The following is a 72,089-nucleotide window of genomic DNA, read 5'->3' as shown; positions in this document are numbered from 1 at the left end:
GGCCCAAAGGTGCACTACTTTTCTTGTGATTAATATACTGAGGTAAAATAATTAATGTGTACCCTTAATTGAGAGTTGGAATCGGATACCCAAAGGTAACGGACCTATCGGATTATGGATACATTATTAATTATTTTTGATAGGTGAAAGGGAATCACCATAATAGTCAAAAGTTTAATTTTGTATGTTGTAATTTTCATCCAAAGATGTGTTACAGTAGTACTATTTATTATTTATTATTTAACGCAAAGCATTAATGTGTGAGCATATATTTAATTGCAGTTTCAGTTCCTGTTTCGCTTCATTCGCACGCTTCATCTGTTCCGATCCTTAATGGAACAAATTTCTCAGACTAGTCTGAGCAAGTCCAGTTTTACTTAGGTGTATTGGATCTTGATTTGGCACTTCGGACTGAGAAACCGCTTGCTATTACTGAGGAAAGTAACACGGAAGAAAAAACTTTAAGTCATTCTTGGGAAAGATCGAACAGATTGAGCATTATGTTTATGCAAATGAGTATAGCAAACAACATTAAGTCAACACTTCCTGAATGTGACACTGCTAAGGAATTTTTAAGACCGTGGAAGAACGTTTTCGTTCAGCTGACAAGTCTCTTGCTGGGACATTAATGGCTGAACTTACCACCATGAAGTTTGATGGTACTCGTGGGATGCATGAGCACATCCTTGAGATGTCAAATCTAGCTGCTAAACTGAAGGCTCTTGGGATGAATGTGGATGAGTATTTTCTTGTTCAATTTATTTTGAACTCCTTGCCTCTTCGGTATGGGCCATTTCAAATTCATTACAACACTATTAAGGACAAGTGGAATGTAAATGAATTGGCCAGTATGCTTGTTCAAGAAGAGACAAGACTTAAGCAACAAGGACATCATTCAATTCACCTTATAAGTAAAGGAGCTAGTAAGAAGTGGAAGAAACCTAAGAAGGGCGAAAGGGCAGAACCACCTAAGATCAATGGGCCAACTCAAAGAATAGAGGTTCATGAAAGGGGACAAAACAATATCAAGTGCCGTTTTTGTAAGAAGTTTGGGCATGTTCAGAGAGATTGCCACAAACATAAGGCATGGTTTGAGAAGAAAAGTAAGCCTTTAGCTTATGTATGTTTCGAATCAAATCTTACTGAAGTTCCTTCTAATACTTGGTGGATTGACTCAGGTTCCACTGCTCATGTTTCTAATTCGATGCAGCTTCCTTACAATCTAGACTTTAAACCAAAATGAAAGTTCCATAGTTGTGGGAAATGGAGTCAAAGTTCCAGTGGTTGCTACCGGGACATTTCGTTTATTTCTAGACACTGATTGTTATCTAGATTTGTTTCAGACTCTTTATGTTCCTTCTATTTCTCGTAATTTGGTTTCTATGTCTAAAACTTGACCTTGAAGGTTATTCATTTTCATTTCGTAATAAAATATTCAGTTTGTTTAAAAATTCTTCTTTTGTTGGTTCTGGAAGTTTATGTGATGGTTTGTATAAACTGAATCTTAATAATCGTTTTGCTGAAAGCCTTCTAATCCTGCATCATAATGTTGGAATTAAATGTAACTTGATCAATGAAAGTTCTTCTTACTTGTGGCACAAACGTTTGGGTCATATATCCAAAGAAAGAATGAAGAGATTAGTGAAAGATGGGATTTTGCATAACCTAGATTTTACTGATCTCAATGTGTGTGTGGATTGTATTAAGGGAAAACAAACCAAACATACAAAGAAGGGTGCTACAAGAAGTGGAGAACTTCTTGAAATCATCCATACGGACATTTGTGGGCCGTTTGACTTGCCATCTTTTGGTAAAGAAAAATATTTTATCACTTTCATTGATGATTTTTCACGTTATTGTTATATCTATTTATTGCATGAAAAATCTCAAGCAGTGGATGCCCTAGAGGTGTACATTGTTGAGGTTGAAAGGCAATTAGATAAAAAGGTGAAAATTATCAGATTAGATAGAGGTGGTGAATATTATGGTAGAAATGATGGATTGGGTCAATGCCCTGGCCGCCCATTTGCTAAACTCCTAGAAAAGCATGGTATATATGCACAATACACTATGCCAGGTACGCTTTAGCAGAATGGAGTGGCTGAAAGGCATAATCGTACATTGATGGATATGGTTAGGAGTATGTTAAGTAATTCCTCTTTACCCATTTCATTATGGATGGAAGCCTTTAAGACCGTTGTTGATTTATTGAATAGGGTTCCTACTAAAATAGTTCCAAAGACTCCTTTTGAACTGTAGACAGGAAGGAAACCAAGTTTAAGGCACTTGCACGTTTGGGGTTGCCCAGTGGAGGCTAGGATTTATAATCCACATGAAAAGAAATTGGATTTCAAAACCATTAGTGGTTACTTTATTGGCTATCCAATGAAATCCAAAGGGTATATGTTTTATTGTCCTAATCATAGTACGAAAATTGTTGAAATGGGTAATGCCAGATTCATTGAGAATGGTGAAATCCATGGGAGTGATCAATTACAAAAAACAAATATTCAAGAAGTTAGGGTGCAAGTCCCACTACCCATAACTTCTAAATAAATTGTTGTTCCTACAATTGTAGAATCATTTGGCAATGTTGAACAACAAATTAATGATTAGTCACTCTCCAATGAGATTATCACTAATGAACCAATTATGGAAAGACCACAACAATCAACATTAAGAAGGTCTCAAAGAGAACGTAGACCTGTTATTTCTGATGATTATGTGGTTTATTTACAAGAATCTAATTATGATATTGGGACAAGTAAAGACCCGGTTTCATTTTCACAAGCCATTAGCTGTAGTGATTCTGATAAATGGATTGATGCCATGAATGATGAGTTGAAATCAATGGATCAAAACAAAGTCTGGAAACTTGTCGAATTGCCTGAAGGATATAAAGCAGTTGGTTGTAAATGGGTCTTTAAGACTAAACGCAACTCAAAAGGCAATATCGAACGACATAAAGCCAGACTTGTGGCCAAAGGTTTCACTCAGAAAGAGGGTATTGATTATAAGGAGACCTTTTCTCCTGTATCCAAGAAAGACTCACTTAGAATCATTATGGCTTTAGTTGCTCATTTTGATTTAGAGCTACACCAAATGGATGTGAAAACTGCTTTTCTTAATGGGAGTTTAGAAGAAAAGGTTTATATGGATCAACCTGAAGGTTTCTCCATAAAGGGAAAAGAACAGATGGTTTGTAAATTAAATAAGTCAATATATGAACTTAAACAAGCTTCTAGACAATGGTATCTTAAATTCAATGATACTATTACTTCCTTCGGATTTAAGGAAAACACCGTTGATCGGTTTATATACCTGAAGATTAGTGGGAGCAAGTTTATATTTCTGATTTTATATGTTGATGATATTTTGCTTGCCAGTAGTGATCTTGGTTTATTGCACACAACCAAGAAATTCCTCTCTGAGAATTTTGAAATGAAAGATATAGGTGAGGCAACTTATGTGATTGGAATAGAAATATTCCATGATCGCTCATGTGGTTTGTTGGGGTTATCTCAAAACCAATATATTGAAACAAACTTAGAGAGATTTGGTTTGGAGAATTGCTCAGCTAGTATAGCCTCAATTCAGAAAGGGGATAAATTTAGTCTCATGCAATGTCCAAAAAATGAATGGGAACATAAACAGATGGAAAGAGTTCCTTATGCTTCTGCTGTAGGAAGTTTGATGTATGCACAAACTTGCACCAGGTTAGACATCATTTTTGCAGTTGGTATGTTGGGCAGATACCAAAGTAATCCTAGAATGGATCATTGGAAAGCTGCGAAGAAAGTGATGAGGTACTTGAGGGGAACAAAAGATTATATGCTTACTTTTAAGAGGTTTGATAATTTGGAGGTGATTGGCTACACAGATTCAGACTTTGCTGGATGTGTTGATAGTAGAAAATCAACTTTTGGTTATGTATATCTATTGGCTGGGGCAGCAATTTCATGGAAAAGTGCTAAACAAACTATTTTTGCTGCATCCACAATGGAAGCTGAATTTGTGGCATGCTTTGAGGCCACGGTTCATGGTTTATGGCTGCGAAATTTTATCTTAGGGCTTGCTATTGTCGACACTATTGAGAAGTCGTTGAAGATTTATTGTGATAATTTTGTAGTTGTATTTTTCTCCAAGAACGACAAATACTCTAATGGTGCTAAACACTTGGAGTTAAAGTATTTTGCCGTTAAGGAGGAAGTTCATAAATAACGGGTGTCTATTGAACATATTAATACTGAGCTCATGGTTGCAGATCCACTAACTAAAGGGTTACCACCGAAGACATTTAAAGAACATGTTAAAAGAATGGGTCTTGATTGTAACCTTTGATGCCTATTATGTTTGGATTGCAAATGTTTGTTTATGTTATTAGACATTTTGAGATCTCATTAATCATGTTTCTAATTTTTCCTGTTTTCCATTTTGTACGTACATCTATGAGATTGGATAAATGATAACAGGAAGTCTTTTACAAAGACATTTTTTGTTGGACCAATTTTGGATACTTCTCATTTATGAGCCATGGTTGATTGGATTGCTAGTGTTGTAGTACATGGAAGGGACTATGTCGCCTCATTGATGTACAACTGCCATGACTCATACTAGTGATTCATTTGACCATAGTATTTATGATGACCAATTTGAGTTAGAAATGGATTAGTTTTTTATGCGCATAATGTTGACTTCATTGGGGCTAAAATAAAGTTAGTCATATGGGACAAGTGGGAGAATGTTAGATATTTTTCTTTTAAATGTCCCACATGACACGTGTATGGCTTTAGTCTTTTATTTAAATGGAGTTATCTAATCTAATCTCTAAAATTTTGGTTATACAATTAGAGAAGTAGTTTCCAATTTTTTTTACTCCTGACTTTGATGGGAAGTGGAGTAGCGGTTACTAAATTGTCGGCAGTTATAAAAAAGGAAATGGGTCCTCTCTCTACCCATTTAAGTAACATTACACGGTTTCCATCTTTCATGTGTGGTATGTAATTTTCATTTTTAAGAAAAAGGGCTAAGAGAGAGAAACCTATATCCTGGAGAATTCACATTTTTTTCAGATCAAGAATTAATTGAAAGAGATTGCTATGGATTCAGGTATGTTATTTATGTTTGTGAAAATCATGATAGTTAAGATCTTGGAATTTATAAAGCATTAAGTTTAAAGTTTCATTTTATTTATTACAGAAAAAGATCCAACCAGATAAAGGCTAAACCCCTTAGCATATGTAATTTATATACTAAGAGCAATACCCAAAAAATGTATTGAAAGGGACCTCAAAATTGTATTTTATTCATAATTTGCAAGAGTCAATAAATAATAAAAGTAATGAAAAACATTTAAGTACAATTGCAACAAATTTATTGACCTCAAGAAAATTATAAATTACCAATTTAAGGTATAGATTAAGAGTATCATGTTAAATTTAACTTTCAAAACATTATACATGTAATTAGTCTATCAACCATGATTAGTTCCACTATCTTCAAACTTATATTTTATAGTTTACATACAAACAAACAAACAATAATAGCTTAGGGAATGAAAATGAATAAAAAAAAATTCCAAAATTGTAAAACTCAAAATTTCAAATTTTAAAAGGAAAAAAAAAAGGACATAGAGTTGTAACTCATGATTGGAAAATTAATTCTCAACCAAGAATTGAGTTCTAATTATAAATTGAATTATTATTTTTATAGATATTATAAATTGAATGATAGGTAAATTAATTTTTTTTGTTTATATTCCTTTATCAATTATCTATTTGGAATAAGAAAAATATAAACTGATTAGAACATCTTATGGAGCAAAACATAGCTATTGAGAGAGAAAGTAACCATGCTCCAATTGCAAGGATCTATCAAATTGAGTTCTTAATCCTCCAAAACACAATTGTGATAAAGTGGTTTTTCATTTGAAAATAATGAAAATATAGAGAAGAATAATCTATATATAGACAGATAAATTAAATTTTAAAAATAAAAATTATAAATTACAGTTGAAAAATACAAATAGAGAAAGGAAGAAAATATGTAGTGACAATATTTGACATTGTTTTTAACATTAAACTAAAATTAAAATTCTACATAATTAAGAAAATAATGAAAAAACAATAAAAAGGTGGAAATCAATCACCGACTATGTCTCCTCATCACTCAAGTCTTTTCTGATTTTTAGAACTCTTGTAAAGAATGACAAATATGGTTAGTGGCCTCACAATCTACACACCAAGATATAGTAGAATCCACTAATAAATATGATTTAATGACAAGTGGCTAATAGTTTATACTTCAAATACTCTTGACATTCATTTTTCTAGTGACCCTTCTTACCACAGAGGAAACATCTACCCTTGATCCCTTGTCTCTTCCTTTCCTTGCTCTTGATATTTGGTAGACTTTACCTTATTCTTCCTTGAGAATCCTCTTAGTCACCTAGAGTGTTGGTTTTGAAACCAGATAAATAAAAGAAAAACGGAAGCCAGAAAAATTTTCTCAAAATTTTTTCTCAATGATCAATACTTGTATTAATTTAATGAAATAACAAATATAGGTAATTTAGAATTGTACCTTGTGATTAGGCTGATAAATTTGAACTCCACCAAAAGGATCTTAGAATTCCAAATCCTCTAAAGCACCATGGATCTTTCTCTAACGTTTCTCCAAATAATGATGAACTCAAAACGAGTGGGCGTCTTCCTTTTTTTTTTTTTTTTTATATCACTTGGGTTTTTTATATCACACAACTTAATATCTAGAAAACTTGTATTCTCATCCCATCATCCGAAAAACATTGAGAAAAAAAAACTTTTTAATACCACAAAGAAAAAAATTAACTGACATATTTTGAATTTTGAAAAACATGGGAGAGAATATCTCTCCCCATGATCCCCACTTAAAAAGTGTTTCTTTGAATTTTGAAAAACATGGGAGAGAATATCTCTCCCCATGATCCCCACTTAAAAAGTGTTTCTTAGGGAATACAAGTAAGTGTGGTCTTCACCACATTGTATCAAAAAATATTTTAAATAATCAAATTATAAAATAAATAAATCAAATCAAGATTGTGTGAAATTAATTTAGAATTCAAAATTCCAAACTAATAAAATCAACCCAACATAAAAAAAAAATGTTCATATAATTTTAATGGAGCTGTTGAGAGGAACTATGGACATTATAATTTTAAGCTCCAATAATTTTGACAATTAATTAACAACTTAATTAAAAAATCAAAATTATTAATTCCAAAATTACTCCACTAAAAATTTGGAATTGCACTCTTAAAATTATAAAATTAAATATATTCAAAGGATTTGAATTGCCCATTGATATAGTCACTACATATGAGTCAATTCTCCATAAACGGTTCATAATTAAAGCTAGGTTTTTCCATTAACCTCTTTAATTATATCTTTCTCCTTAAGTGTCATTGGTTCTCTAATGAATAATATATTTATGGTCTAATCATAAATTGAGCGCTCTTATCATTCAAGGCCCAAACCAATACTTATGGGAACCGTCCATCTAACTTCTTAACGAAGGAATGGATTTCATCTTGTATATTAATATTCCCGGCTATTTATTTTATTATACTTCCAATACACCAAGAATTTGACACTATGTATTTGTGTCATTACCCGGTATGTCAAAAAATACAATACAATAAATAGGAGTCTATTAATCACTCAGAATTAAGATCAATGCATATATGACCATCATTGATTAATATTGAATGCTCTATATTATAACGGAATTTATCAGAGATTCATAATTAATCGTGTTCCAGTTCTATATAATCAAATTATATAAAGCGCTTTCATTCCAATAATCTCATTATTAACAATCCGGATAAGATCATTTCATTCAGAATGTAATGAACCGCGCTAGTAATTTTAAATTAAAGATCCCAACTTTAATTTTTAATTATGAACATATTAGATTATTTTACTTTAAATATTATCCTCCTGTATATAACACTTATATACAATATTTAAAGTTACAATTAAATAATCTAGGGTTTTCGATATTTATAAAGCATCTATAACATGCATGCAACAATAATATTGAAATAATTCCTTAAAAAAAAAATATTAATAATCAGCAAAATAAATAAATAAATAAATCTCATTTGTTTATGGGCACATATTCTAACATAGAGTACTTCCTTCATTAGTTTAAGCAAGGTCAAAATCATTTTGTTTATGGTATAGTTCAACTTAAACTACCTAAAGGAGTTCACTATAGTCTAAGAATCATATCTACCTTTATTTCACCATCAATCTCAACTTCAAGGATCTCCATCTTGTTGAAGGGCTTGATCATCTAAATTATGTGCTCTGTTATAGGAGTTTTCTCAACCATGTTAGTATTCATGATAGTCTCAAAAGGTTGTTTGTCTAGTAGATCATTGATTACTTTTCTCCAAATATCTCTTACAAATTGTACAATATGTGATATGAAGTAGCACAAGATAAGTATTGTTTTTATGACATGTTGTTGAGTGACCCCATGATATGGTACTTAGTCATGTCATCATCTTTATTATACTTCTAATATAGATCCTTCTTTTCTTATGAGAAGTCATTAGTAGGAGCCTTAGGAGCAAGTTCAAGTGTAATCCAATATAAATTGCTTAATAGTTAAGACAATGTCTAGATTTTGTTTCCAATCCATACAATTTGTTCCAATTAACTTATTTTTGAGTGAAATAACATCCGATGGACTATAAGAAGACATTTTCCTTGAAACAAAATAAATAATATACACATTATTATAAACATTAGTAATAGCACAATTTAACATAATTATTAAAACATATTGCTTTCAAAACTATATCAAAATATGTATCAATATCCTATTATCATAAAAATGCTAGTGTAGTTTAGTCAAGTATAGATTTTATTACTAGGAAAGGAACTTGCTTAATCAATCTTCTATCCTTGTTCAACCACAAAATATTATTGAAGTATATATCATTTCTTTGGTTACTTAAATCATAATAAAAGAAATTACTTTAGATAGTTATTATATCATCTTTAAGTCAAGTATAGAACCATTATCATCAACATCAATGTCACTAAGTGGAGTATTCCATCTTTAAGATATTGACCATTCTTACTAAAACCATATTTAATCTATCATGGTAAACCTTGAGTTTTATGATTCCATGCTTTGCTCATCTTTAGGATAGTGTGAAGCTATCATCAAAATGAACTTGGTAATGGAGACCATGAGTTTGCAAAATCCTCTTCCTTTGATTTTTACAAAATTGAAAGCTTCTTTGATTTTATTCCATAGAACTTCTAGTTATGGAAACCTTCTTTATATTGTCTTGGATTGGTCAACTTGAGAAAATATTACTCCCACTTGCCTTTTTAAGAACCCTATATTCTTAGGAAAGTCAAACTTTGGATAGAATCCACATCCCATGCTTACATGTAAAGTGCATTAATTTAGCAACCTTAGTTCCATGAAGAACGAATTGCATAATTTCCTTCCATAGAAATTTGAAAATATTTTAACATTTTAATATTAAGTTGAAATTGGAAACTAATTAATCCTTCAATACTAGTTTCACATGGAAATGGATTACATAATTATTTCCAAAAAAAATTAAAATTAAAATTTTAAGAAATCCTTGTTAAAAAAGAAGCTTATCTGAAATTTAAAATTTTAAATCTCAACTATTTATGGAAAGGATATAATCAAATATTCCTAATTCTTCACCAAATCTCAAAAACCATATTGAGATTATTCAACTTTGATTAAGCTACCATATACGTATTTTATTCTATAATCAAGTCAAAATAAAATAAAATCTTTCCCTTGATGTTTTAAAACTTTTCATCGAAGCATAAATTCAAATTCAAAATTTAGATAACAATGCTAACAAATAAGGAAAGCAAGGATGCTGCCCTATTTTTGATAATTAAAGTAGTTGATATCAAGCTTTTGCAATAGCTCCAAAACAAATGGTGAAGAGTAGTCTCATGTGACAAGAATGAGAACAAAGAATGGTGTTGCTAGAAAGAAGAGCAACAGTGGGCTTCACTGTTGTAGAAGATTAAGGCATTAGTGTTGGAAAGGGTCTATTTATTGACATTTGAAATTAGTTTAGAACATAGTTGGAAATACATGGGTTTGAAGCAACTACTTAGGGCATATATATGGTACCTATAGTAGCAACAAAGCCTACTATACTTTAATAGGTCTTCGCTTTTCATTACCTCAAAAATTATTTATTTTTTAAATTATTATTGTTTCTATAAATTCTTAAATATCTTAATGCAACTTACTTAAAATTTTAAATTTAAAATAAATAAAAAATTCCCTATTGTTGACTTTAAGAGTTAAGAGCAATGCGTGATTCAACTTAGCATTGAAGCTTCATACGCAATATATCCATTGTCATCATTTCTACAACATTTATTATGATATATTTATAATATTCAAAAGTGATAATAATAATATTCAATATTAAAAATATGGTACACAAATGGTTTATTTAAAATATTTAATATATAAAAGTGATAATAATTAATTATTGTATAACATATTATATTTATATTTAATGATTTTGTAGATTTAAGTGCAAGCTAATGAAGAGAGTACTCGCTTCTATACTTTTTTAGCAATTTGAATTGAAAATAGTTTGACTCATTTCATCACAAATAATTTGAACATAAAAATTAATTTTACTACCCAATAAAATCTTAATTATTTTACTAGTTAAATAAAACTTTATTCATATTATTGCCAGTTACATATGTAGTGAAACATTGTCGTCATAAAGTGTTATTAGTAAGAATTTATTCATATAATTAATATCATAATTAAATCTTGGAGTTACTATGCTATATATCACTAACAAACAACTAAAAATATTTAAAAAAAAAATTAAAGTATAAATGTTAAAACTAATCTCTTTTACGTATCCTTTATCGAATAACCATATATGCATGTCATTAATGGTATAAGTGTTATCCCTATCTTTCAAATCCTTTTTAATTAAATATAGTATTTTGATGTACTAAAAGAATTTTAGTCTCCTTTAAAATGACCAAATGATTTTTTAACATTTTAATCCATTCAACTTTAATCATGTTTACTAAATTTATATGGTTGTCTTTCTCTACTTTCTCTTATTTATATAGAGTTAGATGTGCTAATAAAGATAACTAGATTCATTTCTATGCTTATTGTTTTCTTTCTTTTTTGACTAGTACTCTTGTTTTACATAAAAAATTTCAATACCTCTTTCTCTAAATTTTTTATCTTTAGTCTTTCATTGGCTAAGAACTTTTCTTTTTGATTTTCTTAATGATGATTCATGAGTTTTTATATGATATGGATGAAGATGTTCCTACTGTGGAACAACTTCTAGAGAAGTGTATGCCATCGCAAATTATGACCGAAGAAGGAACTCCAACTAACACAAAAATTCATGCAATTGAAGAGCTTCCAGCAGCACCATTAGGAGCAAAACAAGAATCAAAGGTCTTGAGAAAGGCGACAAAACTAAAACCTAGGGTTTCAACCACAAAAAAACCAACAGATCGACATGTGAAGGTGGAAGGACGTGGGCGAAGCATTCGACTACCAAATGCATGTGCAAATGAACTCTTTGAGCTCACACGACGACTCAACTACAAGTGGGCTGGCCAAACCATCTGTTGGCTTTTGGAGAATGTCGAACCAGCAATCATCAAAGCCACCAGTACAAGGGAGAAGAAGAACTAGGTGAGAATACAAAAGATAATAACTACTTTTGGTGTTAGTTTTGTGTTCTTGGTGGGTGATATTTGTTTTAAAGGAAACTGTTGTCCCACAAAAAGGCTTAGTAGAAGCGTCTACTCAAAGAAAATGATTTAGATTAATTAGTTTCAATTGAATGATTTTTCATGAATCTTATTATGCCTTGATGCCCTTTTGTTCTTTTATACTATTGGATTGTATTAATGTTCGCTTTTTAATTAGCATAGTTCTATATATTTCCACTATTAATTTTCTTTTGCATTCAAATTTATCTAAATTATTAGATGAACATTGTTGGAAATTGATTTATGCTTATTGTGCAATTTGCCACAATTTTTTTTTTTTTAATAAATCGGCATTAAAAGTCGCATATTATTAATGCGGCTTCAATTGAAACCATAATTATATTTGTGTAATGCAATTTTTCTTAAAATGCAAATAATCCATTTGATGTAGTGAATATTTCATTAGACAAATTTATTTATTTTGTTCAATAAATCAGTATTATAATTCACATATTCTGAATGTGGCTTGGATTTGAAAGCACTATTTTGTTTATATAATGAAAATTTTCTTAAAATGCAAATGATCTATTTGGTGCAATGAATAAGCCATTAGTTTTTATTTTGTTTTTTTGTTACTTTAAATCATATTTAACAGTTTGAGTTTGTTTGAAAACATGATCTAACTTTTAGTTCAAATGTGAAAACATGTTTGATGCAATGAGTATAAACCACTTTTTTTTTTCATCTGAAATAGCTTTCCTTCATTTTTTTTAATATAAAAAAAACTTTTATTTAATTGTTTTGCAAAGAAAATTGTTAAAAAAAAAAATGAATATCAAATAGGAAATTAGGAAATAAAAAAATTTGAGAAACTTGATTTAGATTTACCAAAAATCATATGCAACAAATATGACATTGTATAATATATAGAGACCCAAATTGATATTTTTGACACATTGTAAAACAAGCAAATATCTAATAAAAATCTTACATTAATTCTAACATTAGAAAAAGTAATGGCCTCCTAGAAATAGTGAATAGAAAATGTTTTGGTATTAAAAAATCACTCCAAGAATTAAACGAAAAAAAAAAAAACAATTTAGCTGGTATAAGAAAAATGTTATCAGCTTTATTATCAATTAATAATGGAAACCAAAATGGTAAACAAGAAAGGAAGAAAAAGGAAACCTTAAAAAGATCTTAAAAATTATAAAACTTCAATGATTAAAAGAATTAAAATTTCCAACAATGCATAAAAAACAACTTTCAAATAAACTTTATTGTTTTAATTTTTTTTTAATAACATATAAAAATAGTAGAAAATAAGAAAAAATGAAATAAGAAAAATATTTCAAAAAAAACAAATAATTTGTGTTCTGATGTTGCAAGTGTGTGGTTGTAACTTTTATTGAATTCAAGCCAGGAGATATAGATTATCATTAAAAATTATTAAGGCATTAATTAAAATGAAGGAACCTTTGGTGGATTGAATATTTATAAAGAAGGAATAGTAATGGGTTTGGAAACCGGTCCTCAATAGAGGATATTTCCAGGTTCAAATTCCAAATAATATAATATTAGAATAGACAAACACCACCCATCTTGAAGCCTTTATTCCATGAACCAAGTATTGTTATTTGAAGACTTTAGAAATGGGAACATGATCTTTGGTGATTGAGTGTAACTAGTGTGTTGGAATGTTGTTTGATTAGTACTTTCTTGGCAAGATAGTGTCCTCCAAGAACAAATTTTTAGAAACACAAAAACATAAATGAAAGCCATAAATCATACATCCAATTATATCAATCAAATTTGACAAAGAACTTTTGTTATAAAATAATCTACCATCTCTAATATATATATATATATATATATATATATATATATATATATATATATATTATCTAGAACAATTTTAACTAGTTTTTCCAGGACCTTGTATCCATATAAAGATGGATAAAACCACATACTTTCTTGTAAACTAGAGACCCTTTATCCTTTTGATTTTCTATTGGGATATTCTTTCTATCAAAGAAGACAAAAAGAAGTTGAATCTACTCCATATAACCATAATATCAAGAAAAATAATAGGTAGTAGGAAGTTATTTAAAATTTAATTTTTTTGATAATTGGTCATAAGGATATACACATGACTATCCACTTGGTTCATATATCTTAATATGTATTAATATAAGGTTAATATATAACCAATTTTTTTTTCTCTTTAAATATTATATCCTTATATGTACCCAAGTAAAAGAGTTTGAATCACATGAATCATGGTGCTAAATCCTCTAAAAGCAAGTATTACCTTACATGTATTACAATGCAATTTTTTTCTCTTTTAAATGAGAACCTTATGTGGTACATATATCTTCATGAATGAGCTTCAACCAAATTCTCATTCAAGGTCTAGTTAATATTCAAACTTCTATTAGTACAAGAAAAATTGGAAAGATGACTCCTTTCAAGCATCAAGAAAGGTATAAGATGATGCTTCTTTAAAGCATTGTCTTCTAGATTATCATAGTATATTTCTTCTTTTGTTAACACTTCTAGGAAGCATCATCTTTTTTTACTATCAACCTTGATGCTCAAAAGCATCATCATTTAAATGCCTTGGTGCCTTTTTGAGTGTCATTAGATGCTTGAAAATCTTTCAAATCAATCTTGACACTCAACAAAGTGTCATTATATAAATAGTAATAAACTTAACACTCAAAAGAAGGGTCATTATCCACCAACCTAAACCTTGACACTCAAAATAAGTGTCATCTTTTATTTCTCAACATTTAAATAATGACACTTTTAAAAGCTCCTACTCTACCTTGATGCTTTAAAGAAGCATCATCATATGTAATGCAATCATTTTAATATTTGAAAAATATTTGATGCTATTATAATTTCTCATGTAATTTTCATACAAAATAAAGAAAGAATTAAGTCATTAGTAAAAACTTAATTAAATCATTACAAAAAATATACCAATTATGGTATTTTGCTTTTAGTATCCCATAATTATACACTAAATATGATTACATAGCTCAATAGGAATTTTCTTAAATAAGTCGACATACTTTTACAAAATCTTCTTAAGCTTTGAGTTGTTCATAGTGCTTTACCATATTTAATTTTACATCATTTTGGTGAAAAGTGCATGATGAAGAACCATATAAAACCGCAACTGACTTTTGGATGTTGAATCTACAAAATATAAATTGAAAAAAAATAACATAGTAGGATAAACAATAATTTAGAAAACAACTCCACAAATGAAAGTAAATGCAAATTTAATATTTTAAAAGCATAACGAACTCAATTAAAGATATATCCACATGATATACAAATTTGGGAAATTTATGACTACCACCAATTTCAAACATCCTAAATTTATACATATATCCTAGACAACATTTTGATAGGTAAACTAATACATAAATTTTTTAATTTAAAAAAAAAAATTGGCGGCCAAGCTAGAAATTTAGCATATTCCTATAATCTAAAGAAAAATAAATTAACTTGATGCCTTAATGCATTACTCTATCACACTATTTAATAGGATTTAGATACTACATATTCAATGTTGTCTAAAAAGTCAACATGAATAAAATAAGAAGGAAATAACATTTTGCCTTACACAATCCCACTAGAAGTTTGTTTTGCTAACTCGTTCATCTAATACCATATTTCAAGATGAATTATTTGTGCTAACTCTCTTAAGGAAATAATTAATTACGTTGGTGATAGCTACATGTTAACTTATTTTTATGATATGATGTATCAATTAATAATTGTCTTCATTCACCAAGATATTGACAACTGTTCCAATATATAGGACAATATTATCCATGTTTATTTCATTGAATGCCAATTCAATACCTTATAAACTAAACAACCAAACAATTAAAAAGTGTAAAAAGAATTAATATTGGGAAATCCAAGCCTTGGAAGTTTAAGGGGAAGTGAAGTAAAATAGCCTTGACAAAGAAAAAAATTCAAAGTATCTGGTATAATATAGCCATGTCCCTCTACTTGATTTTCAAGACCTTGAAACATGGTTAATTAGCTTCTGCAAAAATTTTCATTCCCATGCTCTTTTATAACACTTTCCCTTCAATGTAACTATTTCAATATCCTTTATTTTTTAAAAATATTTTTTCTCAACAAGTGAAAAGAATGGGATATTGTCTGTTTTACCCTAGTTCAATGTTCATTCCGAAGAAGTGCTTATTCTTTATACTCGATACCCTCACTATGAATTAGTTCTACTCCATAAATTACTTAATGGTTGTAATATTTCAGGTGCACTTCTACCTGTTACTTTCAGCAAATGTGATTTGCTAGAGTAAGGTACTTAAAAGCCTCCTACATCACTCAGGAAGAACACCCAAACCAACCAACATAGTCCTAAGGCACTATAACATGACATACAGTAATTGGTAATTCTGATGAAAGAGAGGTTTTATTTTTATATTAGTAACTTTGGCATAGGTAACCTAAAATATATTGTTTAGGGCATGCTTGATATAAGAAGAGCAATTGGACTTTATGAATTAGCCATCAATTCCTTTCAATAGTAACTTGGGGAACATGAGAAATCTTTGGTCAATCTTCACCTATTTTCTTTTGGCACTTTTTTGAAAAGTATGGGCAATTATGGATTTCAAGTTGTTGTTGAATGTTGAGGGAATGCATCCCTTCTGGCAGTGATTTCAATTGGGGGCATTCAGAAATCTAGCCTCCCTAATATCTTTCATTCCATGAGTCATCCAGACCTAAAAAGCATCCCCAGCATGTCTTTCTTTCTCCACAAGTTCTCCATTGCTAAGTCATCAACATGCCATAAAACATCTTTAAGCTTCTGTACCCAAGTTGTTACTGTTGCTCCTCTTCAGTATCAACGAGTACAAGTTTGATGGAGGATAGTGTGTCCTTAAGCTTTATAAACTCCTCTTGAACCACACATCTCTGCAAAAACAAATACCCTAACTTCATCAAAAGATTGTCAACAATATTACTGAATGAAATTTGTTCAGCCATCTTTTAAAGGTCCAAGGGAAGATGAAAGGAGTTTTAGCAACAGAAAAAATGAGAAAAGCCAGGTGAGGACTGAAGGGTCTGAATAAACTTGGTGTGTTTGCTCTATTCAATTCAAGTGAGGTTAATTACTTGACCCACATGCAGCCCATCTATTCCACGTGATTGACCTACCCACCATAATTTTCAATTTTTTTTCTTATTAAAATTTTCAGGCAAATAAAATTACTTGAAAATGATTGGATATTACTTATTATTTAAAAATAAAAATAAAATTGCTAACCTTCTTGTAATATAATTAGTAAACATGTTTTCGTTTTATAAGTTATAATTAAACCGGTTTATATATATCCAATTTTTAAAAATAACAAAGATAGAAAATTGTCCATTGAGCACCTAAATATCTTTTAACTCATTATAATAAAAAAAATGTCCAAAGCATTTATTAAAAAAACTTATTTAATTTATAATCATTTTTCAACCCAAAAATATCCAAAATAACTAAAATCATTCTCAAGGTTTTTCTAAATAGAATTTAAAAATGAGAAATTAATATTTAGAACTCTTGAAAATCATTACAAATTTTGAAAAAAAAAAAATTAAAAATCCTTCTGATTCTATTAGAAGAAAGCATGAGGTATCCAAGATGTCAAATAAGGTGGGGGTTGAAGGAAGTGAAGGGAAATTACCATAAGTGTGAAATCAGAAAGGTTGTGACCCCATAAAACATCACTTGACAATATCCAAGAAATGAATGACAAAACATCAGAATATCAACAAGTCGATTGCATACTTCATATCAAGCTACTGAATTGTTCTGATACAAACATTTGAAATATTTGAAATTTGTTTGTTGTAGGAACTCAAACATTTCCCAATAGATCATTCTGGTGGGTTGATGCTAGAGATGTTGTCAATGCACACATTCAAGCATATGAGATCCGAGAAGCCAGTGGAAAATACTGCTCAGTACTCGTTTGTGCCATCATTACAAGCAAGTGAGATCAATTCAAATCCATTGGATTCATTGAAGAGTACTTGCCATTTTGTTTCCCCTTAAATAATTATGTCTTTGTTAATCTTCATGCAACAATTCCTGGTGAAGAAATTAGAAAAAAACAAAAAACACATAGATTAACGTGGTTCGACGGATTGCCTACGCTCACGGGAACAGGGAAGAAGACTTTTACTATATCTCAATTAGGGTTACATAAAAGAGTATTTATATTAACTCTCAGATATTGAAAATCCAAAAGTACCCTTAAACCAAACCGCAAGGGGCGTTGCCCCTTGCACCCCCCAACCTATCGTTCGCCCTTAACAATAAAAATACAAGCTTGAATGACAAATGTCATTGCTCTACTTCGGCATTTGCCCCTTTTACTCCATATGTCTTTTACTCAATATGAGTCACATACTACAACAGTCTTGGTATCTTGTATAAATTAAGATCTAAAACCCAAGTTGACTTGTTTGAGATAATCTCCTTCAAATCTATTTCCTTTGCTTTACTGGAAAGGATTCATGTAGTTGACTGAAACTGTTGAGATACCAACGCTAGCTCAGTTGATTTTTTTAAATGTTTACTTCGTATATCAAAATGCAGCAGTTATTTTATGTCACTGTTAATTAGTTGTCTCTAATTGAGAAATTTTTTTGAGATGGATCCACATGTGTTTCCTCGGTGGCAGATGCACAAATGACAAACCTTATGCAACATTCTTCCGGGTGTCCCAAGAGAAAGAAAAGATTTACGCATTCCACTTCACTCCTCTAGAAGTATGCTAGTCAGTAAGCCATATTGGAAAACTTTCTAGAAATCAAACATAACTTTAAGGTTACGCTTGATTCTTAGAAAATTTGAGAGAAAATACAAGGGAAAGAAAACAAAGAGAAAAGTAGCAAGAAAGAAAAAACAAAAATAAAAAATAGATTTAAAGTTAATAAATTATTTTATATACTACTTACAACTTTTTTTAATTATTTTAATATAGAAATGAAATAATTCTAAAATATATAAGTTTTTAACTAATTTTTATTATATTTAATTGTTTTTATATTTTCATATATAACCAAACATTAGAAAAATCATTTCCTTTGTATTTTTTTCTTATTTTAGTACTCTTGAGAACTAAATATAGCCTAATATGCAGAACAAAGGAAATGAAGTCATGTTGTGATCAAGTCTCTAATCTCCTTGACATAGATAGATGATTCCCTGCCGATCTCAATGTCTATTGTTTCTAGCAAGTGATTTCGAAAGAGAATTTAAGCTTTTGAATATTGCTAATATGCAAGGATTGATCACAATTAACCTAATTATAACTTTAACATATTTAACTAATATTTGACTCATTTAAAATTTGATTTTTAATAATGACATCCTAATTGAGTCATCACATATCAGTTAGGATGTAACCATATAACATCATACAACATTAAATTCGATTCGATTATTAAATAGTATCCAATTATGACAAGGGCTAAATGAGTTATAATATTATCTAGTTAATAATTAAATGTGTTTGACTTTATGTGTTAATTATAATTTAGTTAAGTGTTTGACCTTTGACATGAACACAAACATGACTAGCCAATATGAGTTGTCATCTACATCTCTACTAATATGCTATTTGTTTATTACAATTAAGAAACTGGAGAAAAACTTGAGTGATAAAAATTTCTATGATAAATAGTAAATGTCACTTTAATTCCAATAATCTTTTCTCCCAATGCAATGTCTCAATGATTTGGAGGATAAAAAAGAATTTGTCTTGTCAATATGACTTTGGATTCCAAATTTTGAGCCAATTCAATGCCTAGTCATGGGTTTAAAAGAAAATAAAAAATATGGAAATTAAAAGTGGAATATAGACATGGTTTTTACTTGTGAGGTGATGTTATAATAACTTATAATTACTTTGAAAGTAGATGTCATTGCATTGAAAATTGAAATTAAATTTGACCAACTATCCATATGAATTGTTTTCAAAAGAGAGAGAAGTTATAAATATTTTGAATAAAAAAAAAAACTATGATCATACTGTTAATGTGTCTAATTTTTTTTTAATAGAGATTATTATCTCGTTTGTAAAATAAAGTTCTTTATTTGTATAAATATTTAGATCATTAAAAGAAAAAAGTTGTAACTTGAAGATAAATATGTAAAGTTTATAAAAGATAGTGATATGGGAAAGAGTAGAAAACATCCATAGGAATGAAGACATGTGATTCAAAGTATAGATACAAATTAAGAATAAGGAAATATAAGATATTTTAAATTAAATAGTTGTACCTTCTTTTTTTAATCTTTTGTAATATTGTTTGTTGTAATAGTAGAATGATTGTTTCTATCCATTAGATGTAAATATGGTGAGACAAACCGTATTTAAAACCCTACATGCCTCATATTAATAATTTATTTTTTATCTTTGTATTAATGCATCAATAAATGGTATTGAAGAAATTACTAGTACAACAAAGGTTACAAGATTATAAGTGGGATCACTTTGATACAATGATGAGATAAAATAAATAGATGGGGTTATTGAATGCAACCTCCATACATTAAACGATATAATTAACTTGTTCAATATAAGTTCCTTGATGTAAAATATCAATTTTGTTTTCCAAAGTCTTTATGACTATTGGCCTTTCCATGGAATACCAAAGAAAAAAAAAAAAAAACCCTCCTTACTTGAGAGTTCATTTGAACCTTGTTCGAAGAAAAAAGTTTTATTAATCCAAACCCTATTGATTTATATATGGCCTATCATGGGACTATGAAGAGTTTTAAAACAACTCAAAGATAACAAAAAAATTGAGGTTAAATAGTGAAAACTACATTAGATTCCAATAATAGTTTTTATAATATAATGTTTCATTGGCAGGTTTCATAAGAAAATGAATTATTCTATGAATACGACTTTTGATTCCAAATTTTGAATTTTCTAATTCCTTAGTTTAGTGGTGGGTCTCGTAGAAATTGAAAGTTGTGGAAAAGTAGAATATGGACACAATTTTTTACTTAATGAGTAGATGTTATAACACCTTCAAGTAATTACCTTGAAAATAATAGGTCATTGCATTGAAAATGATATTAAATTTAATGAAGATATTATTTATAAAAATATCATCATTTTTTAAAAGAATAATATGATCTTCCCATCGTCTCAGTTTGGAAAGCAATTTATGGTGGTGTTAGATTTTTCTTAATATTCTTGTGTGTGTGTGTGTGTATGTGTGTGTGTGTGTGTGTGTGTGGCGCATATTGTAAGGTTTTAAGTTCCTTTAGAAATATGAACAACACTGAAGAGTTAGAAATTTTGAAACATTAAATACATAGTTAAAACCATGTTTAGATAGTTGAAATTCCTATAAAAAAAATAAAAAAATGAAAGAAGTTCAAATTTTATTTGATTATCTTAAAAAATAAAAGAAATTACAAATAATGAAAATTGTTTAGATTTTATATACTTTATAATGTTTACTCTTTATAGACAAAAAAACAAATACATTTTTTTAAGGTTCTGAAAATAATTAAACTTAAGCTTAATTTTTGTTTTTCTTGATTTTTAATGCCTTTCATAATTTTCCTTTATAATATTTCCCACTTAATCCAAAACTTTCCAAGGTCTAAATTTCATAGGTGTTTCATCTTCTTTTTAATTAAGAAGTTTTGAATGTTTCAATTCAAATTCCACAATAAGGTAATAAAACCTTAAAATTAATATTACATCTTAGACGAATTAGGTTGACTTGGTAATCAACTTGAACCAAACCTGAAAAAAGCATTCAGCCCTAACCTAACCAAATATAGCCTCAAATATGAGGTGCTTAGTTCAAACTCAACTTATTTCTATATATTAAAGTTAGACTTAAATTGACTCGGATATACTTGTAGTTGAGTTGAGTTGTTTAAGTTGTATGATCAGAGCTAAGTTTTGTAAGATTGAATTGGGGTGAACTCGTTCATAATGTTTATTTTTTTAAACTTCTTTTATATCATAATTTAAATAGCAAATAGGACAACATTTAAACATAATTAAAAAAAATGAGAATGAATTTATGTATCTTTCTAATAAAAATGAAGTAATATAATTAAAATTTAATATTTTTAAATACTAAAAAAACATAAAATAGATATTATTATATAAAATAAAATAAATTACAAATATTATAAAAATATAAAATTAGTTTATATATGTATGTAAGTATGAATGTATGTATAAAATAGTAGTGTGACGGGTGTTTGCTACTTGTTAAAAGTATTTTTGCTCATTTTTTAATTGAAATTAAAAAAGAAAAAGAAATAAAATGTTTTCAAAAATATTAAATGCATAACTAATATTATGCTAATGAAGTTTTTTGTTCTTTGTAATTTAGAGTTGTCTCATTCATATTTAAAGGTAAACTAATAGAACATTTAACTCCCTGATATTGTATCCATCTAGAATTATCACCATTTTATTTTATATCATATCATAATTATATTAATTAGTGGCTTTAAGAAAAAAAATATTTATATGTTAGACAACATGGAAAAGATATATTTTTTAATGCTTATTAATAATTTTTCTTTCAAATTTTAAAACATGAAATATAAATTTTAACAATTATGAAAAACAATTTTTGAGAGTAATTTACGAAAATATTTTTTTTTTGTTTTTAAATCTGTTTTAAAAATAACTTTATCTCATATATAGTACTTTATTTTAATCGTTCTCTATTTAAAATAACTCTATGAAAAGAAACGAAAATAATTAAAATATTTATCTTAAAACATTTTATTTTTTTATTTTTATGAATAGAAAACTATTTTTTTTTTTTTTGTCAAATTGTGTCTTCTTGTTTTTGTTTTTTTTTTAAAACAAAAAACTGTTTTAAAAAATAATTACCAACCATGATTGAACCCAAAGCCCAAAGCTCTCGTGGGGCTGGTTTTGGGCCTTTTAGGTTTGGGAAAAACAGTCGGGCCTGGTTGAGCACAAATTCTTCTCTTTTAAGTCCAAAAAGCCCGTCTGAAGCCCAAACTTTCGGGTTGGGCCAGGAAGCTCCTGGCTTAACACAAATTCTTCTCTTTTAAGTCCAAAAATCTAGTCTGAAGCCCAAAATTTCAAGTTGGTCCAGGCGGGCGGGCGGATATAAAATATAAGAAAATATATGATATTCAAACCCCAAGCTTACGAAATATGGAAAGCAATCATTAATGGGCAAAATAATATGAGAATTGTGCACTCTGTACTAAGTCAATTTTATCTGCCCAAATTGCCCCTAATGTCAGCTGTATTAGCATCCAAATAGCATCCACGTCCGTCTTAAATAAAAATAAATAAAAAATTGTGAAACTTGTCAATTTCATAAAAAAACCACTCGACCCGACAAAGAAATGGAAAAAAAAAACAAATTCTTTGTTTGAATTGGAAAAAATTCCCAAATCTAATAATTCTCCATCCCTAATTTGTCTTTCCCAAATCTGAACATTTGGTTGTTCCTTTCTCTCTCTCTCATTTTAGCAAAAAAAAAACCTTAAGACGAAATTGGAATAGACATATAACTTTCTTCTCAGAAACTCCCGTAGCCCTAAATCTACATTTTAGTTTGTTAGCAACCAAATATGAGATTTTCCCTAAGCGGAATCTAAAAAACTTGTCATTTAAGAAGGTCATTTGAAATCTGAATCAGCCAAAACCTTCACATCCAACAAACCGAACTGACATTTTCTCGGATTTCCCTTTACTTCGTCCTTTCAAAGTTTGGGAACATTTCTCTCCTTCATCTTCATGTCTGCAATCACCTGGAGCAAAGAATGTGTTTAAAATTGCAAAATTTCACACATTTCAAAGAGAAAACCATGAATCAAAAACCTCAATCTACATTTTTCTTTATTGTGCACTTTCTGAAGAAGCAAATGGAGCACTTCATGGTAACAACATCCAGTTAAAAAAAAAAAACAAAAGGCTTGAGGAGGCAACATTGTGATTCAAATTCTGGTTAAAAAGAGTGAACCCGAACGAAACACCAAATGTGAAATATTGGCTTCGTGAAGAAGAAATCTCTTTTTCGTCCAATTAGGTTGCATTTTGGCCTAACCCCTACCGGAAATCTTAAGGTAATTAATTTTTATTTAGTGTTGTTTTGTTTGTTTTGTTTTTTTTTTTAATTTTAAATAGAGCACATCAACGATTGTGGAGTGGTTGTTAGACTCCGAAATTTGTGTGCATAGCTTCACACGCAGGTGGATTTTGGACCGCATGATTGTAGGCTCAATCCTTGTTTTTTTTACTATTTGGACATTGGGGTATTTGGAAATGTGAATGTTGCACCAAGGGTAACTTCCTTGATGTGTTACAATGGTTATTGTTAGATAGAATGAAGAAAATATGATACTCTTTTGTTTTTGATTTGATAATGTTTGAGTAACACTATAAGGTAATGTTTGTAAAGGTAGAATAAAGAATGATAAATGGGAAGTAATGGCATTTTCCATTCATTAATTTGTTTAGATTTTTTTAATATGAGAATATGAATGATGTATTCATTTTGATGGGAAACTACTCTCACTCCTACTAGAATTTTGATTCATCTCTTCTATATAATATTATGATTCAGTTCCATTGGCATTCCAATTCCCGTATGTCAAACACATCCTACATGCTCTACGTCAAGTCATAAGGCTATTTATGGTCTTATACCTTAGCACACCTTGGCTTGTAACCTTTGTGAACCTTTGCAATGTGCTTGGGCATCATGTTTTTCAATTTTAGTGAGTTTGTTCACCTTAGGTGTAAGCACTGCCTGACTGAACCTTAGGTACTACCTTAGTAACCCTTAGGTACTATCGTAATGAACCTTAGGTACTACCTTAATGTACCTTAGGTATTACCTTAATGTCCTATACATATTACCATTGTGAAACCTATAGCCCTACCCTAGCACACCTTAGGTACTACATTTGTGAACCAACTGTAGTTACTTTGTCAATACTACGTACTACTTGTTTTCAATCATAGGATGTATCTTTTGCATTCAATTACATCCTAGTTTTAAGATGAATCAAGAAATAAGTAGATAATACACAATTTCCTTAATTGAGCATGACATTGTTATGTTGTAATGGCATAGGTGAACATATGACCTTAGGCAAATGGCAGATTGGCCATGTGGGTAAATGTACCTAAGATAGTACATAAATGTTCCTACGGTACTACCCTACTGCAGCTTGGGGACTACCTATGTGAACCTTAGGTATTACCTTAATGGAGCTTGGGTAGTTGGTTTGTGAACCTTAGGTACTTACTTTATCAATCCTCCGTAGGAGCTTTCTTGAGCATAAACGTATTTTTGGCATTGAATTCCATTGTAATTTGATAATTATTTGCTATATGTCGAACTTTTGAACTCAGTACACAATTTTATGAATTGTAGATGGGATTAATATGTCTAAAATGATTTCTAGCATGTTCTCCTTAGGTATTACCCTAATGCACTTTAGGTACTATCATCATGTACTTTACCTATGGAACTTAATGCATCGTAGTTACTATCTTACTACTCCTTAGGTAGTAAGGTCTATTTGGTTGCTCTTCTTAATGCACATTGGATAAATGTTCCACTTTTGTACTAAGACACATTTCATAAAAACTGCATGCTAGATTGGAGCATGGCCTTATTATGTTATAATTGGTTAGTCAATTGGTAACTTATGTAATCATAATAGTGTGAAGGTACTACCTGAATGTACATTAAGTACTACCTTAACGTACCCTAGGTATAACTTTAATGTCCTTTAGGTACTACCTTAACGTACCTATAGTACTACATTAACGTACCTACGGTACTACCTTAATGTGCTTTAGATACTACCTTAATGTCTCTTAAGTACTACTTAAATGTACCACATTATCTCCACATTTGGGAACCTTAACGATGCAACTGAGCACAACTTGGATACTAGTTTCGTAAATGCTCCATGGTTACTTTGTGAATCCTAGGTACTACCATGGTCAATCAAATGATGTATCTTTGTCATTCAATTTCATCCTAGTTTGATATAGAACCAAGCCATTTGGCTGAAAATGTTAGTTTCTTTAATTGAACATGACATTGTTATGTTGTAATAGATTAGGCATCATAGGTTCTATCTCACTACTCTTAGGTAGTAAGTCCATTTGGTTATTGTCCTTAATGCACGTTGGAGAAATGTTGCAATTTTGTACTGAAGACACATTTCTTTCATTCCATTACAGATTGGATCATAGCATTACTCTATCTTAATTGGTTAGTCACTTCGTATCTAATCTAATCATAATAGTGTGAAGGTACTACCTGAACGTACCGTAGGTACTACCTGAACGTACCGTAGGTACTACCTTAACGTACCGTAGGTACTACCTTAACGTACCGTAGGTACTACCTTAACGTACCGTAGGTACTACCTTAATACCTTAGGTACTACCTTAATGCACCCTATGTACTATGCCATTTCATTGTGATTTTGGTAATTTTTGGTATTCAATTGTTGTCATACATGTGTCAATGATAAGGATTTCAATGATTGTGCACATTACTTTTTGTTTTCCATGTTATGGGAAATTAAGGCAACAATTTTTTTTCTTAGCCCACCAAACATGAGAACAAAAAAATGAACTCTTGATCTATGTCACATGTCAAAACTCATTTCACATTTTTCTTTCATCATGTACTTGCCTTCAATGCACTGTATATGGCCAAGCATTGTGGACTAGCCAATGTTGATGCCATGTAGTCCCTGTACATAGATTTTCATCCACATCTCTCTATTACTATATAGATATGTATACAATTATTTGGTACTATAATGATGGCATAATTTTATATGATAACAAATATCTGTGGTATACAACACTTTGAACCTTTTTCCAAATATGCAAATTTTGTTTGAACTCCACATTTGTTGGGTTTCCTTTCTTCATTTTTGTACCCTTGTTGTATTTGCAACTTTGCTAAACCAATGTTAATTGCTTTTTTAATAGGTATACACCATCCAAGTCATCTCCAGATTGTCATTACAGATTGAATGTAAAGACATCTTCTCCATGAACCATTATAGTAGCTTCCAATTCTTGTTGCCACTCTATCATCGTCTGCTCCTAATATGCTTGCATTTCTGCCTCATTGGACCAATGAATGCAGTGACAATGAGAATACTAAGTTAACCTACCTAGATGATGCTAGTGGTTTTCATTCCCAAATGACATTCTACAGTTTCCTATAATTGGAAGACATAACAAAATCAGCCACAAAGCAAACTGGTTGTTCTATGCCTTTCTATCAACATCGTCCATCCTCAAGAACCTGTTTGGGCTTTATGTATAACTTGCATAAACCTATATATATGCATATGAATATTTCTACTGCACCAATTGAACTACTATATAAAATATCCAGAAGCACATTCAACTGCTACCATGGCCAGACCCAATTATCAATGTTGTTCTTGTAAGAGTTGCCTGTAATTCTGTTAGGTTGAACACAAGCAAAAAAAATTGTCATCCTTCCAATTTATCTATGTTATGCATATGTGCCTGTAATTCTGTTAGGCTGAACTCTAGTGAGCATAACTTACTTTCAAATAGAATGAAAAAATTTACTACTTGACTGCTTGTTTGCATATGTGGACAGTAATTCATCAAACATGTCCTACTATCTTCAAACAAATGGCATAGGCAAAGCCTTCCATACCATTCATCAAACACAGGGGAAATGAAGATGAAACATACTCCTTCACTACATATGGCATATAAATGCTTACATGGCAAAATTATTACTTTCTAATTCTATATTAACTGAATTTGTTCTAATTTTTTGTCATCATCATTTAAGTCTAATTTATTTTCATATGTGCTCTCCTCAGGTCTTGCCTGCTCTACTCATTTGTTTCAGCACTTTCAGATTGTATTTCTCCAGTTTCTGAATTCAATTCTCCATCTCTAGCATTTTGTTCCCCATCTCCGGAATTTTCTTCGTTGTGTACCTGAAAAAGGAAACCGAAACCAGTCCAAAATCAAATAACCTAAAGTGGAATCTCCTATGATTAGTTTCACTTAAGCTATCAAAAAGTGTAATAGGGCCATCGAGTAAAAACTCAAATAAATTTGAAGTGGAAACCAAGTAAAGGCAGACTGAACTACAGGCCACTAAGCAAGAGCAATTAGGAGCATGATCTTTAAATCCACAACTCTCATATCAAACCAAAGTACAATTTCATGTGAAATTCAGTTAATTTTTATAAAATTTTAGGCATTTCAAACTTTTATTTTTCAATCAAACACAAAATTGGCAACTTTATAAATTCATGCTTTATACTTAGTAAATTTTTAAGATAAACCTGACATTAATAATTAAATAAAATTATAAATAAGTCAATTCATTTTCATATTATATGGAAGAACGTTGAAAGATATTTAAAATTTTTTCCCCGATGTGGAATACAAATTTGTTTGTCTTTTAAAGTGGAATCCTTTCTAGCCAAACCTTTTTCAATTCATTTTTCAATTCAATTCATAATAAAAGAAAATATAAGTTCTATGAAATACCACAACTTACTTGACTACTTTCAAACGAAAAACTACACGTCATTCAATGAATACCCAAATTTTACATTTTGAGGTCTGTTAAGTAATCACAATCCACACACCTGCACTAAGGTAGTACCTACGGTTCACTATGGTAGTACCTAAGCTTGATTAAGGTAGTACCTAAGCATGGTTAAGGTACTACTTAAAGTCCAGTAACAACAATAGCAAAGGTCAACATACTGACCATACAGTCCCTAACAAACCTTCAGTGGTTTAGTAATGGACTAATAATATAGATTTAAATTTCAGGTATAACCTTTGACCAGGTAACCTCTGTTGAACAAAAAGAAGTTTGCCATTAATTGATACTCCAAACTTCCAAAATTCTTAAAATATGAGGAAATTATAGAATGAACACTTTTCCGTGCATGTCTCAGTTGAGCATAAATAACTAAAGGGAAGTTATTTCAAACATGACGTAGTCTAGAGTGCCAAAATTCTCTACACCACAATAAAGTTGCATAATTTGCAAGAATTTCAACTTATTTTTCCCAAATCCAGTGCCACTAAGGAAAAGGCAACCAACGTATAGAATGAACAACTTGTTAATTATCATGTTATTATGAAAGTAAACAGTCAGCATTCTAGCTGTCAACAACAGGATTTGTATGGTCAATCACTCTCACATTCCAAATCAAATTTACGATAGGAACGAACCTATTATACATTTAATGGTCCTTCAAATAATTGATTGGAAAAGTTAGAAAAACAATTCAAAGTAAAGATTCAAATTGTTTGTTCAAAAGTTAGGTTATATACATTCGATAAGCGTTACTTCAAACAAAGTTACGTTGATGAAAAGAATAGAAACATTAAAATTAGAAGATTACTTTTGGGACCCATTTCAATATTTACCATTCCTTATTGCCATAATGAATAAGCTAGTTCTCATAAACATCTATAAACCTCAACGATTGAAAAAAGTAACAACAAGATATAACAAACCATTAAGCACAAAGCTGAACTTAAAATTCCAGTAAAACAACATGCATAAAAACAAGCTCATATGGATATGAGCAAATAAACCAAGCTTAAATGATTCTCAACAAAACTGTTCAACTTCTAGTTCACAATAACTATTAATTAAGGCAACTCCTCACAATACTAACAACTGTAAGAAAAACCAATTTTATATCATCTAACTACATGCTTAACCCTTCCTCTATACCCAAGATGTGCAACCTTATTCAAAGTTATGTTTGTTTTATGAGAAAAGATAAAGGACCTCATAAAACTATTTTAATTTAAAAATTTTGTTCACCTCAAAACATTTATAAAGCTACCATTACATAAACCTAAAAACACAAATCCAAAAAGTAGTTAAACAACATTTATTCAGAAAGTAGTTATAAACCTACCATTACATAAACCTAAAAAGGTAAATCTACTCAAACTACCTTTTCATTTCTACTCAAATCTACTCTCATATATACCATTAAAATTGAAAGAAAATTTCCATCAACTAGTAGTAATACAGCTGAACCAATTTCCCAAAAAATATCATGACAACACAATTCTTGGAAAGCCAAAAAATAAAAAATAAATAATACTTTTTTCTCTAAATACAAACATATCTTTAACTGAAACAAATTTATCCTATATTTCATTTTACTGAAAATGAAGCAAAATACAAGAAACGCCAAAATAAAACACTTGAAACCCTAAGATGTTCTTACCATCCAAACAAACCCATAAATGAAAACTCACCTGTGATTGATTAATCGAAAAACACGCACAAAAGGGAAAACTTTTGTTCCATTTCGAGAAACCTTAACAAAATTCCAACTTTGATGATGCAATAAGAATATATGCCTCCCGCTCACTTCCAGGTATTGGGAATATGGGCATCAGCTTCGGCTACTCAGGACGTTAAGAGACAAACATGTTCAACTAATCAAGATGTTAAGAGACAAACAAAGAAGTTTGAGAATCCGGGAAGATGGGTATCAGTTCGGTTTGTTGGACGTAAAGGTTTTGGCCGATTCAGATTTCAAATGACCTTTTGAAATGGCAAGTTTTTGTGATTTCGGCTTAGGGAAAATCTCAGATTGGTTGCTGAAAAACTAAAATGCAGATTTAGGGCTACAGGAGTTTTTGAGAAGAAAGTTAGATGCTGATTCCAATTTTGGCTCAAGGTTTTTTTTTTTTTTTTTTGCTAAAATGAGAGAGAGAGAAATGAACAACCAAATGTTCAGATTTGGGAGAGGCAAATTAGGGATGGAGAACTATCAGATTTGAGAATTTTTTCCAATTCAAACAAAGAATTGGTTTTCTTTTTTTCCATTTCTTTGTCGGGTTGGGTGGTTTTTTATGCAATTGACAAGTTTCACAATTTTTTTTTAATTTTTATTGAAGTTTGACGTGGAGGCTATTTGGCTACTGATGCAGCATACATCGGGGGCAATTTGGGTAGATAAAATTGACTTAGCACAGAGTGCATAATTCTCATATTATTTTGCCCATTAATGATTGCTTTCCATAGTTCATAAACTTGGGGTTTCAATATCATATATTTTAAGTTTCCAAATAAATATCTCCATAATATAATTATTGTTACGACAGTGGAATCTGAGAAAAGGCAGTTAGTGTACTACAATTTTGGTCTTTTGCAGCAGACTGAAAGTAGACTACAAGGAGAGTGAGAAATGGACGGGCAAGGCAAGGTGGTGTGCGTGACCGGAGCTTCTGGGTACATAGCCTCATGGCTTGTGAAGCTCCTTCTCCAACGCGGCTACACCGTCAAAGCCACAGTTCGAGACCCAAGTCAGATCTCTTCCCAATTACAAAACTTCTCATTCCCGAATCCCACTTGCTATTATCCCCAATTTTCTTCTTTCTTTATTGTTTCAGTACTTTTCAAGCATAATGTTAGTTTTATGCATGTGGGTGGGCCGTTATTTAGCAGTGTGAAGCTTCGATTGAGTGGTATTTTGATGGGTCTTTATCCTTTTTCCTTTTCCAGAAGTTTAATCTATGATTGAAAGTCAATATTCAGTACTCGGGTCTTTGTGTTGTCCTAATTTTCTTGGAATTATACTCTCTACATGGTTCTACAGGGCAAATTGATCGAGTTTATGCTATTAAAAAATGATTTCAGATACTTTCAGAATCAATCCATCTCAGATTCTGCATGTGTTCCTTCTTAATTACTACTATTCTTGTAAAAAAATTTGCATTTAATTTACAAGACACTGGGGAGTCTAAAAAAGAAAGCAAAGGGAAAGAAAGATTTTCCTTCAGCCATACCAAATTGTTTTGGAACCAAAAACTCTAAATATGGGCCTGTGTTCTTTTTGGAAACTTATTCTTGAAAATAATTTCAGAGAAACGAAGAAAATCAACAAATTTTTGTACAATTATTTGGCTTTATTGCAAGCTTTTGTTGTTATACAAACAAGACAAGAGGACAGTTTAGGTCTTCATTTTGTTTCTTTGCTGTTCTTCGGTTTCCTCTTGAATGCCTTTAGCTCTATTCTATTGTTAGTATTTCATCAAATTGTACATCACAACTGAAGTTTCTTGCACTTTGAAAATCCAATCATCTTGCATAAATGATCCAAAAGCTTGCAATTGCAGTTGAGAAAATGACTACTCTACACGCCCCATCCATTTTACTTCAATCCCCATTCTTTTAAGAAGAGCATAGTTGAACTTCTTAATATTCTAGTCATGCTTCCACTGTATACTCCTTCTGTACTAGGGTTTCCCCATTTGGGGTTGTTTTTTTCTATCACATAATATATGTTCTTACCAAAATAAAGTTTTTGTAAGCTTTCATTCTTCTTATTTCCATTTAACATGCAAGTTGTGCTTATATATGCCACAGATGATCCAAAGAAGACAGAACACTTGCTTGCACTTGAAGGTGCTAAAGAAAGGCTTCATTTGTTTAAAGCAAACTTACTTGAAGAAGGATCCTTTGATTCTGTGGTTGATGGATGTGATGGAGTATTTCATACAGCATCCCCAGTTGTGCTGATAGTTGACGATCCCCAGGTTTATCCTATATTGGTTCCATTCGCATACTGTAAAATTTAGCATTGTCTATATTCTTTTCCAATCAGTTACTGATCTTGAAATTACTAACTAATCATGAATTGTTAATTTGTATGATTCTTCTTTCTGTATGTGGTTTCTTCAACTGATCCAATGGTAGTGAATGCTGATTTCACTAAACCAATACAATGGTGGAAAAGAGAGAAACTGATATTGGATTTTTTATATTCTGCTTATGTGCAAAAATATTGAATAGCTTTTTTTTTTTTTTTTTTTCTTTCTTTCTTTCATTCTCCCCCTAATCCTTCTTTTCTCCACTTGTTATGCTTGTTCAAAAGAAGATAAAGGCCCTTTGTCTTGCATCAATAAGAACCAAAAACCCTGTGAATATTTATTTAGGAATGTATAACTTCCTTGACAGCAGCATGGGAATGCTCACACCGTAACAAGGCTATTCCAATGGAAATTTATGGTGGCTGATCCAAACACTCCTTGTGCTTTTTTTTTTGATAGGCAAAAGAGCAAAAGACATGTTAAAGAGCCAAAAAAAAGGCTACACCAAGTACATAGGAAGTACGCATGTGCACACCAAAGAAAAAACACAAAAACCCTCTTCTTAATGGCAACCTAACCAATCGATAAAATCAATCATATAAAAGGACTCTTGCCCTAGACCCCTTTGGTCCATTCTAAAAAGTTACAAAGAAAAGAGAATTTTAGCTCATGATACAAAAGCTCAACATTATCAAAAGCCCTTCTATTCCACTCTTTTCAAATAGTCCAAAACAAACAAAGAAGTGCAACATTCCACACCTTTTTTTTTCCTCCTCCCAACGGATCGGCTATGCCAACTAAGAAGTGTTGCTTGGACTGAGGTATGCAACATCCAAACCACTGCAAACAAGGAGAAAACTAATTGCCATAACAAACTAGCCTTAGAACAATGAAGAATGATGTGATTGCAAGATTCCTTCTCATCTTTATATAAAAAGCGTTTGTTTACCAAAGTCCAACCTCTCTTCAAATTGTCCATAGTTAGAATCCCCTTCCAAGTTGCTTCCCAAAACAAAAAAAAACTCACTTTTATTGGAGCCTAAGAATTCCAAATAAGCCTTGTCGGGAAAGAATTTGAACCCCTCTGAACCATCCCATCATAGAAAGATTTAACTAAAAATTGGCCTCCCTTTGTAGCCATCCATACCACCTTGTCATCCATCTCCCTTCTCATTGATTTAACATGCAAACGCAAAAGGAGTGCTTCAACATAACCTAACTCTTAATCTTGAAATTCCTTACAAAACAAGGGTTCCAACACCCCTCAAAATCAATATGCTTCCAAACATCACATACCCAAGCCTCCTTTGAAGTGGCTATAGGAAACAAAGAGGGGAAAGAGGTACTCAAAGGGGTGCCCCCACACCAAATGTCCTTCCAAAACCTTACCCTTCTTCCATTACCCAAATCATAGGAAATCTTGTTTTTGAAAGAATCCCATCATTTCCTTATAGCCTTCCACAATCCTATGCCATGACCCTTCCTTGTCTCCAAAGAGCACCAACCTACTTCTTCTACCCCATTCTTACCAATGATTTCTTTCTTCCACAAGGTCTCCCCTTCTGACATGAACCTTCAACTCCATTTTCCTAAGAGAGCCTTGTTCAAAATAGAAAGATTTTGAAGGCCTAGCCCTCCCTCCTTTCGCTTTTGGCTTACAAACTTGTGCCAACTCACAAAGTGAGGCTTATTTTCAAGAGAACCCCCCTCCCCAAAGAAAGTCCTTTTGAAGTTTTTCCAATTTACAACAGACCCTTCTTGAAATAACAAAAATGGACATGAAATAAATGGGTAGGCTAGACAAGGTACTTTTGATGAGAGTTAAACACCCCACCCCCTTGGACAAGCTTTGTTTCTTCCACCTTGTGAGCTTTCTTTCCATCCGCCTGTCACCAAAGTCCCTCATTGTTGTCGATTTAAAGGTAGCACCCAAAGGAAGCCCAAGATACTTCGAAGGTAATGACCCCTTTACACCCCAAAATATCCACCAACTCCTCCATTATTGGAACCCTTCCAACTAAGATTAGCTCACTTTTTTCAAGGTTGATCTTGAGCCCAAAAATTGCTTCAAACCACATCAAGACCCAATGAAGATGCAATAGTTGGTCCTTAGAAGCCTCACAAAAAAATCAATGTATCATCCACAAACAAAAGATGAGACACCTCCACTCCCTTGTCACCTCTACTTCCTACCTTAAATCCTGAAATAAACAAACCAACCCCACCCCCCCAAACAAACAAAAACTCCTTGTGATTATCTTCAAGAGTGGAGAGTTATAGCATTTTAACTGACAACCACTGCCTCAAGGTGACTGAAGATGCATTCCACAAAATGTTAGACAAGTTGCTTATGATTTTCTCCGGACCCTAAATGCTATAGGTATAAGAAATAGGTAAATGTGCTTACTAATAGTGGATGCATTCCACAAAATGCTAGAGAAGTGGTTGTTTCCTTCTCTCTATCTCTTTCCTTACCTCCTTCCTCACCTCCCTCACCTTCCCAAATTCCCTTTTCCTTTATTTTCTCATACGGCTCAGTTGCTCCACATGATTATTTTTTTTAAAATAGGAATGCTTCACAAGATTCATATATTATCTCGCTAATTTTAGTTAGTTAGGCACTGCCCCTTAAAAACTCAATTAAGTCTACATGATTATACCTTTGATGTAGTTATGAATACAAGGATCATCCATAACTCCTCCAATTGCATGACATATTTGCTATATTATTGATTCTAAACTGGCACTGTCATAACATGATCAGCAAAAAAATAAAAATAAAAATAATAGTTACTTCTAGAATTTGATGGATGAACCTTATGGCTATGTTTGGTTCCTAGAAAATTTGAGGCAAAATGCAAGGGAAAGAAAATAGAAAGGAAAAGTAGAAAGAAAGAAAAATTGAAGGAAAATTAAAAATAGATTTAAAGTCAAAAATTATTTTTATATGTTACTTCAAACTTATTTCACTTATTTTAACTATTGAATACAAAGATTAAATAATTTGAAAATTCATAAGTTTCTAATTAGTCTTAATTATATTTGTCTTTCTTTGGTATTTTCTATAGAACAATCAAACATGAAAAAATTATTTTCCTTAGTGTTTTTCTTTTAGTACTTTCCGAGAACCAAAGATAATCTATTGAGTTTGTCTATGATGATTGGCATGGGTTATTTTGTTTAGGCTCATTCACCAACCAACTGGTTTGTGGTGTACCACTATACTTCTTTTCCAATTTTATTTTATTTTATTTTATTTTTTTGGTTCATTTTAGGTTTAAAGAGATTTTATTTTATTTTATTTATTTATTTATTTTTTTTTATCATAATTCATGTGTAACCACATTTTCTTTGTCACCATCACCATGTGACTCCATATAGTGGTTGGGAGAGTTAGATGCTGGAACAGTTATGGAATAACTCCATCAATGTTGTGCATCTTTCTTTGAAATGTAGGAATGTGGATTTTTTATTTTTTTATTTTTTAAATATCTCCTTCTCATAAATAGGTATGGTATGCCCAACAACATTTTATTTTATCAAAATTCTTTGATAACATAGCTTATCAATATTGTTGAGAGAGAGAGAAAGAAGAAAGACCTTAATTTTCATTAATGTAATAATCTACTTACAATTGAGAAATATATATATATACAAGGCTAGGAGTCCTTAACTACCATATATGTGTCCTATATTAACAAGGAAAGGTATATACACTATAATACTTATATAAGTTCAACACTCCGCCCTCAAGCTGGAGCATATACGTCATATGCACCAAGCTTGTTACAAATATATTTAATCCTAGGACCTCTGAGAGATTTAGTGAAGATGTCAACTAGTTGATCATTTGAATTAACAAACTTGTAGCAACACATCCTGATGCGATCTTCTCTCTAATGAAATGACAGTCAACTTCAATATGTTTGGTCCTTTCATGAAAGACTGGATTGGATGCAATATGTAATGCGGCCTGGTTATCACATATGAGTTTCATCTGTTCATCCTTTCCAAAATCTCAACTCTCGAAGAAGATGTCTCAACCATATGAGTTCACATGTTGCCAAAGCCATAGCTTCGATACTCGGCTTCAGCGCTAGATCTGGCCACTACATCTTGTTTCTTACTCTTCCAAGATATTAGATTACCTCCAATAAAACACAGTACCCTGAAGTTGGAACGTCTATCTGTGGGTGAGTCAGCCCAATCTGCATCTTGTGTAACCAACAACCTGAGTATGGACCTCTGTTCTCGTACAACACACCTTGGCCTGGTGTACTTTTGATATATCGAAGAATGCGGATTACAGCATCCAATGGCTATCACATGGTGACTGTAGGAATTGACTAACAACACTCACAAGGAAAAAGAAATGTCTGGACGAGTAATGGTGAGATAGTTCAATTTACCTACGAGCCGTCGATATCTCCCCGGGTCTCCTAAAGGCTCCCCCTGTCCTGGTACAAGTTTGACATTCGGATCCATAGGTGTGTCTACCGGTTTACAGTCTAACATACCGGTTTCTTCCAGGATGTCTAAAGCATACTTCCTTTGGGAAAGGACCACAGCAGAACTGGATTGAGCTATCTCAATTCCCAAGAAATACTTGAGTTTCCCCAAGTCTTTGGTCTGAAAGTGGGTAAAAAGGTGTTGCTTTAGTTTCTGAATACCATCCTGATCACTGCCTGTAATGACGATGTCGTCGCACATAAACAACCAGATAAATACACTGCCCCAAAGAGTTATGATGATAGAAAACTGAATGGTCTGCTGTACTGCGAAGCATGCCAAACTCTTGAACAACAGAACTAAAACGGCCAAACCATGCTCGAGGAAGATTGTTTCAAGCCATATAGAGAACGGCGTAACCTGCATACTAAACCAGACTCCCCCTGAGCAACAAAACCAGGAGGTTGCTCCATATAAACTTCCTCGGCAAGATCACCATGAAGGAAGGCATTTTTAATATCCAATTGATAAAGAGGCCAAGAACACATGGCAGCCATGGAGAGAAGCAGACGGACAGAAGCAATCTTGGCAACGGAGAGAATGTGTCACCATAATCAGTAACCATAAACCTGAGTATAGCCTTTAGCAACTAAGCGGGCCTTAAGTCGATCAACCTGACCATCAGGACCAACCTTAACTGCGTAGACCCAACGACAGCCAACGGTAGATTTACCGAGGGTAAAACAACAAGATCCCAAGTGCCATTAGAGTGCAGAGCAGCCATTTCATCCACCATTGCCTGTCGCCAGCCTGGATGGGAAAGAGCTTCATGGGTGCTCTTTGGAAGAGAAACAGAGGATATAGCAGAAACAAAAGCAGAATAGGGTGAAGATAATCGATGATAACTCAAAAAATTGTAAATAGGATGAGGATTACGAGTAGAGCGAGTACCTTTCCGAACAGCAATGGGTAAAGTCATTAGGAGAAGGCAGAGCCCGGGGTAGGTGAAGCCGAAGGGATAGGAAGTGAGTCAGCAGGTGCCTCAGCAAAAGGGAGAGGAGCAACGACACGAGGGCGACGATGATAAACCTGAAGTGGTCGAGGAGGCATAGCATCAGGTGGGGAGACAATGGGAATAGGCAAGACTTACAGAAACAGGAAGAGACTCAGAAGTGGTGGAAAAGAATGGTGAGTCCTCAAAGAAGGTGACATCAGCGGAGATAAAGTATCGATGAGTCTCAAGGGAATAACAACGATAACCCTTCTGAAGTCTGGAGTATCCCAAGAAGAGACACTTCATGGCTTTGGCGGAAAGCTTGTCCTGTCCAGGAGTGAGAATATGAACAAAGCAAGTACAACCAAAGACACGAGGAGGAAGGAAATAAAGTGGTTGGTCAGGGAAGAGAAGGAGAGTGAGGAATCTGATCATGTAAGACAGAGGAGGGCATACGATTAATCAAATAACAAGCGGTAAGAACAGCGTCCCCCAAAACGAAAAGGAACATTACTATGGAGGAGGAGAGTACGAGCTGTCTCAACAAGATGTCGATTCTTGCGTTCAGCTACCCCATTTTGTTGAGGAGTATGAGCACAAGAAGACTGATGAAGAATCCCATGATGAGACATAAACGAAGTAAATGGGGCTGAAAAATATTCCTGGCATTGTCACTGCGTAACACACGAATAGAAATATTGAACTGGGTTTGGATTTCAGCATAAAAATTTCTGGAAAATAGAGAATAACTCAGCTCGATTTTTCATTAAAAATAACCAAGTACATCGAGAATAATCATCAATGAAAGTGACAAATACTGAAATCCTAAAGTAGACGCAGTCCGACAAGGACCCCAAACATCAGTGTGGACAAGCTCAAAAGGGAGACTTTGCCCGATTATTCAAACGCTTTGGGAACGAGACACGAGTATGTTTCCCAAGCTGACATGACTCACACGGAAGCGACGATAAAGTGGAAAAACGAGGGACCATCTTCTGGAACTTGGAGAGACTAGGGTGGCCCAGACGATTGTGAATGAGGAGAGGAGCATCAGTGGAAATGCAAACTGCAGGAGATGAATCCGAGGTGAGGTGATAGAGGGCCTTGAGACTCACGTCCTAATGCCAATCGTCTTCCCCGTACTCCGGTCCTGCAAGGTCACAAATTTATCAGAAAAGGTAATAGAGCAATTAAGAGTACGAGTGATTTTGCTGATGGAAATAAGATTAAAAGGACATTCAGGAGTATAAAGGACAGAAGTGAGAGGTAGAGAAGGCAGAGGAAGGGCCAAACCAATACCTTTAGCCACAGTTTGAGAACCATTAGCTAAGGTAACAGTAGGTAAAGCAGAGGTAAGTAGTAATAGAGGAGAAAAGATCCTTATTACCAGATAAGTGATCAGAAGCTCCAGAATCTAGAATCCAGGGTCCAAGAGAAGATGTGTGGGTAAGGCAGGCAGAGGCATTACCAGGCTGGGCAACAGAGGCAACAGAAGCCTGAGATGCGGAAGAGCTCGGAGGCTGAGGCAGCGGAGAATCAGAGGACTGGGCCACATGGGCAGTGCGAGGAGGTCGTCCATGTAACTGATAGCAACGATCGCGAGTGTGGCCAAGTTTATTGCAATAGGTGCAATGAGGACGTTGACCTCTACCTCGGGTACCACTACGGCCTCCTCGAGAGTAGTTTTGAGAAACTAACACAGAAGAATCTGAAGTGCTATCAAATGGCAAAGTCTGAGTGGAGGAGATACGGAGGAGGCGAGCAAACACATCATCCAAGGACGGAACTGATGAACTACCAAGAATCTGATCGCGGACAGGCTCAAGATCCGGACGGAGGCCAATAAGAGTAAGAACCATGAAGAACTTGTCAAGCTGTGTTTTGTTGAGCCCCAACATAGGAGTAAGAGGCATCACAGTCAAGAACTCCTCCTTAAGAGAGGCAATCTGGCCAATATAAGTAGATTAGATCCAAGTCCTGTTGGCTGAGATGGACAATAGCAGAAGCCACCTTATAAAGACGCTGGATATCATTCGTATATAATCCTTTGGCCTGAGTCCAAAATTTAAAACAAGTTTTGTAGGCCGGAAGATGAAGAAGAATCTTGGGATCAACCGATTGCCATAATACACTACATAACTGTGCATCTATCTTCCTCCACTGTACGCGGTCAACCTCAGGGATATCTGCCTCCTGTGTAATCAAGTGATCCTCATATCCTTGACCATAAACCAAAGTTCAACAGAGGCAGACCAGGAAAGATAATTGTCACTGCCAACCAATTTCTCCGAAGTAATCATAGGAGATCCAGATATAACAGCGGAAAAAATGGAATTTTAGTAGTCATATCTACTTATCTGGAGAATGAAGTATGTTTGGATTCGAAGAGAGCCCTAATACGGCTTCAGATTGCGGCGTGCACCACCGAAAAAGGGAGACGGCCTCAGATCGGCGTGGTACCACCAGAAAGGTAGAAGAACACTTCCCAAGGCACGTGCAGGGATTGGGAGTGGAGAAAAAGTAGTCGAGCTTCGCCGGAAAGACTGTTTGGAGGGCCGACGGAGACAAAAATCCCCAAAAGAGGTACGTGCAGGGCTCGATGGGAGAACCAGGGAGGTAGGGAGGCTGGTCGGGCGTCAGGCGAGGCTGGCTGGAGGAGGCGCGTCGCCGGAAAGCCCTCACGCGCCCTCACGTGCGCGGCGCGTGAGATGCAGCCGCCGGACGGAAAGTGCGCGTGGGCGGCGCGTGGATGCTCTTTTGGTGCCGGTGCCTTCACAAAAGTTGGGATCTTCCTCCAGGCGCTCCTTCTGGTATGGTCGGTGTCGGAAAAATACGTCGCCGGAAAAGTTCGCGGGCGGGAAAGTTCGCGAAAAGTTGCCGGCGTGAGTAGTTTCTGTCGACGATCCGAATGACCGGAAAGTATTGGGAGATGGGGAAGGTGACCGGAATGAAACACGGTCACCGGAAGGTTTCCCGGAGTTGATGACACGGGAAACAGGAAAGAATTAGGTTTTCTTCCTTGGCTCTGATACATGTTGAGAGAGAGAGAAAGAAGAAAGACCTTAATTCTCATTAATGTAATAATCTACTTACAATTGAGAAATATATATATATACAAGGCTAGGAGTCTTAACTACCATACATGTGTCCTATATTAACAAGGAAAGGTTATACACTATAAATACATTATATTCAACAAATATGATGAAATGATCATAATGTATCTCATCAGCCTGATTTCATATTACACAATGGAGCCTAGATTTTGAAGTTCTCTCAGTTACAAAGGGAAATCTTGTGTTGATGTAATGGCAGATATTGTTTTTTGTAGTTGGGATTCCTCAAGAGTTTGGGAGGTGGGAGGAGTCCTAGAGGGAGAGCACTGTGCAGAGAGACCAACTTAGCTGGCTAATGGATTATTCGACTTCAGAGAAATGCTTGGATACTTAAGAACATGAGAAAATCTTTCATTGACTTGTGTGCTAATGTCTATTATCTCACAACTCTTTGAATGCTTGTCACTGTAGAGTTCTTTAGGTTCCCTTTAATGTATATACATTCTTTTTTGGATCGGAGATCAATATGCCTTTCCCGTCGGAGAGTGGTTTTGTGCTGGAGGAGGCACTGCCTGTGCTATTTCTAGACTCCTGACTGTGGCCAGTCCACTCTGCACTTTTTTCAGTTTCCGGACACAACATGTTATACAATTAACATACCAGCTTCTATGTGATCGAATTCAGCTCCACCTCAATCATTGGAATTAGCAGCATGCCAACAATCACAGTGTGGGCACCAGTTTTTAGTTATTCACCTGCCTTGCTTTTCTGGTGAAGTCAGGCAGCATCTTTTCATTTCAGAATGTGGCATGCTGTTGTTTGTGACTTTTTGGCCATAAGAGCAATTGTGGATGGCCCTTCAATAGACAAAACTTTATAGGTGTGTGTTTGTGCCAAATCAAGGGTCAAGTTATGAATGAAAATATGAAAATGAAAAGAGAAACAGAGCAAAAATTCATTTTACCATGTCTCTGTTCTTTCCATGAGGGATTAGGCTTGTACCTCTTTGGAAGACTCAGAATCTCCTTTCGGTTTTTCAGTGGCTCCTTTCTCCTATGACCCGTTCAAGAATGCTACTTTATTGTAGACCTTCTATGCCTTTATTGAAAAAGAAAAAGTGATAAGATATTTCAACTAGTTGAAAATAGAGGACCCTAAGGCCTGAGATAGACCGATGCTAGATAGAAAATACATATGTACGGATATTCAAACTTATCTAGAAGAAATAGAAGCAAATGATACATGATAAGTTAGTGTCAAAAGGTGAACTAAGTCTTCCACTAGATAGTCTACTTAGATGTCAAAAATGTAGTGGGCTCTTTAGCCTCATGGTAGCCTAAAGCTCAAGTTTGGTTGATGTTACCTAGCAAACTCGAGACAGATGGAAATTTCCAGCCTTTTACAGGTCCATAGATGTGTGATTATTAGGGCTTTTTAATGTCATTTGTGATGGGGTTTGCTATTGATGTGATGCAGAGGTCCTGAAACTATTAGAAGGGATGTAAATCTGGTGAAAGAGTTGGATGTTTATGATCTTATGGGGAAGGAGAATTGAGCAATGGTTCTCTCTTGCATGTCACTGGGTCAAAAAGGGTCAGGGAGATAAAACCACCACTTGTGGAGGATAGTGGATCTTTTTAGAGACATTGGCTGATCATTTCTTGAAAGTTTAGATCGAGAAATCAAGAAGATGAGAGGCTGATTAAGAGAGAAGTCATGTCCTATGCCAACTTTGTTTGAGTGAGCCATATCATATACTTCTACCTGGGGTTAATCTTTAAGGCTGGAGGGTTCATTGTCTCTTCATTTTTTTCCCTTTATTTTTTTTCCCCTTATTGAATCATGTTCTTGTACATCTACTTGTTTGAAGGATTTCTCATCCTTCCTTGTAAATAACTGTTTGCATAATATTATCACACAAAAACATAGATCATAGACAAGCTGAGAATTTCTTTAGGATCCATAATGTGATCTTATGTTTGCTTCTATACATAATTATTAGCTTTTAATTAGCTTATCTTCATTGGACTACTTATGTGGAGATTTGTTTTATCTGTTTCTCCGTGTTTCAGGCACAACTAATTGACCCAGCACTAAAAGGAACAATGAGCGTTCTAGGATCTTGTGCAAAAGTTCCATCTGTCAAAAGAGTAGTTGTAACATCATCTATGGCTTCAGTTGCATTCAATGGGAAACCTCTAGCTCCTGATGTGCTAGTTGATGAGAGTTGGTTTTCAGATCCAGTTTTCTGTGAGAAATCAAAGGTTGCTTAAATGAGATGATATCACATGCTATCTCTTTTGCATGTTCTTGTTTGTGGCTTTACAAAATGTTTTCTTTTCATGGCTCTTCACTTCTTTTACCCTGCAGAAGTAGCTGCCAATTTGTCATGCCCTCTTGTTTTTACACTTCTGCTAGCCAGCTTAGGGTTAAATAACATGATGGGAATGAGAGGATTATCCCTTTATTTTCTAAGCCTGCCATTAGATTAAATAATCCTTCCATGTATGTCTAATATTTCACTAATACAGTGTTGGTAGCTGTCTGATCCATAAAGTCGCATTCCTCAAACAAGAAATTAAATGAGAACTCTAATTTGGATATTATATGAATGAAATGGATGTTAATCTCTGATTGTCTTACTGTCCATTAAACATGATGGGCTCAGAAACATGGGTTGACAAAACAGTTGTGACATATCTAATTAGTTTTAATGTGAGTGTGTATGCCTGCACAGCCTCCTATTGATTTTGCTTGGGTTCATAAGTTCATTGCTTGTTCTCTATGTTCCATTATCTACTAGCAATACATAGAAATGCTTCTCACTATATATTTTCAAACATGTTGGTTTCTACTAGCTATGGTATATGCTTTCAAAGACATTAGCTGAGGAGGCTGCTTGGAAGTTTGCAAAGAGAATGGGATTGACATGGTTACAATAAATCCAGGGTGGGTGATTGGCCCTCTCTTACAGCCTACTCTTAATCTAAGTGTGGAGGAAGTTCTGAAGCTACTAAAAGGTACTCTTCTACAATTGATGAGAATCTCTTTTTTATGTTTATCTTTCTACTCCAGTAGCAATACATGCTTCACTTCAATATTGAGTCAACTCTATCCAACAGCCCTGCAAATGGAAACTCAGAAGTTTAAATCAAAACTTATCAATAAACCGTCACAAGACTTCCACAGTTCCACATAAAAGGACTACATATGCATTTTGATATATGCTGACTAATCTTCTAACATTAAAAAATTGTTCTCTCCTCTGGTCATTATAGTTATATCACCAAGATACTCATTTAGGGGATTTGCATATGAGATTAGATGAAGATATATTTAGTTTTGGCCTCCTAAGCCAGACTGGTTTGGAAGGACCCCTGGACTGTGAAAGGACTGAAAGCATGCGTATGCAATTACTATCCTGAACTTGAGGTATATTTACATGCAAGTTCAAGCCAAGGGCAAGAACTTCTTAAATAACCCATTAATCCTTTTGATCTACCCCATCTAAATATTACTGCAGCTCAACATAATTAGCATAAAGTGGGGGTTCCCCGCATCCAACTCCATTGCAAATGAGTTGTTCATGTGCAACTCACTTGATCAGTATTTTTATAAACTTCTACTAACTTTTTTGGACTATTTTACAGATCTTAACATTCTCTAAACATTTAGAATAATTTCTAGTGGCTTTATAGGGCAATATCATGTTACTTTATTGACAACTCTTACAATAATCAATACTACCTTAACAGCCAATATGGTTTGTTTCCTCACTAGCCAACCTCTTCTGCCTCCAACTAACCTCCCCTGTATCTTGCTTCAATTATGAGGGTGTTGCCATTAGGTTGAGCATTGGACGTATGATAAACCTGTGCCTTGATGGTTGTACTCTGATTCATGGATCCAGACCGTAGTAATTGGGATTAGACTTGTTGGTAGTTGCTTTAGTTCAATGCTTGCAATAACCAAAGTAATTTGTCGTGCTGCTTTAGAACCGTTCGATCTTTCGTATGAAATAAGAAAGGTATTTTGTACAAAATAATGTTTTCACTTGTAATTTCCAACATTACATAAAGTGATAAATATAAGTGCATTTGCTAAGTGTGATTGCATCATTTTCTAAGCATTTCTGTTTGAGACAAACAGTCTAAGACGAAAATGTGTGCTTCAAAAATTTCTAGCTGTAATACTTTTGAGATTGTGCCAAAAGCTAGTGGGAATTCCTCCTGTGAATCAGTTGACAATGACTATAAATAAATAAATGGAAAAACATCATATTATCATTGAGCAGATTGCACGCTAAACTTAAATAGGCAAAAGAAACTGATACTTTCAGTACACTTACGTAATACTTGTGATGTAAGCTTCTGAGATTTGTTTGCTGCAGGAGATACATTTCCCAATAAAACACATCGATGGGTTGATGTTAGAGATGTTGCCATGGCACATATTCAAGCATATGAGCTTCCAACGGCTAGAGGCAGATACTGTTTAGTAGGGAGCATTTTACACTGTTCTGAGACAATGAAGATTTTGCGCAAGCTCTACCCTGCTTTAAACCTACCTGAGAAGTAAGGTTTTATTATTTGCAGGGCGTTATTTCTAGTTTGCATTAGTGCCCTTTGAAATCAATATTGCAGCTTAGGCAATGCTACTTCTTTTTGTTTATTTTGGGTTTTTTCTTTTATTTCTTGATAGGCTAATATATACATATTCTGTAAAGAAGTACCTAGAAAAAGGGGCACAACTCCAGTGCAAGTAGTAGTATGAAAGTAGCACTAAAATGTAAAAATTAAAAACAAAAGGAAACAACTACATCAGGAAGGCAACAGACACAATAAAACAAGTAACCTGCATTGGATGAATATGTGATACATTGATTCCATCATTTGGTTGCACAGACAACACCAATTGACAATAGACTAAACTAAGAAACAGTTGTTCTAATAAGACTGAAACAACACCATCAACAAATTATTGAGATTTTCACAAAAGGCATTGCCTTGAGAATCAAACTTTGGAGAGGTGAATCCTCTCCATCTGAATGAGCTGGGAAGCTGCAAATTCGCCTACCTTGTCAGTCTGTGTTATCCTCTATGATGTGCCTGTGAATCCAATAGGTGTTGTAGCCTTTGCATTTACTTGGGCCATGGCTGGACCACTGTGTCTTACTTTAAATACTATTGTATGTTTGAAATATTTCACATGTATGTGTAGCCTTTCCATTTCACGGTGGTCATAATGGCATGTCTATGCTATTTCAACATATTGCTTCTTATGAATTGCATCCAATTCTTAATATGTTATCAAAGTGCTAAGGGTCTAAAAGTGCTTCAGTGATCGGGGCTCAGGAATTTTCTGATTTATATTATTTATTCTGTTTTGGCTGATCATATCCACAAATGTGTTTCCTGTTGAATGAAGTGGTGAGGTATGAGAACCTTTCCTTGTTCAAACTCCTGTCATCAATATTGACCTTGGTGGAGTTTCTTCCGATTCACTGAATACTTTCTGCCATTTAGGTCTAGTTAAACCCATATTTCATTCTAGTACAAAAGAACTAATCCCCATTGCTTGGGGATCTTCTCAATTACCCAAAGAGATGTGTTTTGTGCTTTTTAACGTTTCATTGCATATAGGATTAAGCTTCAGGTCCATGTCCTAAGAGTTTTCTTTTCTTCAGTACCAGTCGTTTCACTGATTGATTAAGAAAATGTGTTTCTGTTTCATTTGTGGCAGATGTGATGACGAGAAGCCTTATGAACCAACCTATATGGTGTCCCAGGAGAAAACTAAAAGTTTGGGCTTCAGCTTCACTCCTCTGGAGGTGACCCTGAAGGACACTGTGGAAAGCTTGAGGGAGAAGAACTTTGTCAGTTTCTGACACATGGTATAGCCATGCAAATGAATCATAAACAAAAAATGGTGTCTTCTTGGTAACTTCATTGTTAAGTGTGTTGGAGTCATGTATCTTCTAATATGTTCATGGTAAGCAATCCCCAAGACATGCTACAAGTTCTCCAAAAGAAAGCCAACAGCATATAAAAAGCAGCAACTTCTATTTCCGCTTCTGCTCAACAACAAAAGCTATCAACTATCCTAAATGGGCACCAAGGAGATTCGTAGACCTTAGGCCCCTTCCAAACTAGATTTTTTGTTTGGGAAGTAACTGAGGAAGATTTTCACTTGTCATTAACTTATGCAGAGGTTGATAGCTAACAAACTATGTAAGGACACGGTGAGCTGTGTCTTTGGAAATGTATGCAGTGAGGTGGCATGGCCCATTAACTTCATTCTGTGATTGGCTGCTCAACCATTCCAAAACAAGGGAAAATTATGCTTACTGAAGTTTTACAATCTATGGGGTTTGATACAATCTCTGGTCATTTTGTCTCTTAGAGTACTGAAATGATCATAGACCATAAGATTGAAACCCCAAATTTTTGTTAATTGCTGCTGAATATAAATATGTTTTATAAAAAATAATTCTCACTAACAAAAATAATATATTAAAAATGCTTAAGTTTCAAATTTCATTCATTTATTCTAATTCTAAACTCCGACCTGTTTACTTAAGTTTCAAATTTTGTACCTTAAACTTGAATGATGTTGATATAAGACTCGATGGTAGTGAAGTAGTTTTCAAACTGTAAACTTAGAAACAAAATTATCAACCAAACCTTACCCTTAAGACGTTTATTTTTGTTCATATGTGGGTGTTTTTTAAAAAATGCAACAATTATGGGGTTTAAAAAAAAAATCTGGGTGCAAGTATAATTTCCATCCTTGCATGGTGAAAAGCAGATGATCCAAAAAAACAAAAAAATGGAAAGTCAAAGGAAAATGGACATCTTTGTGGAATGAAAACCGAGGGTAAAAGCAAGGGGATGAGGGAAGCTGACAGTGACCAAGGAGGTCCAAACGCTGACTCATTCTCACATGCCTGCATTTTAATTCGCACACGCATTCGAATAGTACATGTCACTCTCTCTGTATGTTATCTCTATATACACCAAGTGTACGAGTGGATAACATAGATTTGAAGGTTTCGTAAGACGTCAAGGGAGATGAGTGGAGAAGGAAAGGTGGTGTCCGTGACCGGAGCTTCTGGGTTTATAGGTTCATGCTGGTGAAGCTCCTGCTCCAACACCGTTACACTGTCAAAGCAACCGTTCGAGACCCAAGTCAGTTCTCTATCTCAAACCTCCGAGGGCATTTTCACTTATATATGCTTCCATTTAACTCACTGGTTGTGCTTACATTTATATGTATATATGCCACAGATGATCCAAAGAAGACACAGCACTTGCTTTCACTCGATGGAGCTCAGGAAAGGCTTCATTTATTCAAAGCAGACTTATTGGAAGAAGGGTCTTTTGATTCTGTAGTTGATGGATGTGATGGTGTTTTTCATACTGCATCCCCTGTTGCATTGGAAGCCATTAACCCCCAGGTTCAACCTACACCACTTCCATTTCTATACTTACATTGAGCTAACTTCTATTTCTCTTTTCTTTTTTCGTGTTCAGGCAGAATTGATTGACCCTGCATTGAAGGGAACCATCAATGTCCTAAGGTCCTGTTCAAAAGTTCCGTCTGTCAAAAGAGTGGTTGTAACATCGTCTTTGGCTTCAGTTTTATTCACTGGAGAACCTCTGACTCCTGAGGTGCTAATTGATGAGAGTTGGTTTCAGATCCAGTTATATGCAAGGAATCAAAGGTTTGCATCTGAGTTTATTTCTTATCACATACCATCTTTTTTTGCATGTTTTATGAAATATTTTACCGGTTTTTCCCTGGTAGTAGTACTAGAAGTATGAGAGGGTATCCATCAAATCATCAATTTTGTTTTCTCACCTCAAATTTCATGTAAACTCCTCTGTCATCTCAAATTTGATTCAAACATGTGCTTTGTGTGCACAAGCCTTTGAACTTGTTGGCAAGTTTTTGTATTGATTAGTTGTTGCACTGCATACTGAAACCATTTCTAACCAAATGTCATTATTTGAGTTTTTGATAGCAATGGTATGTGCTTTCAAAGACCTTAGCTGAGGAGGCCGCTTGGAAGTTTTCAAAGGAGAATGGGATTGACATGGTCACGATAAATCCAGGATGGGTGATTGGTCCTCTCTTACAGCCCACTCTTAATCTAAGTGCAGAGCAAGTTTTGAACCTCATAAATGGTACTCTTCAGCAAAATGTGTTCTAAGTTTTGTTTCTTATTTCTCTACTTGAATATAAGTATATGTTTTGTTTCTTCTTGCGCTAAGTAATAGTACTCCTTGTTTGGACGGGTTTAAACTGCATAACCAATGTGATTAGTTTAATCACTTGACAATATCCAAGAAAATGAATGACAAAACATCAAAATATCCACAAGCACATTGCAGACTTTATATCAAGATACTGAATTCTTCAAATGCAAGCATTTGAAATTTGTTTGTTGCAGGAGCTCAAACATTTCCCAATATATCATCCTGGTGGGTTGATGTTAGAGATGTTGCCAATGCACACATTCAAGCATATGAGATCCAGAAGCTAGTGGAAGATACTGCTTAGTAGAGAGGGATTTACACAATTCTGAGATACTGAAGATTTTGCGCAAGCTCTACCCTGGATTACCTCTACCTGAAAGGTAAGTTTCTATTTGTTATTGCTAATGCTCGTTAGTGCCATCATTAGAAGCAAGTGAGATCAACACGATATTACTTCTTATTGTTCCATTGGATACATTGAAGAGTACCTGCCATCTTGTTTCCCCTTAAATATTTATGCCTTGGTATCATGCAAAAAATTCTTAGATGGGATCCACATGTGTTTGGTTGCAGATGCGCAGATGACAAACCTTATGCACCATCCTCCCGGGTATCCCAAGAGAAAGCAAAGAGTTTAGTCATTCACTTCACTCCTGTAGAGGTGAGTCTGAAGGATACAGTTGAAAGCTTGAAGGAGAAGAACTTTGTCAGTTTCTGACTCATGGTATTTACTGCTAGACTTGCAACTAAATCATAAACTAATGGTGCTTTCCTGCTAATTTTATTGTTATGAACCTCATTGCACCTATGATTTGCTGGATTTTGGGGCTTTTATCTGTATCACCTATAGGTTTCCCAGTTCAAGTTTCCTATTTGTGTTAGAATAAGGTGAAACTCAATCACACTTAGGAAGAGGGAATTAGTCCAAGTGGATTATGAGGGTCCAAGAATGGAATCAGTTGATGGAAGTGGTAAAATATGTTGAACAAAATTTATATACTGCAGTAAGACACAAAACCGAAAATTGCTTCATAGTAATAATTAAAAGACACAGGAAACAAAAGGCTTGTGTCCTTGAGCATCAACCCGATTATTCCACTGGACATGTTGCCACAGAAGCCGGTATAAGGAAGCATATTCCGATCATCAAAGGACACTGGGTGTGACTTCACCAACAAAGCTCACAGCTGATATAAGCAAACCATGTAAACTTAAACTTGTTACTTCATTAAATGAGTGCCAGCAAAAATGGTAATATTTTTAATGATAGGAAAAAAAAAAAAAAAAAAACTTATTAGGCGTTTATCATTTCAAAATTTTCAAAGATAATTATTTTAAAAACATTGAGCAATGTTTCTAATTCTTCAAAAATCAAATCCTAAATAAACTCCAAAATTATGATAGCATGTAAATGACCGTAGAATAACATACCATTAGGATATTCTTAATTTGTGTGAAACAATAAAAGAAATATCACCATGCACCCATTTTGACTCAATTGCTTTGGACAACAAATGAAGGTTTTTTTTTTTTTTTTTTTAACCCATGAGCCTAAGTTTGAACATCAGATTAATGATATGAACAAGGTTTTGAAACATTAAAATTTTACAAATTTGTTGAAGTGTGCCCAAACTACCTCTCATAGGAACAACAGTAGAATGGCATAAAGAAAACTAGGACTGTTTCACAAAATCGAAGGAATATCTTTGTGGGAAGAGAATAAAGAGAACAAAGAGGATGCACATATTCGAAATTTGTGGCTGAGCTACTTAAACCTTTCATGGATACTGGTTGAGCTTCTCTCGGTATTTGTAGGGTGTGCCCCCTCCTCTTTTGGCACTCTTTACTGCATGTTCTTGTTGTCTATAAAAAAAAAAAAAAACTGGTTGAGCTTCTTAAGATTGACATAACAGTTTTTCTCCATTCTTAATTTATAATCAAAAGACTGGCTGAGCTATTTCTTTGTTCTTATTGAGTTTTGAGATGAACCCACATGTGTTTGTCACTCATGGCAGGTGTGCAGATGACAAACCTTATGTGCCAGCCTTCCAGGTGTCCCAGGAGAAATCCAAAAAGCTTGGGTATTCACTTCACTGCGCTGGAGGTGCCTAAAGTATACTGTAGAAAGCTTGAAGGAGAACCAACTCATCAGCTTATGAGCCAATTATTGGCTGTCATGATAGAATAAATATGGACCTACATTATATTAACCATTGTTCAGGATTTAGCTATCCATATATATACGATTTCTATTTGATCAAGAGTATGGGCCACCTATGTGTAGAGCCCAGCGCGGTCACGGGCCTTAGATGATGGGCCTAAGACTCATGAGGCACAATAGCCAAAGGGTATGGTCCCTAAGGCAGGAGGGTATAAATCCAAGTGTCAGTGTCTGTTCCTTGAATAATGACAACGTTTTGAAACAAAAAAAACCTGTTCTCTCCCGCTCCCATTGTCAGAGAGAATTTAGAGGAAAGGTGGTGCCCTCCACAGTCTTAGAAGATCCATACATCCTCATCAAAAGTGAAAAATGGACTCGGGTATGTTCCAAAATCAAGAGCAAAAGGCATGTTGAATGAATTCGTATATATACATATTTCTTGTATCTGAGTATGGTGATAATGGAGAATATATAAATTTAACAATTGGTATCAGAGCAAGGTTCCGGTTCCATTTTCACCAAAAACAATCTTTAAAAACAAAAAAAGGGAAAGATCCAGGGGAAACAATATAGAATCTGGGCCAATAAAAATAACAAAATCAAAAATGGATTCAGGTTGGTACCCTATCCAGAGATCAAAGATCAAAGGAATGTTTTGAATGCTTGATATACATATATCCTGTTTTTGTGTCTTGGGTGATAATGGAAAATAAAGAAATCTAACAATTGTTATTTGTGCTATGGGAAAATTTTATGTTTGTGCTACATGTAAAGTGATCAATGTGAATAATGATAATAAAATAGGGGTAATGTTTCATCTAAATTGCACGCACCTGCATCATTATTTACTTTGCAATTTGGGGATTTGAACCCTGGCCTAGGTTCAATCCAGGCCCACCCATTTGACTATGATGCTTTTTTAGACCAGCTAGTAAAATAAAATAACCAAGGGGGTGGGTTGGCTTGAACCCATGACCATTGGTTGTTGCCTTAAAATAAAGCCCATGCCTAAACCATTAGACAAAAGCTTTTATGTATGTTTTATGCTTCAATTGTTATATATATACATGAGATTATGCATAAATAAATAAATAAATAATTTTGATTGAATTATTTCTTGTTGTATTTATGTTTAATGTTTTAAAATAAATGAATTATATATATTTGTTGCCAAAGTAACATATAATATATAATTTATTCATTTTATAATATGTAAACATGTTAATTTTATTATTATTTAACATAATCGGCCCAAAGGAAGATTATTTTAATATGATAATAAATAAAGTAGTCATAAATATGTGACATATAAAGTTTATCTTGTATATTGTATGTCAATCCAAAGACAAACATATTGTTTCGATTTTATTGTCAATATTTATGAATTAATTTTGTATAAGGATGTCAATTACAAGTTAATATTTTTTTGTCCAAAGACTGAATATTAATGTTTGTGCTAGGTATCTTATATGATGTTTATTTATTCATGTATATATGATGATTATATGACTGATTGTGAGCTTTATTATTATGAATTCAACATCTTCTATATCTGCAAATGTTAATAACATTCCTGTGTTTAATGACACAAACTTCAAGAAATGGAAGGAGCACGTTATAATTGTGCTTGGGTGCATGGATTTAGACTATGCATTAAGAGAGGATCGCCCTCCAGACCTTACTAGTGCTAGCACTGCTGAGCAAAGGTCTATTATGGAAAAATGGGAGCGATCCAATCGCATGAGTCTAATGATAATGAAGCACTCAATTCCAGAAGCTATAAGGGGTGCAACACCTGAGGAAACCCGAGCCAAGGCATTCTTGGACCAGATAGCAAACCGATTCGCTGCAAACGAAAAGATTGAGAGAAACACTATTCTTAGTAAGCTTGTCTCCATGCGGTATCAAGGGGAAGAGAATATAAGGGAGTACATAATGGAAATGTCTAATCTTGTGACTAGACTCAAGGCACTAAAGTTAGAGTTGTCGGAAGACATACTCGTGCACTTGGTCTTGATCTCTCTGCCTACACAAGTCAGTCCATTCAAAATCAGTTACAATACACAAAAGGAAAAATGGACTTTGAATGAGCTTATTGCTCAATGTGTACAAGAGGAAGAGAGATTGAAACAAGAGAAGATAGAAAGTGCGCACTTGGCTTCCACATCTCAGGGATTTGGTACCAACAAGAAAAGAAAGAGGGATAATAAAAGAAAACAAACTGCAGTTTCTGGGATATCAAAGCAGAAGAAACAAGATAAGGAGATCACTTGTTTCTTTTGCAAAAAGGCTGGTCATATAAAGAAGACATGTACCAAATACGCCACTTGGCGTGAAAAGAAAAGTACACTTCTCAACTTTGTTTGTTCAAAAATCAATTTAGCTTTAGTGCCTACTGACACTTGGTGGATAGATACGGGTGCAACTACTCACATAAGTGTCACTATGCAGGGTTGCCTAAGGAGCTGAATGCCAACTGATGGTGAAAGATACATTTATGTGGGAAATAGAAACAATGCTGCAGTGAAGGCTATTAGTCTTTTTAGATTATAGTTAGACTCTGGATGTACTTTGGATTTGGAAGAGACTTTTGTAGTACCGTCGTTAAGAAGGAATTTAATTTCTGTTTCATGTCTGGAAAAATTTGGATATTGTTGTTCATTTAGAAATGGAATGGTTAGTCTTTATCTAAATTCAAATGTTATTGGTATAGGTAGTCTAACAGACAAATTACACAAATTGAACATAAAGGCTACTAATGGAAATGAAACCTTGCATTCAAGTAATTATGGCATTAAGTGAAAATTAATAAATGAGAATTCATCAATGTTATGGCACAGGCGTTTGGGTCATATTTCAAATCAACGTATTCGAAGGCTTGTGTTAGAAGGAATTCTTGATACACTTGATTTCTCAGACTTTCAAGTATGTATAGAGTGCATTAAGGGTAAACAAACAAATATGAGGAAAAAGGATGCCAATAGGTGCAATGACGTCTTGGAATTGATACATACGGACATTTGTGGTCCATTTCCTACCCCTTCTTGGAATGGACAACAATATTTTATCACTTTCATTGACGATTACTCGCGCTATAGCTATCTTTATTTGATTCATGAAAAGTCTCAGTCATTGGATGTGTTCAAGAATTTCAAAGCTGAAGTTGAGAACCAACCAAGCAAGAAAATAAAGGTCGTTAAATATGACCATGGAGGTGAATATTATGGTAGATATGATAGATCCAGTGAACAACATTCAGGGCTATTTGCCAAATATTTGATGGAGTGTGGTATCATTCCTTAGTACACCATGTTGGGGACTCCAAGCCAAAATGGTGCAGCAGAGAGGCGAAACCGTACTCTTAAGGATATGGTAAGAAGTATGATAAGTCATTCCACCTTGCTAGAATCACTTTGGGGCGAAGCCATCAAAATTGCAGTTTACATTTTGAATAGAGTCCCAAGCAAAGCAGTAGCCAAAATCCCATATGAGTTATGGACTAGCAAGAAACCTAGTATTAGGCACTTGCATGTCTGGGGTTGTCCAGCTGAGGCTAGGCCTTATAAGCCAAATGAAAAGAAATTGGACTCCAGAATAGTGAGTTGCTACTTTGTAGGGTATTCTGAAAGGTCGAGAGGTTTCAAGTTTTATGACCCCTCAACAAGATCCTTCTTTGAAACAGGCAATGCTAAGTTCATTGAGGATGTTGAGTTAAGTGAGAGAGAACCATTAAGAAAGGTGGTCTTTGAAGAGAGGAATCTGTTAGTATTCCTATTATTACAACTAGACATGGTCATATTATGTTTGATGACACTATCCAGAGTGTACAGCCAATAACAGAGATTTAAGACACACCTGAGATTCCTCCTACTGTTATGGAACCGGTTCAAGTTCATGAAGAAGTAACTCAAAAACCTCAAGAACTACAAGTACAAGTGCCATTGAGAAGATCCATTAGAGAAATGAGAAGTACAATTTCAGATGATTATATTGTATATCTCCAAGAACATGAGTTTGACATGGGTCTGGAAGACGATCCAATTTCAGTTAGTCAAGTCAAACAAAGTTCTGACTCTGAAAAGTGGATAGAAGCCATGAAGGATGAGATGAAATCAATGAAAGACAATGGTGTTTGGGACCTGGTAGAGTTGCCTGAAGGTGTAAAATCGATTGGTTGTGAATGGATTTTTAAGACCAAGCGGGATTTAAAAGGCAACATTGTTAGGTATAAGGCACGCCTAGTTGTAAAAGGTTTCACTCAAAAGGAAGGCATTGATTATAAGGAGACCTTTTCACCGGTTTCGTCAAAGGACTCCTTTAGAATCATCATGGCACTTGTAGCTCATTATGATTTAAAGTTGCATCAAATGGACGTTAAAACTGCATTTCTTAATGGCAACATTGATGAGATAATATACATGGTGCAACCGGAGAACTTTGAGTCTAATGATTCAAAGCAGCTTGTATGCAGATTAAAAAGGTCCATATATGGTTTAAAACAAGCATCTCGACAATGGTATCGAAAGTTTGATAAGGTGATTACTTCATTTAGTTTTAAGGAGAACACCGTTGATCAATGCATATACCTCAAGTTCAGTGGGAGCAAATTCATTATCTTGGTGTTATATGTTAATTATATTCTACTTGCAAGTAGTGATGTGGGACTTTTGCATGAAACCAAGTGATTTCTATCTAGTAAATTTGACATGAAGGATCTTGGTGATGCCTCTTTTATGCTGGGTATACAAATCTATAGGGATCATTCAAGAGGTATACTTGGGCTATCACAAAATTCCTACATCGATAAAGTGTTGAGTAGATTTGGCATGAGCAATTATACACCAGGAGGCACGCTTGTGGCAAAAGGAGATAAATTTAGTTTGCACCAATGTCCGAAAAATGAACTCGAGAAGAAGGATATGGAGAGGTTTTCCTATGCCTCGACAATAGGAAGTCTCATGTATGCACAAGTTTGTACGCGTCCGGATATTGCATATAGTGTTGGAATGTTAGGCAGAAATTTGAGTAACCCAGGTATGGATCACTGGAAAAAGGCAGAATGGGTTATGCGGTATTTACAAAGAACTAAAGATTACATGCTCACATATCATAGATCCAGTCATTTAGAGATCGTGGGATATTCGGACTCCGATTTCGCAGGATGTCTTGACAGCAGGAGATCTACTTCAGGCTACATCTTCATGTTGGCTGGAGAAGCAGTTTCATGGAAAAGTGTTAAACAAACACTTATTGCTTCTTGCACTATGGAGGCAGAATTCATAACTTGCTACGAGGCATCAAACCATGGGATATGGCTACGGAATTCTATCACTCAATTTCGAATTGTTGATGGGATTGATAAACCATTAAGAATCAATTGTGATAATAAAGCTGCAGAATTGTATTCTAAGAACAACCGAAGTTCGTCAAAGTCCAAACACATTGACATCAAGTTCTTGGTTGTGAAAGAAAGAGTTCAGAGTTTTCAAGTATTGATTGAACACATAAGCACAAACTCCATGATTGCGGATCCGTTCACTAGGGTTTGCCACCCAAAGTATATCATGAGCACGTCACACATATGGGTGTTGTACACATTGATGATGTGCCAGTATAGTGGGAGTTTGTATTTAGATTTTGTGTTTATTTTCTTGATGTGATATTATGTTGTGTTATCTGTACGAACCTTGATTTTAAAAGACTATTGTGTTTGAATACTCTGAATTGAAATGATGACTTTCAGAAGCAGTTTAGCATCAAGTGTTGAAAGTGGAATTTGACTTTTTTTTTTAATCATAAAGTGGGACCAATTGGAAATAGACATATTAGAGATCACATTCTATGTAATTTCCATGCTACACATCCATACTTGATCCATATTGCTAATTTTGTTATGGGTCTAGTTATAATTATGATTAACGAAGGCCACTTTGATACTATGTTAGCATAATTAGTAGACCGGATTGTTTAAGTATATTTGAATAGGATAGCAAAGATGAGCTCAATAAAGTACTATCATGAACATTGTTTTGTAATATATGTGGTCTAAGTGAGAGATTGATAGAATAAATATGGACCTACATTATATTAACCATTGTTTAGGATTTAACTATCCATATATATACGATTTCTATTTGATCAAGAGTATAGGCCACCTATGTGTAGAGCCCAACGCCGTCACAGGCCTTAGATGATGGGCCTAAGACTCGTGAGGCCCAATAGCCAAAGGGTATGGTCCCTAAGGCAGGAGGGTATAAATCCAAGTGTCGGTGTCTATTCCTTGAATAATGACAAGTTTTGAAACAAAAGGAACTTGTTCTCTCCCACTCCCATCGTTAGAGAGAATTCAGAGGAAAGGTGGTGCCCTCCACAGTCTTAGAAAATCCATACATCTTCATCAAAAGTGAAAAATGGACTCGGTATGTTCCAAAATCAAAAGCAAAAGGCATGTTTGAATGAATTTGTATATATTCATATTTCCTGTATGTGAGTATGGTGATAATGGAGAATATATAAATTTAACATGTAATTCAAACAAATCACAAATTATTAGTGTACCGAAAATACCATTATTGTTATGAAATAAATTAGTGGCTAGGATAGGGCTGATAGGTGATAGAAGAGATTGCTTAGGAAGAATACCAATCAACATTATAGTAAGGCATCTATTGGAAAAAGACATGACTTCAAACTCTTTTTTGAATAATTTCCAATAAACAAAGATGAGTTTTATGTTTGTAAAAATACTCAAACCTCCAAGCTTGTGATATAAAATTCAAAAACTAATTTGCATGGGAATTCAAGTAATTAGAACAGAGCATCAACACCAGTTTGACAACAATTTTGTATAGACTCTTTCTAATGAGAGTTTGTGGGGGACATGACCATATGTTCTTTACAAAATTTGATCTTAATACTTTTAATTATATTTTCACATTTTTTATAGTAAAATCAAATATGAAAAAAAAATATTTTCTTTAATACTTTTTTTCTTTCTACGCTTCGGTTGCTCCTTATTAATATTCTACTAAGCCAAAGGTGGAATTCCAATTTTCCCTTGATCACTGCTAAAAGAGATAAATCCTGTGTTTTTGAACTATCATTTTGAAGGTATGATGTTTTTCATTTGTAAAATTATCTAGAGGGAGATTGAATAGGCAATTTGGTTATTTAAACCCAAAAAATAGATTTTTCCATCATACTTGAATTTTTTAGTTATTCAAATTATTTAGAAGTAAGAATGATATACATAAAAATCTGGTTTCATATGACTACGAATATAAGAAAGTTCAAGTCTAATCAACCCAAGCTAATTTCCTTTGCAACCTGTAAACACATATAAGAAAATAGAAAACCTTTAAATCATACATGCAACAACCAATAAATATAATTGAAACTACAACCTTCGTAAAAATTAATTTAGGCTATTCAAGTTTGCCCACCACCCTAAACTTCCTATTTAATGGTTTGTTCTCGAACAATAAGGAAAATCAACTTCTTGCATACATTGTCTTCTACCTTAAATAATACCAATATTGACATCAATGAAAATGTAATTTAACCATGGAATAATAAATGAAGATAAGATAAACATATACTTGAATTATTTAGAGTGGGAAAGGTTTATGCCCTAGAGATTGAGTTCGTAGTTAATTGACAAGAAACATATTTTTGCCTAGCATAAAGTTGAATAAATTTCTACTATTCCATAAACCAAACACCAAATAGATGTTGTAAATTCCTATTGCAGCCTAGAACCAACCAATCGTTCTCAAGGTTTTAAGCTTTAATTTCAAATTTATAAAATGATGTAAAAATGGAAATTTCAAAACTATTTTTAATAAGGTCAGGTTCTTACGAGTATAAAAAGTCAACTTCCAACTTACCAATAAAGAGGTATAATATTTCCTAAATTTAAGAAGGCCAAAAGGGCACTTAAAGAGCAAGTAAGAAGTATTTTTTATGATTTATCATTTTCCTATGTTCCCTCTTCTTTTGAAGCATTTCCTACATGTTTCTTTTTCCATTTTTTTTTTTGTGGTTTTAAAATAAATATAAAACTATAACCATATATATATATATATGCTAATTGATAAGGAAGAATATATTATATTATCTAAACAAAACTTTACATATTAAACAAATTATCAAGTACAAGAAGTTCTAAACTAATTAATGATACTAGACATCTAGTATAATTATTTTATTTTTATAAACTATAACCTTACATTTTGTTTTATTATATGTTAAAAAATAATTTAATTTAATTATAATTTATTTTATGTGTAGTTGGGCAGGGTTCTCTAGATCTTAATCATATTTATTAGTTATTTGAGTGAATATATAATCTAGCTACACTACAATTTATTATTAGAGTACTTTAATTATTTTAGAACATTTAATGAATACATAGAAACAAGATCTCAAAACATAGTGAATATAAAAAAAACAATAAAAATAATTTTATTACTACAATTTATTTCACAAAGCATGATAGATTGCAAATACTAATAATACATGTTAAAATAAGAAAACTAAATGAATGAATAAAAATTAAACTTAAGCCATTTCCATTATTGATTATTCCTATAGCTTCCGGAAAAAAAAAGAAAGAAGAAAGAAAGAAAGAAAGAAGGAATAAAATAAATGAATTTATGTGGTTACTTTCAAAGAATCTAGTATCAGCAAAATTAAGAAAATCATGTTTAAATATCATAATATAAAATCTCCAAAGCCTTCATCATAATCCTTCCAAAAAAAAAAAACAAATAATAAATAAATAAAATCAATTGAGCACCTATTTTTTGCCTACCAAAACCTTCCACTTTTTTTTGCTAAAACCTAGAAACCAATGATACTCTTCCATTAACTATTTTACAACTCTAAAATAAAATAAGAGAGAGACCCCACTACACCCTACTCTTATGTTTATTTCTTTCTTTCCTAGGCAAAACACTCACAATGACTTTTCCTACAATAAAAGCAACCAAGGCCCTCCAAAGAACTCCACCTCTATAGCCTTTTGCTTTATCAATAAAAGTACTCTACTAGGGGCATATAAACAAAAAACTAATGTAATATAATATATATTTGTTTTTTTGTTTTCAATTGTTGTTTTTACTGTTATATACACTTAAAAAAAGAGTTAGAAAATTCTAAAACTCATCTTAGAATATTGAAGTATCTAAATATAGAATGATCCACTTATAATATGGAGGAGCCTATTGATTATGTATATTTGTTTACTATGAACAAATAAACCAAAACATAGTTAACCACTTCTTGAAGTTTAAAATAAAATAACTAATTAACTATTAGTGTGTCTTTGGTTAACCACAAATGCATCTGTTTCAATAGGCTTAAAAATAAATAAATTTAATTTATGGATAAATAAGGATGTAGAATTCTCATTTCTCAACCTATCAATATCAAGGTGTAAAAAGTGTAACAATTATAAGGGAGTTCCATTAATAAATGGGCTGAATAAAAAGTTTTGTATGAGGAGAATTCAACCATTTGCAAAGAGTTAAATTAATTTGAAAATTTTGTAATAGTCCAACTATAATTAAAGTGTAATGGTCAAATTTTAAAAATAATATTTTCCACTGTACTTAGTCCTTTACAATTATCATGTCAATAATAAAAACTTTCCAAAATTCAATTTGTAGAGCCTTTTATTGTCAATAAATGTTTGAAGTCTGATGTCATAAAAAGGAATTAGATAGCATATACCAACAATAATATATTACTCCTAAGGCCATGACACCCCACGAATTATCACTGATTTTTTTTCTAGTATGCTAAGATGGGAAGGTTAATTTTATTTGTCTTCACAATATCACAACAATGGTTCAGTTTTTTTAATATAGGGGGTCCAATTTTATTTGAATATGTTTATTGATTAGGTATAAATATTATAAGAAGAATATAATAAAGATATAAAGAATATGATAATATATATATATATATATATATATATATATATAAAGTATAAAAAATGAAAATATGATCACATACAAAACTTTAATTTAATACTAGTACTCCAAAATTTACTATAATTAAATACTTATTGAATGTACTGTGATATCTAATTTAATAGTGTAAAGATAAGTCTAATATTATAGGAAAAGCAAGGTTAAAAATTGAAAGAATTTATGAGCATCCTAAAATACTTAACCTACTCAGGGTCAAAGCATTGCTTCAAAGAATTGCCTTACTATTTATCTTATTATGTACTCACAGTAATTCAATAAATTTGCATAAATGGAAAGTCATTACTTTTTAAATTATTAAATCAAACCATAAATTAAAATTTAAATATCTTAAAATATATATTTTGGGACAAAAAAATTTACCATAAATTTAAGGTTTTCAATAATGTGAATGTTTCAACTTTATGCAATGTCATGGCACTAAGGCACCTAGATCAAGTTTGAATATTCTATTGTTCAAACAAAGTCGATTTTTTTATAATTAGGATCCATTGTCTTCTATATAATAAAATGATAAATATTAAAAAAAATATTACATCTAAAATAAAATTATTTTTCATTATCTCATTTTAATAACTAATAAAAATATAACATTTTAATGACTATATCCAAATGCCTAAACAAAATAATGAAAAATAGTTACTTAATTCATTATTAATTTATTAGAGAGATTATACTGTTTTTCCTTTATAAATTATAAAATTTGAGGAGAATCAATTTAATGATTCACTATTGAAATTAATTATGATATTTAATAATAAAAATTTAAGAACTTATTTACATAGATATTATTAAAATTTTTAATATATAAGAATACTACATATTCTTTATTAAAACAGAATGTTTTTTGGTTTTTATAAAAAAATAATGATTAGTTTTTCTATCATCCATTATAGCTAGATTTTATTATTAAAATCCAAATATAAATTAACCATTAACCATCCAAATCAATAAACAATAGAAGACCCAAAAAATTTTAAAGCTGAGAAAACTAAATATCATGCTATGAATTTGCAGAGAAGAGTCACTCACAAAACAACCACTTTTCCATCAAAGCACTCCACTTTCGAATCAGGAACTGAGAGCATGCTCCTCATTATCCCATTTCACCAAAGCCTTGAATGGGTTTTAAAATCTAAAACAAAGCCAAATCTGCACACACCCAAACAAACATTAAACTCAAATAAAATCCCAAGATATTCAAACCCTCAAATTTTACTTTTGAAAAACAAAATTCTACGGATCTAGACTGGGTCATCCACTCTCCATAACAAAAAACAGCCTATAAAAATACAAAACCACTACAATACTTTTATCTTGAAGAGACCAACGGAACCCCAATATTCTGATACAAAACAAAGACACTCCCACCTCCAATATTCACAATCGAGATTTCCCCTTCTTTCTCATTTCCATCAATTGAGATTTCTTGCACCACTCTGAACACAAACCAAAAACTCAATCTATCCAATAGAAATACAAAGATTCTAGTAGCAGAGTAACATATCAGAAACTGTAATAGACAAAACTAAGTTCAAGATTTGAAATACATGAACCAAATCATTTTTCTTTTTATTTATTATTCTTTACCTTATGTGAAAGTTACCCAATACAATGACCCCAAATGCAGGTGAAATTTTTTTGGGTGTCTCTAGGGCACTCCTAACAATCGTCGGTAAGATTGCCAGTTGGTAGTAGCCAAGAAGGTCGTTTGTTGATAGCTAGTGGTCTCTAATGAGTTTCTCGATGGCTGAAGGTAGCAGATTATGGATGGTTTGGGTTTAGCTTTCTTACACAAGTTAGGTTTTTCAGAGGAGGCAGGTATTTAGGTGTTTGGGATGTTTGAGAAATAGGGAAACATGGGTTTATATATATATAATATAGGAAATAATGATGCTTGTTATAACTATGTAATATCCAACCTAACAATGACGCTTAGAAAAAACGCCATTTTTTTAAAACATCCTTATGTAAAACACTACTAAGGTTGTTCATAATATCCGGTCCAACAATGAAACTTAAAAAAAACGCCATATTTTTAAAACATCATTGTGTAAAGTGCCAATATTGATGGAAAATTTTCAAGCGCCAACTTAAATATTCAAAAAACGCCGTTATTGAATAAGCGTCATTATTGCTTGAATTCCTTGACACTTTTAAAAACCGTCATGGAATTGAGCGTTATTATTTATAATTTTTGTAGTAGTGGGTGGTAAGAGAACAGACTGCAACATAGTCTCATTCCCCTTCATGATTTAGACATTGTAAAGATCAAAAACCTATTCCTGGTAATATAAGAAGAAGAGCAACCAAAGAATAGGAACAAAATGTATTGGAACCTTATAGACTTGAATAGTTGGTATTCAGGTGGCAAAAATATACAACAATGCACTAAACAAACTACTAATCAGTAGGCCAAGATTCTACTTCCAAGAGATAGGTTTGTCATCCATGTCAAGAAGGCTCGCACTTCATTTTTGTGGGACTTTGGCATCAACAAATTTATGGAATTCTTTTAGGTTTCTAAATGGAATGGTTCAAGTCATCAATACATTCCCAGAATTCTTTCGTAAATGTCATCATCGTGGCCAACTTTCTTTAGTGTTGAAAGAGGGAGTGATACCATGTTGCTAAAAATTGCAGTCCATATGTACTAGATGGACAAGAACTACAACACTTGTATTAGAAACATCTCTGTTGCCTGGATTTGCATTACCTGCCATAATTAAGAACATTTTTATTATTGTAGCAGAGTGTTTCAGAGTCACCCATACCTAATCCATCTTCATGTCTCTCAAACAACTAGGTCCATTGGTAGCAGAAGAAGAACAACTTGAATAGCTGGTCATTTTCTTTTATAATTTAGGGATAAAGGTAAAAACTACAGCACTTGAATAGCTGGTATTCAGATGGACAAGAACTGCAACACTTCTCTCAGAAACATGTATGTTCTTTCTTCAACTCTTACTCTATTGCTTGGAGTTGCATTACCTACCATGATTAATCGCCTTCTATCTATTCTTGTGGAGAAACAGGTTTTGGTGTATGCAAAGACTATACAGTTGTTGCACCTCTTGATTTTCAAGACCACCTAGCCTCTTCTCAAGCATCTAGAATTGTCAAGCTGATTTATGGCTAACCTTCCAAGGTAGATCTAGTGCAAGAGATTCAGAATTATCTCTACCTAATTCTCTCCATTTCTTTAGAATAACTAGATGCTATGGCCAAAATCTCACATAAGGCGTTAGGTTCATGTTGATTAAGATGAATATAGCAGGAGATGTTCTTGATCTACCACCAGCCATGTTGTCAAATTGTTCAATGCCCTTGTGTTGACTATGGCCACAGTCACAGTTGTGTGTCATTTCTTGAAAAAAAAGTCATTTTGAAACTTTTAATGTCAACAACAAAACTTTCATGTTTCTACATTCAGGTACCCACAAAAAATTGAGTCCATGTTAGCATCCAATGATGGAAAGTAATAATATGAACAAGGGAACAAGTGCTCTCCTTGTTCTTTTTCAGTAGAACACCAGTTCATTTCCAATCAATTGAGGAGGAAACTAATTCTAAACATGGAAGCCAGGTACTTGATTTCAGTTTGACTGGTGGAACAATTGAAACGTATTTACAGATTTAGCATTAGATAAGTTTAACAAAATCACTAATTAACCCCCAAACCTATCCCCCCCACTCACCACAAAGGAAAGAAACAATATTTTGGGATCCTAGTAGCTTTATGTTACAAGATTCTGATCAACATATGCTACAGAGTATTATGTTGGTCCAGTTCCTCTACCCTGCATTGCAACAAAATATAAGTGGGTTTTCTCTTTTCTTCATCTTAAAATGAAACAACCCTCCTCAATAAAAGAATACAAGAAATTGAGAGCTAAGACCATTTCCTTTCATTGTGCTCTGTTTCCTCTACTCCTTCCTCTCTGGGGGGGACCTCTTTCTGGAGAAAAAAACTAGCTGCATGGACGTGTGGCTAAAAAGCATGGCTAGCCATGGTGGTGGTTTGGAGGGTGATGCATTGGCGGAATGATGCACAGTGGAACAGGTGATGACTTGTGGGGGAAGATAGAAACAGGAAGGGGGGTGGATTTTTTTTTGAAGGGTATTCTTCCTTGGAGAAGAAGTCAATTGGGAGGGAATAAAAACAGGAAAGAAAAAGAAAAAAATGGAGGAATGGGTACTAAAAGAGGAGCGGGGTGAAGCTTAGAAAAGTTTTGTTGCTTAGAGGACTCCTCAGGTGAGTTTGCTGGATATTTTCTTGTTCACCTTCATTTTCTATGCCTATTGTCTTCTTCTTTTGCTATTTGAGGTTTTGGTGTGCACATTTGATTACAACTAACATAGTTTGCACATGAGTTTTGCCGTTTTTTTTTTTTGCTTTTTCAATATGCTCTTTGTTATTGTTTCAGTCACTGTTCTTTTTAGCATTATTTGAACCCAACGAAGCTCTATTTCACTTGGCTTTATTTGGAGATTTATTTGTCGTTTTTTTTTTCTATTTCAATCTGCTTGCCTCCCTCCCACCAACCTAAGTCCCTTGGAACGAAATGTGAAATGTAGCTTTCACAGGTTCATTTTTGTTTCTTTTCTTCATGCTCTGTTTTCTTGCAATTCTCCTCTGTTTTCTATGGATTTTTCAGGTGCATAGCATTGTGTGTATCACCGACAGATGAGGTTAGAGATTGGCTACTGGACATTTAATTAAGTTAAAAAATGGAGGATGGTGGGCTAGATCATGAGGGCCGAGAATTCAAGAACGTGAAGGAGATGTAGAGAGATGAAGTTGGAGATGGAGTAGATTCTCATAAGAAGATTGACGGGTACCGTAAAGGCGTCGGCTATTAGGAAGGTGTGGACGCATCGGTGAATGGTATGTTAGGTGGATACTACCATGTGAATGATGTGGGTGTTCAGAGCAGTGAGGCTTTCCTTAAAACACTTTTCTCTGAGCGGTTCGTATGGAAAGCCTATGTTTTTGGATATGCACAAGGCAGCCAACTTTTATTGTGTTCCACTTCAAGACTTCACTCCAGAAGTAGGGAGATATGGTGTTACATGGATTCAATGGTGTATTGGGCAGCTTGCAGACGATGATTTCATTTTATTCTTTAAGAGAGCAAAGACTGGACTGATACTGGGGGAAAAGCAGACTGATGAAGACGTTGATGAGATGATGGAAAGGCTGTGAGGTGATGATTTGTTTGACTTTAATACCAAAAAAAATAAAATGAGTCTCGAGGATGCTGGAGGACATGTCATAATGTAGGCTGCAGAAGCTAGTGTGGTGGAAAATACATTAAAGGAAATGGTCTTAAGGGGTTTTTAGTGGACCTTGCCACTAGAAGTGCATTTATTAGATATCATGGCTTTTCTTTGGTTTTCTAACGGAAATTTTATTCTTTGAATTTGTTGACCACCATGAATTGCTATTGGACCCCACTTGCACTTAGAAATGACCATAGAAAAATGATTATTATTATTATTATTATTATTATTATTATTAATCTTTTTAATTTATTTTTTTGTTGGGAAAACAACACCATAAACCTTTAGTGGGCAAGCATGTGCCTTTATTCATTTATTTTATTTATTGTTCTTTATCCTCACATGCCAACTTTTTATTTTTTGCAAATTCTCTTTAAAATGATTCTCAAAATTTCAGTTTTTTAAATAATCTTATTTCCATCCCAATTTTTAATTAATTTACTCAAAATTCCAGTTTTTTTTTTTTTAAGTTTAATTCTCAAAACTTTAACTTTCCGAACTTTAATTATTTTTAAATGTAATTTTCCAAACTTTCATTTTTAAATAAATTTTCGAAACCCTAATTTTTAATTTAATTTTTCAAAACTCCAATTTTTAAGTTTAATTTTTAAAAAAACTTCGACTTCCTAAACTTTAATTACTTTCAAATTTAATTTTCATTTCTATCTTTAAATAATTCTTCAAAATTTCGATTTCCAAATTTAATTTCCAATTTCCGGAATTCCAATTTCCACATATATTTATTTAATCATCATTATTTTTATTATTATTATTACCTTTTTTATTTATTTTTAAAATTCCATCTTTAATTAACTCTTCCAAATTCCAATTTCCAAATTTAATTTCTAATTTCCAAAATTCGAATTTTCACATTTATTTATTTAATCATTTATTTTCAAAATTCCATCCTTACACAATACTTTTAAAATTCCGATTTCCAAATTTAATTTCCCATTTCCAAAATTCCCATTTTCGTAATTATTTATCCAATCATAATTATTTTCGGGTTTCCGGTTTTCGAAATTCAATCTTCCAACATTCCATCCATAAAATAATGTTTCGGGTTTTCGATTTTCGAATTTCAATCTTCTGACATTCCATCCTTAAAATAATTTTTCGGGTTCCCGGTTTTTGAAATTTAATTTTCCAACATTCCATCCTTCAAATAATTTTTCGGGTTCCCGATTTTCGAAATTTAATTTTTCGACATTCCATCCTTAAAATAATTTTTCGGGTTTCCAGTTTCTCCATTTCTTTTCAAATCAATTCTTCAAAATTCTGATTTCCAAACTTAATTTCCATTTTCCAAAATTCCAATTTTCACATTTATTTATTTAATCATTATTATTTTCGTTATTATTATTATTCCATTCATTTATTTATTCACTTATTCATTTATTTAAAATTCAATCTCTAAATAATTCTTCAAATTTCCAATCTCTAAGTTCAATTCCCAAGTTCCAAAATTTCAATTTTCACAATTATTTATCCAATCATTATTATTTTTGATATTATTATTATTCCATTCATTTATTTATTCACTTATTCATTTTTTTTAAATTCCATCTCTAAATAATCCTCCAAAATTCCAAATTTAATTCCCAATTTTACAAAATTCCGACTTTCACATTTGTTTATTTATTATCATTATTGTTATTATATTTATTATTATTATCATTTTATTTATTTATTTATTTTTAAAAATCCCACCTTCAAATATTTTCCAAGATTCCAATTTCTATAATTTAATTTTCACTGTTCCAATTCTCAAATGATTTTCAAAATTCCAATTTCTTTCAAATTTAATTTCCAAAAATCCAATTCTTAAATTTAATTCCTAAGACTCCAATTTTCAAATAATTTTCGAGACTCCAATTTCCAAATAAATTTCGAGACTTCAATTTCCAAATAAATTTCGAAAACCCAATGTTTTTTTGAACAGTTTTAATTCCACTCTGGTTTTCAAATAACCTTATTTTTTTCCCGATCACCAATAAGCACGAAGGCGATTTCCATAATTCCGAGACAATGGAATTTGTGAGATTAATTCATACAAGATCAATTGGGTTTTGGTGGGACTCGACATATATGGCTTTCTCATTGATTTATTGATTACTATGCTTGATTAACTTACTTTGTTCTATGACATACACACGATTATTCTATGCCTATTTACTAACATTTGTTTTCCATGAAATAAATCGGTTCATCACTCAGGTATGTTTTTCGCCTCTCATATTCATTCAGGTGTTTTGTTTCGATTTTCATTCGATATCCATTGACCTACTTATTAATTGTCATGATTGCTTCATTTTATTAGTAGAGACTCATTTTTAGGGACTTAGAGGAGTGCTACGGTGTTTACCGTACCTTCCTGATAAGTAACCTGACCCCCAAGCCCGATCCGTTTTTTCGCAGACCACCTTTTCCGAAAATAAGGAGTCACACTTAGGGTTTTTATTTCTTATTTTGGTTTCCCTTTAAAAAGAATAAAACAAAAAATAAGGGGCGACTCCAAGTCGTTTTCTAGTAAATAAAATCATTTTCAAATAAAAAAATCGAGCTCGCCATTGAGTGGAAAACGCATGAGTCGAAATGCGGGGTCTACAAAATGGTGACTCTACTAGGTATCATTTAGAGGGTCAAGCTTGAACTTAAAATGAAGCAAATGTGGCGTTTGATGAGTCGATCAGTGGGTACTCATCTTTTGATTACACATTGAGAGTCCTTAATGTCATTGCATGCATGCTCAGCTATTATACTCATTCGGGACGTTTAACGTGCTGATTATGATGATTGATTTGTTTTGATTGCGGATTTTGAGATATCTACTTCTTTCGTGCTTTATTGCTATATTTGTTTGGGATGTAAACATGCTGATTATATCGTTTGCATATCTTGTTTTGCTTGGCATAGCGACTCTGATTTTGACATGTTTATTATGATCCCTTCTCATGTATAGACTCACCATTGCATATCATTTGACTTGTCATATTGTTTCTCTGTATTGTATATTCTCTTGATCGTCTTCGAGCATGATATCTGTGTCATTTCTCATCTGATTGTCATAGTTTGTATGTGGATATGAGTGATATATTTTGTACTCTACTTGACTGTATGTCGCATGACTGCCCTCCTTCTACGTGATTGCATGTTGTTTGTCCATGTGGGCCTCACATCTATCCACTTACCTCCAACTCCCTTGGTTTCGGTCATCCCCTTCATTTTGGTTCTCACTATTGCAAGTGTGAGGCCTTGTGTGTGTTTGTTACTCTGACCGAGCCAAAGATTAGGAGTAGGGTCTAGCGACAGGATGTATCGATGTTTAGGAGAATTCTAGAGGTGACCAACACTTTGATGTCAATTAGACTCCGATCATTGAAGATCTGTATAGTCCTGAGCTAGGTTTCATGGATATTTGTGTAGCCAGTGTGTTTTCTTTTCTGTTTGATCTTCCTAGGGTTTTTGAATGCACCCACACCGTTCACTGTGCACTCCAGTTGACCATTGAGCGTTGAGAGTTTGAAAGGTTTCACTATAGGAAACCCCCTGGGATGTCAAGGTAGTGCATGTGTGGAGGTGATGACCACCTTGCATGGAAGTACCCCGTCTCTTCAGAGGCATGCAGGAGGTTGCGTACCGTCGGAAGGTATGATCGCTTCTGCTAGGGATCTTTTAAAGTCCACCCATATCCATTAGAGCCATTTCGACCTTGTAGGTTGAGCTGTAGATCATTTGATTAGGGCTCCCTCTCTACATGTGGGTGCATCTGAGGGCCTTCAGAGCCTCTATAGTCACAGTTTGGGTTCCGATACTCCTTCTTTAGTCTCCAGTTGAGAGTGCACAGAGATCAGTATGAGTTTGAGTATGGTTGGATAGTCCGTCTTTGCTTGGATACCTTGTTTGTTTCCATTCACATTATCATTTCTTCTATGCTTTCCCTGGGCCATATCCTTATTCATTTCTTCATGCTTTCCAAGATTGGATCTTTGTTCTTAGTTTGAACTTACCTTATTGGATCAGAGTAGAGAGGATATTGGTTCAATTTTCAGAGAGATCGGGTATGGATCAGCAGGTCATTACAGTTGATCAGTTTACAACCGTCATGACTTCTATCCAAGAGGCTTTGGCTAGTCTCAGACAGGAGATTAGCAACCAGCAAAGTAGATCGTCCATAGTTCAGGATGAGACACTTCATGATTCGTTGCCACCTTCACCGCCACCACCTGTTTCGACAGTGCCTCATGCCTCACCTTATGTATTGCATGAACATTCTGAGGTTGCTCTACCTGCAGCCATTCAGACCACAATCATTGATGATGCTCATGCACGTATAGACCATATTGAGCAGCGCATGAGGCAGTTGAGAGTGTCTGATGGATCAGCTGTTTAGGATGATCTTGAAGGTATGCTAGTGGCTAGTTTGCCGGCTAAGTTCAGGATGCCTGACATAGAGAGATACACGGGCATTGGTTGTCCTCACATCCACCTCCGACTCTATAGCACGATGATAAGAGCCCATGGTTTGGACGAGTCCCAGATGATCACTTTATTCCCACTATCTCTGAGTGGGGCGACCCATCGATGGTTTGCTTATTTGGAGTCCTCGAGATGTCAGACATGGGACAACTTGGCCCAGGAGTTTTTACAACAGTTTTCATTTAACACTATCGTAGATGTATCGAGGAGATAGCTCGAGGCTCTAAGACAGAGGACATATGAGTCTGTTTCATCATTCATCTCCCACTGGCGCGGGAAGATTGCCGAGATCATTGACATGCCTTTAAAGAGGGATCAGATACAGATGGTTTTGAGGAGTTTACAACCCAGGATTGCCAAGCATGTAGTCGAGGTACCATTCATAGATTTCGGTTATCTGGTTTTGGCTTTGTATGATGTTGAGGACGGTATTTTTAGAGGTTTGTGGACAGACTCTTCCCTTAGTGATGTCAAGGGGAAGAAACAGAGGGCAAAGATCAGTTGATGTGAGTGCTATTGGTTCTACCAGTCAGAGGCCTCATAGGCGTCATCTGCTAGTTTCACAGTTTCCTAAGACTCATCCTTCTTATGCGCCTCATCAATATAGGCCACGGGCACTTCGTTCGACTTATGATCAGACTTACATGTCTCAGACACTAGCTTTGCCTTACTATGCCACCAAGGGCACGAAGAGACCTCCTGTTTCATATTCGGCCACAAGACAACCATGTTATACGGCGTAGTTCGCTACGAGACCTACATATTCCCATCCCAGGCCCAAAGCTCAGCAGACCTCTGCTCCATTTGCTTTGAGGATGTAGAGACAGTTTTCATAGTTAGGCATGTCGTTGAGCCAGACTCTTCGAAAGCTTATAGAGGTCGGGTTATTGACTGCTCTCACTCCTAGGCTGCCACCTTAGCCTGTTCCACCTCAGTTCAGG

General features: G+C 33.5%; 1 protein-coding gene and 2 pseudogenes across 1 annotated transcript; all 3 read left to right on the top strand.

Annotated features, from left to right (window-relative positions):
* The first annotated feature begins 11,358 nt into the window (after positions 1–11,358).
* LOC117928306 (transcription factor TCP19-like) lies at positions 11,359–11,751 on the top strand. The gene has a single exon (XM_034848210.1). The coding sequence runs from the start codon at positions 11,359–11,361 to the stop codon at positions 11,749–11,751; it is 393 nt and encodes a 130-aa protein (XP_034704101.1).
* Positions 11,752–30,991: 19,240 nt separating this feature from the next.
* Positions 30,992–47,271, top strand: LOC117928193 (annotated as a pseudogene).
* Positions 47,272–47,938: 667 nt separating this feature from the next.
* On the top strand, positions 47,939–51,640 carry LOC117928192 (annotated as a pseudogene).
* Positions 51,641–72,089: the final 20,449 nt, after the last annotated feature.

This window comes from Vitis riparia, chromosome 13 (genome assembly GCF_004353265.1).
Source record: "Vitis riparia cultivar Riparia Gloire de Montpellier isolate 1030 chromosome 13, EGFV_Vit.rip_1.0, whole genome shotgun sequence".
NCBI classification, from domain to species: Eukaryota; Viridiplantae; Streptophyta; class Magnoliopsida; order Vitales; family Vitaceae; genus Vitis; species Vitis riparia.
The sequence above is the reverse complement of the archived record's forward strand: the minus strand, read 5'-3'. Positions and strand labels throughout refer to the sequence as shown.

What these genes read in the sequence shown, in the direction of transcription:
- LOC117928306 (XM_034848210.1), top strand. Translation starts at nt 11,359, where the DNA reads ATGGATGAAGATGTTCCTACTGTGGAACAACTTCTAGAGAAGTGTATG.